Below are 72,089 nucleotides of genomic sequence, written 5' to 3'. Positions count from 1 at the left end.
GGGAATGATTGATTATCTCTGAACCGAAATGAAATATAAGCTGTCTCTCATTTTCTCAAATATTGTTGTTTTATTATAATTTTTTACAGGATGTTTATTCTGCCATAACACAGCTAAAGAATGGCAAAGCAGCAGGTCCCGGTAATATACAAGCAGAACTACTCAAACTGATGGACAACGAATCAATAGCAATAATCACAAATATATTCAACAATATATACAACTCTGGACAAATACCAACAGAACGGCTGAAGTCTGAGTTTATTGCACTTCCAAAAAAAAAAACAGGAGCCAAAAAGTGCGAAGAATACAATACGATAAGCCTGATGAGTCATCTCCTAAAATTGTTCCTAAAGGTAATCCATACGAGAATTTACAAGCTATGTGAAAGTCAAATTTCGCCCAACCAGTTCGGGTTCATAAATGCTGTTGGTACGAGAGAGGCTTTGTTTTCAATAAAAGTCTTATTCCAGAGATGCAGAGACGTAAATTGTGACGTATACGTATGTCTGGTTGATTACGAGAAGGCGTTTGATCGAGTACAACACGCCAAGATGATGCAAATACTAAAAGAAGCAGGTATTAACAAGTAAGATCTGAAAATAATTAGAAACCTTTACTGGAATTAGACTGCAAACCTCAGAGTTGACGGTGAACTCACCGAATATGTCAAAATTATTCGTGTAGTGAGGCAAGGCTGCATTTTGTCCCACCTAATTTTCAATCTTTACTCTGAAAGAATATTTATCAAAGCTTTACACGAAACTGAAAAAGGTATTCTACTAAACAGCTACTGGCTAAATAATATCAGGTATGCAGATGACACCATAGTATTTGCGGACAACCTAGAAGACCTACAAGTCCTCATGGACAAAATCACGTATTACAGTCAACAATATGTCAATATAAACGTAAAGAAAACAAAGCTTATGATCGTCAGCAAGAAAAAGATAACAGAAGGTCAACTCTATATCAACCAAACACCTGTAGAAAGAGTGAGGTGCTACAACTACCTCGGTACCATAATAAATGAAGAATGGACCAACAACCAAGAAATTAGAGTGCGCATCGGAAAAGCTAGATCAATCTTCAACCGTGTGGGGGCGTTTTTCAAGAGCCACAACCTTTCTCTTGGTATAAAAGTATGAATGCTGAGATGTTACGTCTTCTCTGTCCTTTTCTATGGTGTTGAATCGTGGACCTTGAACGAGGATGTGAGCCAAAAATTGGAAGCATTTGAGATGTGTCTATATCGGAGAATTCTTAAAATCCCAGGGACTGATCGGGTCACAAATGAGGAGGTTCTTAGAAGAATGGGGAAGAACCGAGAAGTACTAACCACCATCAAATCTCGAAAGTTGGAATACTTTGGACACATTATGCGAAATAAATCCAGATATGCCCTCATACAAGCCATCCTGCAAGGGAAAATATTTGGAAAGCGAGGTCCAGGAAGAAGAAGAACATCCTGGTTAAAGAACCTCAGAACCTGGTTCAACACAACATCTGTGCAGCTTTTCCGCGTTGCTGCAGATAAAGTGAAAATTGCCATAATGATCGCCAACATTCGTCACGGATAGGCACATCAAGAAGATTATAATTTTGTTCTTGATTTTATTTTTCCTTAGAAAATACTGAAAATGTTTTTCTCTTAATGGCCTCTCTTTTATTTCAGTTATTACTTCATAGAGCATGTTTTTAAATCGACCTTATTTCTCTAAAGAGGGAATCATCCTATAAAAATATCATACCATTAGCATGTTAACTCCATCTTTACGCGCACGAGGCGCTTTATTTACACAATGATTTGGCGAAAATCCTGTAAACGCAGCTTGACATAATATATTGGTTATGATACCTCCCAGTGGGTTAATAGACCTGTCACATTTATGTATATTACGTATACAAATCCTGACCAACAATATTATACCCAAACTGATAGGGTTTTAAGTTTTCTGGCTGCATATGGCATATAGTAGACGCTCCGTGCTGACATAACAGATTAAAGTAGATATAAGTTATAGTTATGTTGTTTTTACTAGTATATATTTAAAATATACTGCTGCATAAAATAAATGAACATGAGGATTTTGCAATAGGTAAAAAGATAATGGATGAGGACGATGAAATAAATAATGGACGACCCTTGGTGGAAATTATTTCTAAAAAGAATACAGGGTGTTTCATTAATAATTGTCCATATAGTAACTGGAGGAACCTTAGCACAAAATACGAAGATTTAACCTAAAACACTTAAATAAAATGTGGTTCCTTACTGAGTTACAGGGTGTTTTTCTAAAAATTTAAAAATTATTTTTGCTCAGCATTTTAAAACTATTCTTCGTATCGTTTTCATACTTGGCAGGAAGTATAGATACTGTACAAACTACTAAATTATGTTAAACAAATGTTTCTGGCTATTACCAGAGGCGTACGACGGGGGAAAGTGAATGGTTGACCCTTTCCAAATTCTACGCCACTGGCGAAATTGCTATTTTAGTAAAATTTTTGGATTCTCCAATACTCTCCATGAAAATAATATACTCTTCATTCGTAACCATAAAGTCATTAGTTCTCGAGATATTTGAAGTTAAAAATGAAACGACACGGTTATTTTGATCAGTGTATTGTGTCGCTTCATTTTTAATTTCAAATATCTCGAAAACTAATCATTTTATCGTTACGAATGAAGAGTATATTATTTACATAAAAACTATTGCAAAATCAAAAAATTACACTAAAATAACAATTTCGTCAATGGTGTAGAATTTGGGAAGGGTCAAACAGCCATTATCCCCTGTCGTATGTCTCTGCTACTAGCTAGAAACGGTTATTTATCTTAATTTAGTAGGGTGTACAGTACCTACACTTTCTACCAAGTATGAAAAGGATACGTCAAATAGTTTTAAAGTACTGGGTACAAATAATTTTTAAATTTTAATCATATGAATCATATCATAAATTAATCAAAATAACTGTGCCGTTTCATATTTAACTTCAAATATCTCAAAAACTAATGACTTTATCGTTATTAATGAAAAGTATATTATTTACGTAGAAAGTGTTGTAAAATCTAAAAATGGTACTAAAATAGTAATTCCTCCAGTGGCGTAGAATTTGAGAAGGGTCAACCATTTACCATCCCCTGTCGTACGCCTCTGGTAGGAGCTAGAAACGTTTGTTTATCATAATTTAGTAGAATGTCCAGTAGTTGCACTTTCTGCCAAGTATGAAAAGGATACGTCGAATAGTTTTAAAATGCTAAGCAAAAACAGTTTTTAAATTTTTAGATAAACCACCCTGTAACTCAGTAAGGAACCACATTTTATTTAAGTGTTTTAGGTTAAATCTTCGTATTTTGTGCTAAGGTTTCTCCAGTTACTATATGGACAATTATTAATGAAACACTCTGTATACTAATGTTTTAAGGATTATTTTAATGTATATTTAGGATAATAATAATGTTTATCGCCAACCGTCACCAAAGTACCACAACTATTTCTCAGTCAAAATTATTATTTTTTAATTAGTTGGTTAGATTTAGAGCATGAGACATGACAGTTCAAATAAAACACTAGATAACTATAGAGAATGTAATATCAAAATAAATTTAAATCCTTTTTTTTACATACAAATATTAATTTTGATTTAACAGTTTATAAGAAAAAAAAATAAACCAGAACCAGCTGTTTCCTTCACATAAATATAAAAGCTTGTTATTTTAGTCCCCTTTTTAAACCCATTTAACCCAACCTAAATTGTATCTTGTTTCTTCTTTTTTTCTCCATAAAATAAAATAAAATCTGTTACCGTCCTTTTTTTCCTTCAATAACAAACCATTTGCCTGGATAAACACACTGAAATCTTCCTTAAATTTTGTCAAAATGTCAAATGGTTAAACGTCAAATATAAAACTGCTAAATAAATGTAAATGTAAATGTACTTCTATTACAACTTCTTCAACCTTTAACATGCAAAAGGGTCCATTAAACAACTCTCAGCCTGGCCATGTTTATATTAGGTTGAAAATGTGCCTTTCAGTGGCTAGATGACGCTAGTCACCTACTCCATTAACGTCAGTTGCAATGCGGGGACAACCTTTCGTGGTTTTGTCACTTCGAGCAGAGAGCAGCAAGCCTACGCCTCTCCGAAGATGACTCCAAAAGAGTCGAAAATCGTCGATTCAGAGTGCTGGTTTGCACTCCCTGTTCTAAGTGAAAAATGAGACGGTTTTGCCTTCGTATTGCAACTGAATAAAAAAATGGGATCTTTATTTTATATTTTTTTCTTTGTACTTATACTGGGTGCAAGAAAAGAAATATTTTTCTTATGTTATGTTTGAAACAACCTAAAGGGAGAATAAGGTACAAGTGTGAGTATGCATCGAGATCGTATTATAGCCTTATGTTTTGTGGATATTTTGTATTTTGAATGTCTCTGATAAATTTAGAAGGAATGAAAATTGGCCATTTTATTCTTTAACATGTGTTTTAACTGACCTGGGTGGTGACACAGAAATCTACCAATGCATTAGATGTGTTTGAAAGAAAAGTATTACGTAGGATACTGGGCCCAATAAGTGAAAATAACAACTGGCGAATTAGGTATAATAGAGAAATATACGAGCAATATAGCGAACCAACTCTAGCACAACACACTAAACTGCAGAGATTACGGTGGGCAGGGCACGTGGTCCGCATGCATGAGAATAGAATCCCCAGAAAATTGCTGAATGCAAGAATGCAGGGAAGAAGACCTGTTGGAAGACCTAAAAAGAGATGGGAAGACGAAGTCGATGAGGATGCCAGGAACTTTCTGGGAACGCGTTCATAGAAGAGAACAGCGGTAAATCGAAATGATTGGAGAAGCTTATTGAAGGAGGCCAAGGCTCGATTTGGGCTGTAGTGCCATTGGATGGATGGATGTGTTTTAACTGAAGTAAAAGTTTCAGACACCCTGTAGGGAGAAAAAGGCACAAAGGTGGGTATACGTCGAAATTATTTTGTAGCCTCATACTTTGTAAACATTTTCATTTTTAGGTTCTCTGATATCTGTAATAACAAAGAAATTGGAGGATTTAATTCTTTAATATGTGTTTTAACTGACGACATGCGATACGTAAGGAGGCTATGTCTCATAATACTTACAATATACTAAGATTTATAATACACTAAGATTTATGATACAACTAATATTGATAGTACACTAAGATGAAATTATTTCCTATATATACTGCGAAAAGAACAACGTGTTGAATGAAAGAAAATATGTGCAATATACCTCCCGCTATTTAAAGAACCTCCATGTAGACAGCAAATCCGTGCTTAGTTTCATCGAAATTCCACCCCATACATTACAGAGTCTCCATTAAACAATCTCGTCTCTCTTAAATTGCGCTGTGCATACCATTCACTTAGTCAACATATAATTTTTAAAGTATCGATCAGATTTGTTAACGGTATGTGCCTTTCTGTAAAGTTTTGTTGACTGTTATTTTTTATTGTTAATTTAGTTTTGTTTCAGTTAAAACACGTCACGTTAAAGAATAAAATCGTATATTTTCTTTGTTTCAAAAGATATCGGAGACACTCAAAAAACAAAATGTTCACAAAACGTAAGACTACAAACTACAAACATAAGATTTCGATGTATACCCACACTTATACCTTGTCCCCTACAGAGCGTCTCAAACTTAACATCAGAAAAACATATCTTTTCTTTTACGCGGTATAAGTTCAGAAAAGAAGTTTGACTAAACCTTTACCCAACTGTGTAAATACCAAAGAAAAATCTAAAATACTAAAAAAATTAGAGAAATCTCTATCTATTCATGAAAAAATTAACTATGAAAATCAGCATAATTTGAGGTGATGCATAACTTTTGAAAATATATGTGTAATAAAAATACAATAAACTTGACCCGTAAGAATGTTGCGAGTATACTAAAAGTTATCATTGTCTCCTAATATTTTCAACACGTGCGGTAGCATTATATATATATATATATATATATATATATATATATATATATATATACATATATATATATACATATATATACATATATATATATATATATATATATATATATATATATATATATATATATATATATATATATATATTTTTTTAAACCAGCAAGTGTATGATTAAACTCGTTAAATCAACGAAATAAAGAAAAAAAAAATAAACCACAACCAGCTGTTTCCTTCACATAAATATAAAAACTTGTTATTTTAGTCCCCTTTTTAGACCCATTTAACCCAACCTAAATTGTACCTTGCTTCCTCTTTTTTCTTCCATAAAATAAAATAAAATCTGTTACCTTCCTTTTTTCCTTCAATAACAAACCATTTGCCTGGATAAACACACTGAAACCTTCCTTAAATTTTGTCAAAATGTCAAGTGGTTAAATGTCAAATATAAAACTGCTAAATACATGTAAATATAAATGTACTTCTATTACAACTGCTTCAAAGCCCCAGGATCGATAAACACATACAATTATTGTACTACCGGAACACCCTAGCAAAAGAAAAAACAATAAAAATAACTGAACTAACCTCTTAAAACTCAAAAGCAATAAACTGACTAAAAATGACTTCAGCTTACCATTAACATGCAAAAGGGTCCATTAAACAACTCTCAGCCTGGCCATGTTTATATTAGGTTGAAAATGTGCCTTTCAGTGGCTAGATGACGCTAGTCACCTACTCCATTAACGTCAGTTGCAATGCGGAGATAACCTTTCGTGGTTTTGTCACTTCGAGCAGAGAGCAGCAAGCCTACGCCTCTCCGATGATGACTCCAAAAAGAGTCGAAAATCGTCGATTCAGAGTGCTGGTTTGCGCTCCCTGTTCTAAGTGAAAAATAAGACGGTTTTACCTTCGTATTGCAACTGAATAAAAAAAATGGACTATTTATTTTATTTTTTCTTCTTTGTACTTATACTGGGTGCAAGAAAAGAAATGTTTTTCTTATGTTATGTTTGAAACAGCCTGTAGGGAGAATAAGGTACAAGTTTGAGTATGCATCGAAATCGTATTATAGCCTTATGTTTTGTGGATATTTTGTATTTTGAATGTCTCTGATAAATTTAGAAGGAAAGAAAATTGGCCATTTTATTCTTTAACATGTGTTTTAACTGAAGTAAAAGTTTCAGACACCCTGTATGGAGGAAAAGGTACAAAGGTGGGTATACGTCGAAATGATTTTGTAGCCTCATACTTTTTAAACATTTTCATTTTTAGTTTATCTGATATCTGTAATAACAAAGAAACTGGAGGGTTTTATTCTTTAATATGTGTTTTAACTGACGACATGCGATACGTAAGGAGGCTATGCCTTTTGCCTTATAATACTTACAATACACTAAGATTTATAATACACTAAGATTTATGATACAACTAATATTGATAATACACTAAGATGAAATTATTTCCTATATATATTGCGAAAAGAACAACGTCTTCAATGAAAGAAAATATGTGCAATATACCTCCCGCTATTTAAAGAACCTCCAGGTAGACACCAAATCCGTGCTTAGTTTCAACGAAATTCCACCCCAAAACATTACACAGTCTCCATTAAACAATCTCGTCTCTCTAAGCCAAGCCGCACACCAAAGAAACATGAAACGAAAAACATGAAGCATGAAACGAAAAACATGTTTCATGAAACTAAAACACTGCTAAATAAATCTCAAAGTCCGCCTACCAATGAAACGAGTGTGATTCATGCTCATGACACATTTTTATTTTCGGAGAGTTTCATAAATGGTCGGACGTATATTTGTTTAGCAGTGGTTTATTTCCATGAAACGTAATTTACGTTTCATATTTCTTTGATGTGCGGTCGGGCTTAAATTGCGCTGTGCATACCATTCACTTAGTCGACATATAATTTTTAAAGTATCGATCAGATTTGTTAACGGTATGTGCCTTTCTGTAAAGTTTTGTTGACTGTTATTTTTTATTGTTAATTTAGTTTTGTTTCAGTTAAAACACGTCACGTTAAAGAATAAAATCGTATATTTTCTTTGTTTCAAAAGATATCGGAGACACTCAAAAAACAAAATGCTCACAAAACATAAGACTACAAACTACAAACATAAGATTTCGATGTATACCCACCACACGTATACCTTGTCCCCTACAGAGCGTCTCAAACTTAACATCAGAAAAACATATCTTTTCTTTCACGCGGTATAAGTTCAAAAAAGAAGTTTGAGTAAACCTTTACCCAACTGTGTAAATACCAAAGAAAAATCTAAAATACTAAAAAAAATTAAAGGAATCTCTTATCTATTCATGAAAAAATGAACTATGAAAATAAGCATAATTTTAGGTGATAAGCAAAGCAAAAGCAATAAACTGACTAAAAATGACTTCAGCTTACCATTAACATGCAAAAGGGCCCTTTAAACAACTCTCAGCCTGGCCATGTTTATATTAGGTTGAAAATGTGCCTTTCAGTGGCTAGATGACGATAGTCACCTACTCCATTAACGTCAGTTGCAATGCGGGGATAACCTTTCGTGGTTTTGTCACTTCGAGCAGAGAGCAGCAAGCCTACGCCTCTCCGAAGATGACTCCAAAAGAGTCGAAAATCGTCGATTCAAAGTGCTGGCTTGCGCTCCCTGTTCTAAGTGGAAAATAAGACGGTTTTGCCTTCGTATTGCAACTGAATAAAAAAATGGGATCTTTATTTTATATTTTCTTCTTTGTACTTATACTGGGTGCAAGAAAAGAAATATTTTTCTTATGTTATATTTGAAACAACCTGTAGGGAGAATAAGGTACAAATGTGAGTATGCATCGAAATCGTATTATGGCCTTATGTTTTGTGGATATTTTGTATTTTGAATGTCTCTGATAAATTTAGAAGGAAAGGAAATTGGCCATTTTATTCTTCAACATGTGTTTTAACTGAAGTAAAAGTTTCAGACACCCTGTAGAGAGGAAAAGGTACAAAGGTGGGTATACGTAGAAATTATTTTGTAGCCTCATATTTTGTAAACATTTTCATTTTTAGTTTCTCTGATATCTGTAATAACAAAGAAACTGGAGGGTTTTATTTTTTAATATGTGTTTTAACTGACGACATGCGATACATGCTATGCCTTATAATACTTACAATACACTAAGATTTATAATACACTAAGATTTATGATACAACAAATATTGATAATACACTAAGATGAAATTATTTCCTATATATACTGCGAAAATAACAACGTGTTCACAGGGCTCCCGCTACCATATGTGCAAAGTGTGCAATGCACACGGGCGCCATCATTTAGGGGCGCCAAAACCCAGGGTCAAAAATTGATAAAAAAATTAATTTTAAAACAAAAGTTAAGAGGTTAAATAGGATTAGGTATAAGTAGATACACACGAAACATATTTATATTAAGTGACAGTGATCTTTTAAAACGTTGTTTTGTTCTTGAAGAATTACTGACAGATCAGGATAACAAGGATGTAGACTCCAATCATTTGTTTTGAAATTAAAGCGTTAAAGTCAAGGTATCATTTGATGATACTGACCCCTTAAATATTTTACAATATATATTTGAAAACAATTTACACCCTTCCAAACGTAAGCATTTCACTAAGAATTCTTTTGACATTGCCTAATCTGTAGCTTTTAGCGAGCGATCTTTTCCAAAGTTAAAAATCATTTAAGGGCAATTATTTAAGAAATATTCCTAACGAAAATAAATAAACTAACTTTTGCGACCAAAAACGAAAATATGCGTCATATGGGGTTATAGAACTTAAAACGGGGAAAGATTATTGGTCTTGTGGAGCAAGTAATGTTCTCAGAGGGACAAAGCTCTAGAGCTAGGCGTAACACAGGGCGTTCTGTCCAAAACCTATGCTAGTTAACAGGACTAGGAAAACTCAAAAATAAAGCAAGGGAAAGTTACCAAAAAGTAACAACGGCTCGCCGCGATCGTTTAATTGTCCATTCAGCTGGAAGACACCCAACCATTTCTCACCTGCAGCTCCAAAGGCAGCTTTTGGAAGCTACAGTTGTAACTCTTTCAGTTGAAACGATAAGAAGAATAGTTCGTGCCAAGAAGTATACAGCAGGAGACAGTTATGAGTTCTCGAGTTATACAGGCAGCAGAAGATTGATCGCCTAAATTGGTGTTTTCACCACCAAGACATTGGAAATTGACGAAATATGCTATTTTCAGAAAAAGTCAGGATTTGTGTAAAATCAGATGACCCACGAAATCGTGTACATAGAGGTGGACGAAGATAAGCAAGAATGAAAGCTGTCAGATCTGTTCACGAATATACAAGAGGAAGTGTAATATTCTGGAGAGGAACTGTGATCCGTACAAAAACTCATTTAATTTTCATGCAAACAACTTTAACTTCTCATAGGTATGTTGATAACCATAGGTTAGGCTCTGCAGAGGTGCAACAGGAGAAAATTAAATTTTCTTACATAATAATGGACCTCCACATACCATTAGAGTGACTAGAGACATCATTGAAGTAGAAGGTGTCCCTTGTTTGGAGTAGCCTGCTTAATCACCCGAGCTTAACCCTATAGAGAATTTGTGGGATATGCTCAAAAGAAAAATTAGAAAAATTAGAGCTCGCCAGAATAATCCAACAAAACACCTCACGGCTAGTAAAAGCTGCTCTTGAAGGATGGAGCAACCTACCGCAGCAAAATGTTGATAATTTGATTAGGAGCGTGCCCACGCAAACTGAAGCTTGCATAAGGACTAGAGGTGATAACACTGACTACAAAAAAAAACAAAAATAATAAATAAAAACAATTTAAACATTATTCGTTTTACATTGAAATTTTTTATGCTATTGACTTTAAAACAACTAATTTCAATTTGTTTGTTAAATACTTTATTGTTTTATTTAATTGTTATGTATTTGTTATTAAATTGCTTTAAAATAAATATTGTTTGACTTCGTTTGTTCGTTTTTTTAAATTTGCACGAAATAATAAGAACTATCAGGTGGTTCCATGTAAGTTTGGTTGTGTGTATTAGCAATTGAACAAGAAATTTTTGATGGTATAAATTTTAGCGATGTAATTAATGAATTTGCAACAGCAAAGTCTCGAAAAATATCGCTACTGCAAATTAAGCTATTTTTTATTTTTGTATTGTACCTATAGCCCAGTAAATGAACGTGAAATACGGCGATACCGTGTAATTTTCAGGGTCACCACACCGAATTGCATGAAAATGTGGATGTAGGTTATACTTCCCTTCACTTCAAAGTTGAACTTAAAGCCGTTGGTTGCTTATGCTTGGGGGTGAATTTGACCCCTTCTTCGGGGTGAAAAAATATAGGTTTAAAATAAGTCCGGAAATGGATAAACTCGACTAATTCTAAGCAACCTTTGTTTTGTGACTAAATCAATACTTTTTGAATTATTTTCGAGTGAAAATGTTTATTTGTCAACATAAAAAACACGTTTTTAGGCGGTTTTTCACAAATAACTCACAAACTAAGTATTTTATCAAAAAAATATTGTTAAAAAATGTAGCTTATAAAAAAACGAAAAAAACTGGTATATTCATGAAGTCTATAGACCTAGTAAAACCAAAATTGAAGCTCATGAAAAATACGTTCTTATTCGTCAAATTCCAAAGTTGTTTTTTGCCTTATTTCAAGCACCTACCAAAATACCTACCTACCTTCAAAGAAATAAATAAATAAACATGAACCAAAATGCCCAAAGGTGCGCCAAAATCCTTTTTGGCACACAGCCGCCAGTAGCCCTTACGGGGGCCCTGCATGTTCAATGAAAGGAAATATGTGCAATATAACTCCCGCTATTTAAAGAACCTCCATATAGACACCAAATCCGTGCTTAGTTTCAACGAAACTCCACCCCAAAACATTACAGAGTCTCCATTAAACAATCTCGTCTCTCTTAAATTGCGCTGTGCATACCATTCACTTAGTCGACATATAATTTTTAAAGTATCGATCAGATTTGTAAACGGTATGTGCTTTCTGTAAAGTTTTGTTGACTGTTATTTTTTATTGTTAATTTAGTTTTGTTTCAGTTAAAACACGTCACGTTAAAGAATAAAATCGTATATTTTCTTTGTTTCAAAAGATATCGGAGACACTCAAAAAACAAAATGTTCACAAAACAAGACTACAAACTACAAACATAAGATTTCGATGTATACCCACACTTATACCTTGTCCCCTACAGAGCGTCTCAATCTTAACATCAGAAAAACATCTTTTCTTTCACGCGGTATAAGTTCAAAAAAGAAGTTTGAGTAAACCTTTACCCAACTGTGTAAATACCTAAGAAAAATCTAAAATACTAAAAAAAATTAGAGGAGTCTGTTATCTATTCATGAAAAAATGAACTATGAAAATAAGTATAATTTTAGGTGATGCATAACTTTTGAAAATATATGTGTAATAAAAATACAATAAACTTGACCCGTAACAATGTTGCGAGTATACTAAAAGTTATCATTGTCTCCCAATATTTTCAACACGTGCGGTAGATATATATTTTTTTAAACCAGCAAGTGTATGATTAAACTCGTTAAATCAACACATGCACAGTTTTAACTATATCGTTAAAAGATTTAGTGTTATTAGAATTGACAAATGAACTTCCAGTCGAAAATATATGCAGCATCCACACGCAACGCAACTTTTGAATAAATGTTAATTTCATTAAAGTCGCTTAAAACAGATTCCAAAATAGTCCAGGGTAATAAGGTTTTTCCATAACTCATAACACTTCAACAGCCAGGGTGCTGAAACGTTTTTTCGACCGATAGTACCTATAATAACAAATTGTAACTAATTCCTGCGTAGGATCTGGTGGTCATTTTTATTTATAAACAAAATATTATAGTGTCAAAAAACGGCCTTTTTTCCTTTTTTTTTTCAAATCAATGGAAAACAGTGAAACTTATGGTTTTTTTTTTAATACAAAAATCTTCGAGAGCATGGAAAAAGCTTTAAAATGGCATATTATCAAGGTTAATATACTCATTTATTGTTAATATAATTGTGAAAAAGGGTCGAAATTGCAAAAAAATAATTTTGCAATAACTACTACAAAAATTAGTGTAAAGCCGTGTAAAGTTTTGAAAGTTTTGTCAAATGAGGGTTCTTTAGTTCTTAATATGTGACAAAAATTTCACATTCATTCAATTGTTTAAGTTTAAATTTTATTCAAATTGTTTATCACAGAGAGATTTTTTGAAGATATTCTTCTTTAGGCGCGATTCGATTGAGGGTAAAATTGTACATAAATCTGCGCGCCTGCGCAGACAGTATGTACACAGACAGTATGTAGTTCATTGCTAATCTTTCAAGATAGGTATGTATGTATCTGTAACCGTGCAAATAAGTCATTAAGATAATATATTAATGTTTTTAGGAAATGCATTATTTATTATAATTCTTGTGTTTTTGGATTTGTGTTTCTCTGTAGTAAAATAATAAAATATTATATAAGCATAACATTTTTACACTATATGTCGCCGTGTTGTTTAATTATATCCGAAACTTACATGTCAATTACAAGGACCTCGCTGGAGTAGTTGGTAATGCGTTAGCTCTGAAATTGGAATGACGCGGGTTCAAATCCTGGGCTATTCATATTTTTTTTTTATTTTTGGTTGTTTTAATAAAATTTTTTGAAAGTGGTAGATAAGAAAGTTAGTTGGATTTTTAAATAAAATACAAATAACCTGTTAAGTATATTTACTTCGTTTAAATTACCTATTATATAATAGAAGAATACCTTCTTACGTGCGTACAAAGTACACACACATTCTTTTTTTCCAATAACGTAAGTCAGAAACAAATTATGTTAGAACCTTTTTACTGGTGTCAAATAAAACAGCATGAGCTAAGCTTTCAAAGTGATTTAAAAAAAGTGAATAAAAAGTGCATTTATTAGTAATACATATTTTTTATCAATTATTATATACATAACATTACTTGGTAGTTGTGCACCTAAAACACGGTATAAAAATAGATCTTTTTGAAAATACTTATTCAAAAGTTTATAAGGAAAAATTGACGATACTTTTGCATAACTATTTATTACTAATAAATCCATTTTTCATTCACTTTTTTTAAAACAATTTGAAAGTTTAGCTCAAGCTCTTTCATTTGACTCCTGTAGAATGGTTATAAAATTTTTTCTGACTTATGTTGCAAAAAAAGCTCTCTGAGATAAACAATTTGAATAAAATTTAAACAATTGAATGAATCGCTTTGAAATTTTTGTCACTTATTAAGCACCAAAGAGCCCTCATTTGACAAAAGCTTCAAAGCTGTTGGCTAATTTTTACAACAGTTATTGCAAAATTAATTTTTTTACAAATTCGACTTTTTTTGCAATTATATTAACAATAAATTAGTATATCAACCTTTATAATATTTCATTTTAAAGCTTTTTTCATGCTCTCGAAGATGTTTTTACTAAAAAATCCATGTTTCACTGTTTTCCATTGATTTAAAAAAAAGGAAAAAGGGCCGTTTTGACACTAAATTGTTTATAAATAAAAATGGCTGCCAGATCCTACGTAGGGTAGGAAATACTTACAATATTGGTTCTTATAGGTATTATCTGTCGAAAAAACGCTTCAGTACCCTGGCTGTAGAAGTGTCACGAATAGGGTATTTTTTTTGCCTTATTACCCTGGACTAAAAGTGGGACGGCTCAGCTTAGGAAAAATGAATCGAATTGCTAAACGAATGGCAGATTTTTTTTGGCTTTTCTCGCTGCTGAAATTTTAATATCGAATCTTGTCGCTTTTATTTCATTGAACAAAGCTCAAAGAATATTAATCAAATCGAATTAAATTTTCTTTGGGGTTTGTACAGCGTCAGATGATGCCACGCGTAACGATCCCCAGAAACTGATTTTTAACCAAAAATTTTAACTAATGGGTTTAACAATAACATTAAATTTCCGAAACACTGACATACTTCAGGGAAATATTACTTAAGTAAGAAAATAACATGTTTAGAGTTTTTGATTAGTCCAGGTATGTAATTTCTAAATACAATAATAAAATGGATGTTTTTAACTGGCGACCACTATGACAGCTGTCAAGTGATTTATGTTTAATTTGGTTTAGCATTTGAGCATGAATAGACTAGCGCCTGAACAACGCTTCCAAATTGTGCAAATTTATTTTGAAAATCATGGTTCTGTTCGAAATACCTACGTATTGTGAAGTACGTCCATTTTATGGTCAACATAATCGTCCATCAGAGCAATTAATTCGATTAACCATGGAACGTTTACTCACCAAGTTTACTCTAGTTGATAATACGCATTCACAAAGACATTGGGCAGTGTGTACAAAAGAAGTTGCTTCTTTTTTAAAGCATAGCATAGAGAAAGACCCGAATCAGTATATCAGTTATCGTACACAGCTCTTGGATATGTGTCCATCTATTTCATGGGATATTTCTTGTAAACATCTTGATTTGTATGCTTACTAAAATCCAACTAATGCAAGAATTGAAGCTACACGATCACTTAGCAAGGCGTAGATTCGGTGAATGGGTCCAAAACGAGATTGCCGTTGATCCCGATTCTCCTAAGCGAATTTTGTTTAGCGATGAATCTCACTTTTGGTTCAATGGCTACATCAATAAACAAAACTGCCATATTTGGAATAAAGATAATCCTAAGTGTATGTTGAGACATCATTATATCTAGAAAAACTGACTACTTGGTGTGCTTTATGGGATAGTGGAATCATTGGTCGGTACTACATACTTCATAAACGATGCTAGCCAGAAAGTTACAGTTGTGACCACTATAGAGCCATGATTATTGACTTTTTCATTCCTCAATTGAACAACCATGATGTACAGGAGCTGTGGTTTCAACAAGACGACGCAACATGTTGCACAGCTCGTGCAACAATTGATTTATTAAAGGAAACATTTGGTAAAGGCATAGTTTCATGTTTATGGTGCAATGGAGGCCAATTTACAGCCTTTAAGATAGTGCGATTTAACACCGCTAGACTATTTTCTGTGGAGGCCATTTCCAACAGAGTACATATATGCTAAAATCCACAGAAATGGACATTTGGCGAAGATATGCAAAAAAATCTAGAAGAGAACTTATATGGTACGGTAATGTACAGAGGATCACAGAAAATAGACAAACAAAGCAACTATTAAATTAGGTACCGCCAGGACCAAGAAAACGTGTAAGACCAAGAGAAGCTGGAGAAAAACAAGGCAGGCAGATAAATTATATATAACCCACAGATTTTAGCCCATGCTTCTTTATAGGCTAAACGCCGGGATAAATAGGTAAAATTTGCTGATCATTTGAATCATAAAGAAAACATAGCGTATGTCATCGATATGTATATCGAGTACTATGCAGTCCATTTTCAGTGGCACATGCGTCGACAGTGGAAAATCAAACTTTCCATTTATGGACGGGATAAATAAATTAAAGGGTACCCCCGTTAAGACAGACAAAATGCCCTCACTCCAGAATCTAGCTTCTTTACACTCTATGTAATTAAAAAATAAGACTCAGAGCAATTTTAATCCACCACTCCGTCCCCTCCACCAAAAACGTAATTTTTCGTTTTTATTTTTTTAGATGGGCTGCAATCAATTTTAAAATTTCAAAAAATTCACACGCATAGTTGAGACCTTTACAAAACATGTCTATTTTTTATACAGCTGCAGGTTGAATGTACATAAACTGATAAAACTTGATTTATTTTTTTTTGAAAAAAAGCGTATAATATTTTTGAGACGGCAGCCTGTCTAATTTTGTCTTATTTTGTATACTTTATCAAACGCTATATTTCTAATCTTTTTCAAATTTTTTCGTAATGCTTATCACTATTATCACTTTCAAAAATGCAAAAAACGTTTTTTTTTGAAGGTTTGAATGTTTTTCTCCCCTTTTTGAATGTTCTAAAGCTAAAGTAAAGGACTCTATTATTTCAATTTATTTATAATCTATAAAAAACTTGATTTGATCTATTTTGAAGTCTATGAAATAGGGAAAATTGCGCTGAGTCTTATTTTTCAATCACATAGAGTGTAAAAAATTGAATTCTGGTAGTGAGGACATTTTAGGTGTCTTAAGGGGGGTTAAAAAATAATTTGATTTATTTTTTTCCGTCCGTTGGTGGAAAGTTTGATTCTCCACTGTCGATGCATGTGCTACTGAATATCGACAGCATACTGCTCATATTATGCTATAGACTCATATTATGTTATCTACGGTGCCTAAAATAATTAGCAAATTTTACCTATCCCAGCTTTTAGTCTATATTATGTTTGTCAAAATTGCGTCACTATTAATATCTGTTACGAGTTTGTACACAGTAGGTATCTAATTTATTATTGAATGCGCTTTTCTGTCAATTGTTTATTTTAAAATGTCATTTATTTGCTAGAATTGTGTTTCTGTTGACTTTTTGGTGCTACTATAAAAAAATCCTTGCTTTCGTTGTTTTAAAAATCTATAAATGGTTGCTTTCCCAACTAAGATAATGGATGAGTACTTAGAAACTACTTATACACTAACTAAACAGTACCAGTACCAAACCTATCAAAGCGTCCTCTAAAGTACCCCCCTCCCTAGAAGTTCCAAAATTTATGAAATTTACACCATTATTATTTATGTCTTGCCCTTTTTAATGTCTTTTGCTTGGTGTTTTTCATCCCCCCCTTAGGCAAATTTCTAGTTCCGCCACTGTCATCAACTGCACTGTTAAATGAGACTTTAACTTCACAGGGGTAAAATTAGCTGTGCAATGTTATTGCACGAATTCGCGTAATACGACTTTTTATCGCTATTGGTACAAAACTAACAATTATGCACTTTTGTTTAAAGGTCTGCAAGACCTGACCCTTAACTGAAATAATTAATACTGATAAATGTCACATTCCTTTTTGCCATTGGTCAGTATCATATTTCTATTATTAAACCACATATTCACATGGCTTGCTTTCGATTCGCTATGTAACATGGTGGACCTTGCAAAACATTATTAGCATGCCTATAAATGAGTGTAAATAATAATTTCCTAACGAATGTCGTATATTTCGACTTCCGCTTTGTCTGACTTGAACTTTAATGCTTATTACAGTTGTAATAAAGCATTAAGCACGAAGCTAGGACGAAGCATGGCAATTACCATGTTTCACAGTTTATTAGTAAAATATTTTTATTATTTTAAAGTTGTAAATTCATCCGTACGGTAATTGCGATATAAATTTTAAGATATTCCTCTTAAATTAATTTTAGTATCAAAATGAAGCAAATAGTATCACTATTAACTTTTAAGTGGTTTAATGTGCTCTGTTGGAGAAAAATACTGGGCAGTTAAATTGTATAATACAATTTGCAAGAAACTTTTTAAAAAATAAACAGAATATCCAAAAAAAGTAATCTTAAAACTGGTTTGAAATCAACATTTTGTTAATTTTTTTGAAACTGTGGCTTATAGCATTATTTTATTTTTAAATTAAGAAGAATATTTAATACAAATGACGAGGCAAAATATTTAAAAATAAGCCAATAGTTCCAAATTTTACAGATACCTCCAAAAACTGCATTTTACGGTGGACATCAGAACTCGTCACTGGATCATGTGAAAAAAAAAATATATAAAAGATTTTATTAGCTTACGACTTTCTTGAGGTAGTGCTGTCGCGATTTTTTAGTTTTAACAATTTTTGAGATTTTAGTATCACTCATAAGTCAAAATAACGAATTATTTTGTAAAAGGGTGCGAAAATTAGGATATATTATATTATTGTTAAACAAAAAATAAGCATAAAACAAAAAATAACTCGACAGCGTTACCTCACTAAGTAAATGTCTGAACAAAATCTATGCAAAATTTCAGGTACATCGGTCAAATAATTTTTGTGTTACAATGTTCACCGCCTCTGAAAAAAGCGGTGAACAATGAAAACTCGTTTAAATATTAACAACTTTTATTTTCAATTTCTTTTTTGTTTGTTAAATCTTAAAGTGATACACCATGGAATATGTTTTTGAATCGCGGAGTAATTTGCAAAAAAAGGGGAGCAGGTGTTGAGCGTTTTTCACTACGCTCACGCACGCTGGCCCGAAGTTGCCGCAAAGCAAATCGAAGGTAGGGATATTCAGCATTCTGTAACTCCGGAAATTTTGCTCAGATGAATTTGAAATTTTCAAAGGGTATTCTTGAAGTTGTGTACTTTCATTTAAAATAATACGCCCCCTTAATACTATTAAAACTTGAATTTATTTCGAGTGGCCATACTCGTATCGACTCATATTAATTAAAGGAAACCATTCAAACATATTTTAAGAAATTTTTATTAACCGTTATTTAAAAAGTACATGCTTATCATCATCAAAGCATTGCAATCCATGGAATTACGATTAAGGCTAGGGCATTTTGAAAATCTTGTTCTTAGCTAAGTATATTCTTCCTCTTTATCCTTTACACCTTGCTATCATTTATATTTTTGTTCATGAAGTTTATCTTGCTAACTATGGCTTCTAGAATAAGACTGAATAGTGTTGGGGCAATACAGTCTCCGTGTTTGACGTCCTTGTTTATTTTGATCTCCTTAAAATTTCTTAGAATTCTTCAGTTGTTCTGTTGAATCCTATATTCGTTGTGGTATGGTGTTCTGTAGACGAGTTACTGTGAGCATATTAATTTTATTGGGATCTAGAGATATTTTGATTCTCCTATTATTCTCACCCGATTATTTGCTCTTATTTTTTGGATCATTTATTTTACTATATATACGGTACTAATTATAGATCTCCTTGATCTGAACCCGTTAATAATAATTCTTCTGTTCTGTTCATCTGCTAATATATTTTGTGCCGATGTTTCTTTTATAGCATGTTTATTAATGTGTATGTTCCTCCATATTTCATTAATTCAGCTGCTCCTCAGTTTTCTTTCTTCTCTAAATTTTTTCTTTCATAATTTTCTATGTTTTACGGTGTACATTATTTCTGTTCCTTTTTAATTTTTTGGGCACTCCTATGTTTGATAACTTGTCCACACATGAAATTTTAAGAATCCTTCTATAAGTCCACATCTCAAATATACTCAGTGACATTAGAAGTGTTGCACACAGAAGGAATCATTTCTGGAACTAAATTTTTTGGCAACATGGTACATTTTTATCAGGAATGAAACGATAACATTTGCAAGAGTTTTTGTTGACATGTAATCAAAAAAAAATTAATAATGTGTTTGGCGACCCCTTAGCTGCTAGCTGAAAACACTCCTGTACACGTCTAGACATTGACAAAATGAGATGATAGATGTCTGCTTGTGGCACCTCGTTCCAAGCAACTTGAATTTCATGGATTAACTGTGCCAGAGTGTGTGGAGGATGGTGCAAAGTGGACAGTCTCCTCCCCATCATATCCCACATATGTTTAACAGGATTTAAACGCAGTGAACGGAGTAGCCATGGCAAAAAATTAACATTAGCTTCTTGGAGGAAGTCCATAGTTCGATGAGCAATATGGGGACGCGCATTGTCCTCCTGAAAAAGGGCGTTTCAACGGTCATCTAGATAAGGCACTAAAGTGGTTTGGAAGATGTCATCAACATAACGCGCATCTGTCATACTGCCTTGAATAAACAAAAGTGGTAATCGGCTACCATAAGCAATAACCCCCCAAACCATTATTTCAACTGTCCTGTGTAGATGCCTCTTAACAGCAAACCCGATACCTCGTCGCTCTCGACGGCGCGGCGGCGTCTTATCATCTTATCATGCATACCTAAACAAAATCACGATTCATCGCTGAATGCTGCATTGTGACATTCTGCCACCCAATGCTGCCGTTCTCTGCACCAATGCAAACGTTGATGACAGTGGTCCGCAGTCAAAGGAAGCACTCGTCGTGGGCGGAATGAAACCAGTCCAAAGGCTCGAATGACACTGTATAGGGTACGTATAGTAACAAGTCTACCTTCTACTCCAAACCATTGGTCAGCGATTTGAAGCGTAGTAGCAAAACGGTCTCGCCGAGCCAGGAGTCTAAAGGGTTTATCTTAACGCCCTGTGGTACGCCTCGGTTGACCAGTTGGTCTTCTACGTGTTCTTCTACCTTTGTTTGTCCACACACGATACACTCGCATAACTGTTATTGCCGTACAATTAACACTACGGCCAATTTCGCGATACGACAAACCCATATCTCTATAGGCAATAATTCTATCCCTGTCAAAATCGCTAAAATTATGGTAATTTTGGTGTCTTCGAACTCGAGGGGTGTAGCTGACGCTTGAAGTGTTCTGTATTTACTGAATAACTATTGAAAAACACTATAAATGCTAATGTATTTATTGCTATAGTGACAAAATTGTATGTAGTGTACTACCCTGAAGACGAATGAGTACTGGTCTTTCCCTCAGTCGGGGTGATGATCGCACGCATCCACGATGCGCTCTGACTCAAATTAAAATTGGGGGTGAGTGGCGCGTACATGCTCCCCGCCTTGAAATACATTTCAAATATGTCAACACAAATTATGCAAGTACATATACAACATATATAAAGTATACAAATGAATGAAGGAAATACATATAAATAAGATAAAATACATAAATGAGATAAAAAAAATGGTTATGAGAATAACGCAAAGTGTTCAATATAAGTGAAAACTTAAATGTTCGGTAGTGAAAATAACGAAAAGTCTTCAATATAAGTAAAGCTTAAATGTTCGGTAGTGAAAATAACGAAAAGTCTTCAATATAAGTAAAGCTTAAATGTTCGGTAGTGGTGAAATGTTCTTAACCCCGCGTTTGTATTCGCCGCGAGCTGTTTTCACTGACACTACGCGAGTCACACCATCTTGTCCTGGATGAATGGCAGTCACACGGCCTATTGGCCAACACAGAGGTGGAAACCGCATGTCCTTGATTAAAACTAATTGTCCCATTTGTATGTTAGGTGAAGGGTCAGAAAACCATTTCTGACGTTGCTGCAACTCTCCCATGTATTCTTTGGACCAGCGATGCCATAGGTGCTGGTGCATCATCTGAAGATGTTGATAACGAGACAATCGGTTTGTAGATACGTCCGTCAGGTCTGGTTCAGGCAATGCAGTGAATGGTCTGCCGATGATAAAATGAGCTGGTGTAATGGGATTTAAATCATTGGGATTGGAGCTAAGAGGTGAGAGTGGTCGGGAATTTAATACTGACTCTACTTGAATTAAAAGTGTTTGAAATTCCTCAAAGTGAGTATGTTGTTTTTCATTGTTCCGCGTAAATGCACTTTCATTGATTTTACGCCCGCCTCCCAAATTCCCCCGAAATGTGGAGAATTTGCCGGAATGAATTTCCAAACTATTTGATCGTTAGCGCAGAATGAAGCTAGCTCAGCCTCATTATTGAGTAAAAAATTTGAAATTGCATCCAACTCACTCTTGGCTCCTATGAAATTAGTGCCATTATCCGAAAATAATTGCAAGGGCCGGCCTCTTCTAGCTATAAAGCGCTTGAGGCAGGCAATGAATGCTTCGGAAGTAAGACTTGTGGCTATCTCCAGATAAATAGCCTTGGTTGTAAGGCATATAAAGAGGCAAACCCAAGCCTTAAACGTCTTGCACCCCCGACCCTTCCTATCCTTTAGGAGAAAGGGCCCAGCGTAATCCACGCCAGTTGAATGGAAGGGAAACGTTTTGGTAACCCGCTCCTTGGGAAGATCACCCATTATAGGGGTTTGAAAAGAGGGTTTTGCCCTGAAACATGTTATGCAACTATGCACTGTTTTGCGAGCAATGTTGCGGCCGGAAATGGGCCAAAACCTGTCCCTAACAGAAGAAAGTAACTGGTTGGGACCTGAATGAAGAAGCCTTTTATGTTCATCAATGAAAAGTAATTTTGTAAAATGTGAATCTTTGGGAAGTAGAATAGGATGGCGTTTTTCGAATGACCATGAGGCATGCTTGAGTCTACCTCCAACTCGCAAAATACCCATGTCGTCCAAAAACGGCGAAAGAAACTTAAGAGTACCCTTTTTTATTGGGCATGATTCTCTCAACAATTTTATTTCTGAACTGAAATATTCAGCTTGAACTATCTTTGAAAGAATGTTCAACGCATTTGACAGTTCTTCACTGCTCAATGGCCCATGGCACTTATCGTTACCTGGTTTGAGGTTATGAATAAAACGTAAACAAAATGCCATAGAGCGATGAAGCCTTGAGAAATTTGAAAATCGTTCAATATCTATTATTGCAGTACCTCTTATTGTAGTTTGTAGCACTTGAGGGGTTTTTATTTCAGGAAGTTCCGTTTCCTTGAAAACGGAAGCAATGGGCCAATTCACTGAGGGAAGAGAAAGCCAGTCTGGACCATGCCACCATAAAGAAGATGCAAATAATGAAGTTAGAGTGACACCTCGTGACAATAGATCTGCAGCGTTCGAAGATGAATTGACGTGGTACCAATTTTCACATGAAGTTTTGCTCTGAATTTCAGATATCCTGTTTGAAACAAATGTTTTTAGTGAAGAAGAGGATATGTTTATCCAGCCCAAGACTATTGTAGAATCCGTCCAATGAAATATGCCACTGAAAGATATGGTGAGCGCCCTCTGAATATGATGGAACAATTTGGCGGCTACAAGAGCACCGCACAATTCCAATCGAGGAATTTTAAGAGCCTTGATTGGACTCACCTTGTATTTGGCACAAAGTAGATGAACATGAACATTGCCTTGAATGTCAATTGTGCGAATGTATGCGCAGGCACCATAAGCCTTCTCACTTGCATCGCAAAAAGTGTGGAGTTCAGTTACAACAGTGTTGTTACATCTTATATGTCTAGGAATCGAATAGGTATTAATATGATTGAGCTCATCACGAAGATTTACCCACACTGTGTGGATATATGCTGGGACGGACTCATCCCAAGATAACCGTTCCGTCCATAGTTTTTGAAGAAGAATTTTTGCTATTATGACACAAGGACTTAGTAAACCTAATGGATCAAAGATCTGTGAGACACTGGATAAAATTAGGCGTTTTGTAACGGTTTTGGAAGAGTTGCCTAATAAAACCTCTGAATTGTAGGTTAGGACGTCTGACGAAGATGACCAAAATATGCCCAATGTTTTTGTATTTTCCTTGGAACCTAAGTTCAATGTGTGTAATTGCACATTGGAATCTGAAATATGTTTAAGGGCTTGAGGTTCGTTAGATATCCACTTCCGTAATTCAAAACAACCTTGTTTGAGGATTGAAGATACATCTTTGCAAATATTGTACAGGTCTCTTAATGAATCAGAGCCTGTGAGTAGATCGTCTACATAGAAGCCGTTTTGGATGACCTTGGAAGGGACTGGATATGAATTCATATTTTCTAAAACCAATTGAAAAATGGATCTTATGGCTAGATATGACGCTGAAGATGTGCCATACGTAACCGTATTTAATTGAAATTCCAAAAGAGGATCTGAATGTTTTTCTCTCCACAGAATTTGTTGAAGATTTCTTTGTGGAGGATGAATTTAAACTTGCCGATACATTTTGCATATATCAGCTGAAACGACATATGTATGTTGCCTGAAACGAAGTAAGATGTGAAAGAGATCATTTTGAATGGTTGGTCCTACCATTTGTATATCATTTAAGGACCAGCCTGAAGATGAAGAACAAGAACCATCGAATACAACCCGTAATTTGGTTGTAAGTGAATCTGCCTTTAATACGCCATGATGTGGCAAAAAGAACTGTGTTGTATTATTCGACGGGTCTACCTTGGACATGTGCCCTAACTCTTTATACTCTCTCATGAATGAAGTGTATAACTCTCGAAGCTGTGCATTCCGCTGAAGTTTACGTTCTAGACCATGAAACCTTTTAAGTGCAATAGATCTTGAGTCACCTAGTCTAGAAATAGGTTCTTTCAAGGGTATTGAGACCACGAATCGACCTTCGTTGTCTCTGTAGTGTGTAGAAGTAAACATATCTTCACAAGATTTTTCTTCTGGAGACTGAATTAAGTCAGAACACTCCTCTATTTCCCAAAAGCGAGCAAGCTGACTTTGTATGTTTAAGTTTTGTGAATAACTTGGAGAAGAACTGGATCGGTCTGAAAGAAGGGGCTTTGAAAGTGGACCACTAACTATCCAACCAAACTTAGTTTTATGAAGAAACGGACCTGAAGGTTTAAGACGAGTCTGTCCTATGCATAATGTTTCCCAAAACAACTCAGCACCTATGAGAAGATCAATTTGTTTGGGAATGTGAAAATCAGGATCTGGTAATTTATGACATGTAGGTATCGAAAGAGATACTGGATCAATAGGAGCTTCGGGTACAACATCGCATATTTCTGGAGCTACCAAACAGACTAAAGGAGCAGTAAATGGAGTGTTTTTAGACACAATTTGAATTTGACAAACAGCCTGAATTTTGGATTCCACCTTGAATGCCCCTGAAATCGTAATATTTGTAGGCTTTCTTGGTAGTGCAAGTTTATGGCATAAATGTGAACTAATGAAATTAGACTGGCTCCCTGGATCTAAAAGTGCTCTGCAATCATGACGATTTCCCTTTGAATCAACTACCTCTAACAAGACAGTGGATAGAAATACCTGTTTTGAACTTAAATTAAATGTAAATAGAGACTGTTGCGTATTGGTGTTAGATGTAGAAGGTTCGAAAACGTGAAACAGAGAATGATGCTTAACAGTACAATTTTTGCAATGACCAAAGTTACAATTGTTTACTTGATGCCCCTGATTTAGACAGTTAATGCACAAATTGGATTTTTTGACTAAATCGGTTCGTTCAGACACAGACAACCTTAGAAACTTTGTACATGTATAAATTTTATGATTTGGAGCATCGCATGATGCACAAGTACGATTTGAGATGTGATAACTTCTCTGAACATGAGAATTAGATCTATTACTAGACTCTGCTGGTGGTTTAGAAGTTTGTCCCTTTACGTTTTGGCTTGAATTTGCCTCTGTAGGTTTTTCCTTCATTATTTTGAGCATTTTTGACTTTTGTTTCAAAAATGTGAGAAAAGCTTCCAACTTAGGAGTATCATTCATGAAATCCTTTGATTCCCATTCTCTAATTGTCACTGGATCAAGTTTATTGAATACCAAATATATAATTAAAGTATTCCATGATTCTGTAGGCTGTCCTAATGACTTTAAAGACCTTAAGTGCATCCTCACATGATCTACCAAGTGGCTTAAACTCTTTGAAGATTCCTTTTTTACAGGATGGATATCGAATAAGGCCTTAGTATGTACATGCAACAATGTCCTCTTGTCAGTATATTGGTCACACAATAAATCCCAAGCTATCGGAAAATTGTCATGTGCGACCTGGATATTGGCGATAACTTCAAATGCTTCACCCTTCAAAGCTCTCTTTAGATAGTGAAATTTCTGTACATTGCTAATGGAAAGGTTGCTATTTATCAAGCTATCAAAGCTATCGCGAAACTGGAGCCATTCACCTGCCTCTCCTGAATATATTGGCAGATTTAGGGCCGGTAATCGTACTTCTGATGAGCTAGGGAATCTGCTATTTTCTGGATTGGAAACCGAAGCTGAACCTACATTATCTGTACTATTTTCCTTGACAAGACCTTGCGCTTTTGAAATAATTGAATAAAAGTCGTTTTCAAATGCCTTGCGCTTGTCATACTCGCCTTGTAAGTCTTCTTCTTTCACCGAGCATTCAATGCCTACCTAAAGCTCCGAAAATTCCGCGAATAGACTTTCAATATCCGAAAGTCTGTTTTTTAAGACTCTATCGTCTATTGAATCGATTTGTGTCATGCATTTTTCAACGTATATCTGAAAATTTGCTAGTCGCGCTTCTAAGCTACCTCGCTTGACACGTAATGTTTTTAAATGTTCCATTTTATTTATTAACAAAACAAAAACAACAAGATTTATTTAAAAGTGCAAATAGAATTTAACTAAAATAAAACCGAATACTAAATATGACTGTATTATATAAATATGCGATATAATGATATTGTGTAATTATTTTTATAATATAATAAATATTATATTTAATAATATATGTAATATTATTATTTAATAGATAAGTATAGCGTAAGATAAAAAAAATGAAATATGTCATTGAATTAAAATTAAAACATGTTAAAATGTCTTTAAATAGCTTTCATTGAATAATTGAAAAATGGTATAGGAAAACGGTAAATAAGGATTATATTAGCTCTGAATATTTGTATAATAGGTACCTGACTTAAGAATCTTTATCTGTTCTCGCCTCGATGTGGTCGTTGCGATCGGCCAGTTGAAGAATCGAAGAATCCTACAATGCAGCGCTCCTCTCATGAATGATGAATCGTTGGATGACTGGGTCTAGAGCGCGCGCTTTTTCGGCTTGGCTTGACGTCACTTCCACGAAACACAATTCTTTTAAAAGAACTAATCTTATTATTATTAATTGAACTGTAGATCTGGTTTATTACGAAGGACCAAAATTGTAGCTGACGCTTGAAGTGTTCTGTATTTACTGAATAACTATTGAAAAACACTATAAATGCTAATGTATTTATTGCTATAGTGACAAAATTGTATGTAGTGTACTACCCTGAAGACGAATGAGTACTGGTCTTTCCCCTCAGTCGGGGTGATAATCGCACGCATCCACGATGCGCTCTGACTCAAATTAAAATTGGGGGTGAGTGGCGCGTACAAGGGACATATTCTTGCACTGGATACAATTAGACTGAGGAAAAATAACTAAAAATTTCTGTACAGACCGGTCTTGATAAATTGGTCTTTTCACAAAAATTTTACAAAAACTATAAAAGATAAAACATTGATATGGTTAACATAGTATACTTTAAATACATAGTCATTGTGCTGCCAAAAAATTAAGTTCAAGAAATGATTCCTTCTGGGTGTAACACTTCTAATGTCACTGAGTATACTTCCAGCTTCTTTATTGTTGCCTTAGTCAATGTTCAAGACTCTACTGAGTATCAAACTATAGAGGATATGTAGCATCGTAGCATTCTGAGTTTTAATTTCAAATTTAAGTTATTGTTTTATAATTTGGACGTTTGGATGGAAGCTGTTCTGGATTTTTCAACTTTTGATTTTAGTTCCTGGAAATTGTCCCACTGTTTATTTAATACTATACCCAGATATGTGCATGTTGACACACTAGTTCTACCAGTGACGGTTTAAGACATCATGAGGCCCTAGGCGGCCATAAGAAGTAAGCCCCTTTATAGCGACCATTTATTTAATACAAATTTACAGATATTTATGTTGTTTTGGGAACTAGTTACTCCAAAAATAAATTACGACAATTTAAAAAATAATTTTTCTTTTTTCACTTGTTACTTTGCTAAAGATTTAAGTAAAATAACTACCTTCCTGATAAATTTATAGTTGGATCTTTTAATGTTTACTAGCAGCACTAAAACGTTCTAAAATTTTGTACCACATAACTAATGATTAAGGGTGCAAAAACATACATTCAATATAAAAGTTTTTTCACTAGATCAATATTTTTGAGTTATTTGCGAGTGAATATGTTTATTTTTCAACAAAAAAAAACACAGCTTTAGACGGTTTTTCGCAAATTACTCAAAAATTTAGTATTTTATACAAAAAATATAGCGAATACAAAAGTAAAAATAATGGTGTATGTATGAAGTAAGTAGACCCAGTATAAGCAGAGCTAGAGCTAATGAAAAGTAGATTCTTATTCGACAAATTCCAAATCAAATATTTCAACGTGAATATCCAAAAAATTAAGCATTTTTCGGTGATAACTAATCACAACTTTTTTAAAGTGTTAAAAAAGCTTTATTTTTGTTTTGTGTTAACAAGTTTTTAGTATCCAAATTCAGCAAGTAAAGTTCAAAATCATGTTGATTCCTTTTTTTTGGCAAAAAAATCTTGAAAATCGCGCCCTAGTTTGTACTTATACATTATTTATATATGATCTGTAAGTTTCACCGGTTCAGAGTGCTTCTTATATTTCAAAACATTGGAATTTAAAGTAAAACAAATTTTTTTAAATTTTGAAAAAAATGTCTTTCTTTTCAAAATATGTAACTTAAAAATTATTAGTGATACCAAAAATCTTAGAGTAAAAAAATGTAGGTTTGGGAGCGTTCAAGTATAACGTAACGCGATTTTTGAAGATTTTTGACCCCCCCTCCCCCCTACGTAACGCACTGTAATGGGCGTTTAACTATTACGTAACGCAATTTCTGAAGATTTTTGACCCCCCCCCTGCGTTACGTAATACTTGAACAGTGCCTTTTGCTTTTCAGAATATTTCAGATATTTGCTTTTTTGAAAGATAAAAATTGGTTAACATATAAAAATTAATAAATGAAAATAGTTTCTATCCTTGCGGGATCGGTACTCACCGGAGGGACTGCAGACGTTCGGGTACAATTAGCGTCTCTTTGCGAAAACAATGACGTCGACTTTGCTAAGTAACACGACATTTACTCAACACACACACACTACACATTACACTAGGTACCTGATTGGAAAAATACACTGTACCATGGCAATGGCCAGTAGTTGTCAATGTAAATAAAAATAAAAAGGCTAAATAAAAAAATTGCATACACTCATGATTAGTGACTTGTTCAAGCCCTTTCTACTACAGCCCTTTTATAAATAAGCACTTTATACCGATAAAACTTACAGAGCATATAAACAATACATAAGTAAAATAACTTATTTAACCAGTTTTTTTACCCAAAAAAGGGATCAACTTTATTCCGAGCGTATCTTGCTTAATTTTTATGCTAGAAATTAAAAAAAAACACGGATAGTGCTTTTTTTAAACATTTAAAAATTTATGATGAATTTTCCATGAAAAGTGCTTCATTTTTTTATTATTTCACGTTGAAATATTCGATTTGGAATTTGATGAATAAGAACCTACTTTTCATTAGCTACAACTCTGCTTCTACTGGGTCTACCGATTGCACACGTACACCATTTTTTCAATTTTTTAAAAGCTATATTTTTCCTACGAATATTTTTTCGATAAAATACTTACTTTTTGAGTTATTTACGAAAAACCGTCTAAAAACGTGTTTGATGAAATATATTGACTTGATGAAAAACCTCTATTGAACAAAACTTGCTTAGAATTAGTCAGTTTATCTACTTCCGGACGTATTTTGACGGTATATTTTTTCACCCCCGAGAAAGCAATAACAGATGCCAAATTTCATGTCAATCCAAGCTCTTCTTTCAAATCCAAACGTTCTTCAAAATCCGGAGGTTTTGCAATATTTTACCGTGAGTGAATGGACTATAAGGCCCATCGGTGGGTAGAAATTGAAAAAAAAAACGTATCATACCAAAATAATTACCAGCTTCTAAGCAAAATTTGCTTGGAAAATTGATTACCAAATTGAGGGAATGATTAGAACCTGGAATATAAAATGCCGTTGAAGATAACTGCTTAATTTTGTCTTGAAGTCGGTTGTATTTTCCTGACATTGACAGAAGACAAAGCAAAAAACTGAGTTTGATTGGAAATCATAAATCAACTATTCTCTTTTTTTGTCTCTATTAGCCCTATTTGATTTATTTAACATTTTACATTTTTTTTTAAATTACTGCTTAAATAATTCAATATTAATTAATGCATTGAGCGGGATGCGGGCCCCATGAAGTGCACGGGCTCTAGGCGGCCGCGTAGTCCGCCTAATGGTTAATCCGGCGCTGAGTTCTACCATAATCTTATTGATGGTAAATTGTACTTCTTCCGTTTTTCCTTTGCTAATTATCACGAATTTTGATTTTTTGGTGTTACCTTCTAGATTCTAGGTCATATCTCTTACCTCATGTCAGCCACTTTGTTTATTAAAAGCTGTAATCATTCACCAGTGTCAGCAAAAATGGCAGTGTAATCTGCTTATATGAAATTTTTACAATAAAACTCTGAAAACTTTTGTTTTCAATACTTCATCAATAATGATTTACAAAGTTTATACATTTTAAATCATGATTCGGGAGTGCTCCTTGTAGCATTCAACGTGTCATGGTTTGTTTATTTCTAATGCATCTTTATTATGATTTTAGTATAAATGCTAATGAATATTTCCATTTATCAGAAAGTACTGTTTTCATGGTCTATTCTATACCATACTCAGTCATAGTCAGTATGTTACATTATACACTCAGAGACAAAAATATTGCATATTTAATTTTTGAAGTATATCTTTTTCCTTACAAAAAATTTTGTACTTTTTATTGCCAAATAAGTTGAGCTGGACTATCCTACGTATATTTATTTTCAATAAACTTGCATATTGCAGAGTCAAAACTAATTTGTAGAGAAATTAATGAAATAACTAACTATTTAGATGGGAAATAAGCCACAATTAAAATAAAAAAATAATTTTATTAACGTTTCGACGCCCAAATCGGGTGTCGTTGTCAAAATACAAAATACAGTAGTATTACTATACTAACAACTATACAGTATTAATAATACAAAATACTACTGTATTTTGTATTTTGACAACGGCACCAGATTTGGGCGTCGAAACGTTAATAAAATTATTTTTTCAATCTAATTGTGGCTTATTTCCCATCTAAATAGTTAATTATAAAAATTCCACAAGGAAATAGCTTCAGAACAACATTCATGCAATAGTCTGATTTTGCTTATAACGTTTAATTAGAAAAACAAACATTAATGACAATAGCAGTGGCGACGCGTGACTTTTTCTAAAGTGTTACCAAAACCAGATATTAAATATATACCAGATATATTATATATATATATATATATATATATATATATCCTACTATCAATTTGGCATCGATACATTATGCATTTACCATCGATTTGGCATCGTCTTGCAAAGTGGCATCTGTATATCGATGCCACTTTACACTACCTTAATAACTTTATTCCTGTACTTGCTACCAGAAGTCTAATCAGCTCGGTAGTTAGAGATTTGATTCCTTGATGTTACTTTAATATATCAGCTTTCCTTGTTTACCTCTTACTAAGTTATATAAGTTTATTCCATAAAATGTTTGAGTCCAAAATGATCGTACAGTGAAAATATTATATACATTTAGTTCAGTGTTTTACCGTTTTGTCGCTGCCGTTATATACATGAAAACGTATATCCCACTTTCATTATCAATCATTTTGGCATCAGAAATTTGGCATCACTGTTGAATACAATATTATTCACAACGAAAAATAGACAATTTGAGAATGTATATATTATTTTCATAAAGAAATCAGTCTGGCATCATGTTTTATTGTTTTCACCCAATTTTGAAAAAATGTGAAAACTTTGTATTTTCCACGTCCGTCTGTCCGTCTGTCTGTAACCACAACTCCTCCGTCAATATACCAGCTAGAATGACAAATGAGGTATCAAATGAAAGCTGATAATCCAAGGATGGTACTAAAGGTGAGATATTTGACCTTGGCGGTCTGTCCGTCGGTCTTTACGACCGCGAATATAACTCCTCCATCATTATACCAGGTAGAATGACAAATGAGGTGTCAAATGAAAGCATATAATACAAGGATGGTACTAAAGGTGAGATATTTGACTTAGGCGGTCTGTGACTCGGTCCCTCCGACCGCGAATATAACTTATCCGTCATTATACCAGGTAGAATGACAAATGAGGTGTCAAATGAAAGCTGATAATCCTAGGATGGTACTAAAGGTGAGATATTGGACCTAGGCTGTCTTTCCGTCGGTCCCTCCGACCGCGAATATAACTCCTCCGTCATTATACCAGGTAGAATGACAAATGAGGTGTCAAAAGAAAGCTTATAATACAAGGATGGTACTAAAGGTGAGATATTTAACTTAGGCGATCTGCGCCGGTCCCTCCGACCGCCAATATAACTCCTCCATCATTATACCAGGTAGAATGACAAATGAGGTGTCAAATGAAAGCTTATATTCCAAGGATGGTAATAAAGGTGAGATATTTGACCTAGGCTGTCTTTCCGACGGTCCGTACGACCGGGAATATAACTCCTCCGTCATTATACCATGTAGAATGAGAAATGAGGTGTCAAATGAAGGCTGATATTCCAAGGATGGTACTAAAGGTGAGATATTTGACCTACATGGTCTGTCCGTCGGTCCGTCCGACCGCGAGTATAACTCCTCAATCATTATACCAGGTAGAATGATAAATGAGGTGTCAAATGAAAGCTTATAATCCAAGGATGGTACTAAAGGTGAGATATTTGGCCTAGGCAATCTTTCTGTCGGTCCGTACGACCGCGAATATAACTTCTCCGTCATTATACCAGGTAGAATGACAAATGAGGTGTCAAATGAAAGCTTATATTCCAAGGATGGTACTAAAGGTGAGCTATTTGACCCAGGCTGTCTTTCCGTCGGTCCGTACGACCGCGCATATAACCCCTCCGTCGTTATACCAGGTAGAATGACAAATGAGGTGTCAAATGAAAGCTGATAATCCAATGATAGTACTACAGGTGAGCGATTTGACCTAGGCTGTCTTTCCGCCGGTCCGTACGACCGCGACTATAACTTCTGCGTCTTTATACCAAGTAGAATGACAAATGAGGTGTCAAATGAAAGCTGATAATCCAATGATGGTACTACAGGTGAGCGATTTGACCTAAGCTGTCTTTCCGCCGGTCCGTACGACCGCGACTATAACTTCTGCGTCTTTATACCAAGTAGAATGATAAATAAGGTGTCAAATGAAAGCTTATAATCCAAGGATGGTACTAAAAGTGAGATATTTGGCCTAGACAATCTTTCTGTCGGTCCGTACGACCGCGAATATAACTTCTCCGTCATTATACCAGGTAGAATGACAAATAAGGTGTCAAATGTAAGCTGGTAATACAAGGATGGTACTAAAAGTGAGATATTTGACCTAGGCGGTCTGTCGGTGGGTCCGTCCGACCGCGAATGTAACTCCTCTATCATTATACCAGCTATAATAATAAATGAGGTGTCAAATGAAAGCTTATAATCCAAGGATGGTACTAAAGGTGAGATATTTGAGCTGGGTACTCTTTCTGTCGGTCCGTACGACCGCCAATATAACTCCTCCGCCATTATACCGGGTAGAATGACAAATGAGGTGTCAAATAAAAGCTTGTGTGTGAAAACCTAGGACTTACGAAGTCCAATTTAAAAATAGGGCATATCAGAGATATGCCTTAGACATCATAGAAGACAATGACACAGAAAAATCAAACAAGCAATATGTCAAAAGGGCCTTAGTTATGTATCTTCGGTCCTGTTGGTCCAATCGTGATGTATAGCACCTCAAATGATAGGATTTGACAAACAGAATACAATGAGAGAAAAATCAAATACAACCTCATGTCAAAAGGGCCTTAGTCGCGTATCTTCGGTCCTATAAGACCAATCGTGACGTACGGCATCTCAAATAATAGGACTTGACAAATAAAATACAATGACACAGAAAAATCAAATACAGCAACAAGTCAAAAGGGCCCTAGTTATGTATATCTAGTCCTATTGGTCCAATTGTGACGTACAGCAGCTCAAATGGTAGGGTTTAATGAACAGAATACAATGACACAGAAAAATCAAATACAGCAATATGTCAAAAGGGCCTTATTTACGTATCTTCGCTCCTATTGGTCCAATCGTGGCGTACAGCACCTAAAATAACTGGATTTGACTAATATAATACAATGACGTATGAAAATCAATTACAGCATCATGTCAAAAGGGCCTTAGTCTTGTATCTACGGTTCTATTGGTTCAATCGTGACGTACAGCGTCTGAAATGATGGGATTTAACTGGCAGAATAAGATGGTGTAGACAAATGAAAATGACGGCATGTAATAACACTTTAAAATTGTAGAAATAAAATGGATTAACACACATGGTATGACATATTAGGTGAGAGTATTTAACAAATAGAATACGATTACATACGTCCAGGTTTTGACAAGCGACTTCTCTACATATGATAAACGCGAAAGGGCCCCAACGTTCACTGCTCGACATAGGCCTCCCGTTCACTGCATATACCCACTGCTTTCTGACGCTGTGACTTGAGAGGATAGGATTTAACGAATAGAACGACAAAGAAGACTAAACAAGGCAGCTCACGGGAAAAACACAACTGTCCGTTTTATACTCTACAGGGAAGCATCAAATATTCAACGTAAGAATATATTAGAGTATAACGGTATGATAAATCTTTTTCTTCTTTTTTTCATTTAGTGCATTCCGTACGTTTTTTAAACATAATCAGGAGAAGTTGTTGAATTTCTGAAGTCTATAAAAGAATTTCTTAACAAACCTTTTTTTAATTGTGTTATGGATTATTTTTAAGAATGTGTTTAAAAGGCAGTTCGCAAGCTTATTGTTCAATGGTCTTATCACTTTCAAGCGCCTGTCTTTTTTGTACGACTATTAATTGTTACTTGTGATTTCAACCATTCTAGCAGGGCAATGCCTTTTCTATAACTGAAATGAATATTGTTATCCCTTTAATTTTTTTCCTCAATTAATTGAATGCCTCCTACTGGTGTTTGGTCTAAGCTTACCGCTTTTCCCCATTTAAGCTAAACTGCTCGTCAAAAGTTAGGGATATAGAAAATTATGCTCATTTTCATAGCTAATTTTTTCGAGAACAGATTAACGGATTCCACTATTTTTTTTTAATATTTTAGATTTTTCTTTAGTATTTACACAGTTGTGCAAAGGTTTACACAAACTTCTTTTTTGTACTTATACCGAGTGGTAGGTATAAGTACAGAAAAGAAGTTTGAGTAAACCTCTTGATAGGTATTAGTTACGTATCTTCACTCCCATTGGTCCCAACGTGTCGTACGGCGGCTCAAATCATTGGAATCAGCCAACAGAATACAATGACTAGGGAGCGGATTTATATGCGATCAATTTTGATGAAATATTCGCATATATATGCGGTAAAAAATTACGAAATATGCGCAAGATATGCACAAAAATTCAAGAAATGCGCATTTCGGGAAACCACAAATTTTCTGTCTTATTTAGTAATCTTATTTATTATTTTTCAAATAAAATCATTTTTTATATATGCAATTTATTCACAGTTTTTACAAAAACTGCTACCAATAGTTACCTATTTAAAATAAAACAACAATATCACTATAAATATATCTTCGATTATAATTCACTACAATGTGTTTTTCCAAATTCTTTACGAGGAAACATATTCTTTGATCAGACAAAATATTTTTATAACTTGAAAAACTCCTTTCAACATCGATAATTGGTGCGTATTTAAAATAACTTGTTAATTTCCGTTAGAAAATCGTAAAACTTTGGCTAAAGGTGTAAATTCTCTTAACAATAGAGGATTTAAAAAATCACCAGAATTATAGGGAGGTACCTACCCTAATAGCACAAGGACGTCCAATGGACGTCCTTCACGGACTTTAGGGACGTCCATTGGACGTCCGTTTTCGTCCGAGGAACGTCCTTTATACGTCCTATTTTGGTCCAAATGTCGCGCTACCGAACGTCCATTGGACGTCCATCTAATGTCCGAGGTGACATATATTGGATCTTAATCGGACGTAAATTGGACCTTAATCGGACGTCCTAGGGGACGTAAATTGGACCCTAATCGGACGTAAATTGGACCTTAATCGGACGTAAATTGAACCTTAATCGGACGTAAATTGGACCTTAATCGGACGTAAATTGAACCTTAATCGGGCGTAAATTGGACTTTAATCGGACGTAAATTGGACCTTATTCGGACGTAAATGGGACCTTAATTGGACGTAAATTGGACCTTAATCGGAGTAAATTGGATCTTAATCGGACGTCTTAGGGGACGTGAATTGGACCTTAACAGGACGTCCAATTTTGGTCCAAATTCCACGTTGCCAAACGCCCAATGGAGGTCCACCTAACGTCCGAAGGGACGTTCGGTGGACGTCAATTGGGCCTTCATAGGACGTCCCAGTTTGGTCCAATGTATTGCTGCCGATCATCCATCTAACGTCCTGGGAGGACGTTCGGTGGACGTCTAGAGACGATATTTATACCTGTGGAGAATGTATTGTGGGAAATAAAAAATATATTTTTTAAGGAACTTATATTACATCTTATATTAATTTACAATTATTGGATATTAGATTATTTACATTAAATTATAATTACATTTCTCCAAGAAATTAACGCACCACCTTAAAAATGGGCCATTTTTGATGTCTCGAATTTCCTAAAGCCATTGTCCCATCTAAGTGATTTTTTTAATAATATTATAGCCTAGGCTATATGGGCTACCTCCATAAGCTTGTCATGCACGGGGAGCTATACTGTAATAATATTATATCACATCGCTGAGGGAACTCTACATTACATATACTTTTCGAATCAAAACTTTTATTCTCTTAATATTATTACTTAAAAAATATATACTACATTCGTCTCGCTAAACTCGAAAAATAACTTATAAACCATAAAAATCTCCAAAAATATAAATGACATAAATGAGAATTGGCACAATTATTATTATGGTTTTAAGTTGATTTTTCGGATTTAACTACAATATTATGCAAAAAATTATGTTATATCGCAGATTTAAAATGGGTTTATCTCGAAAACAGTTATATTAAGTTTAGCGAGATGATTGTAGTACACTTTTTTTAAGTAAAAATATTAAGAGAATAAAAGTAGACTGGTACGCAGTCTGATTTTTGCATAAGAGTTTAATGAAATGGTAACAAATCAATTGGAAGTTCTGTCCGACAAAATACATGGAACGTTTTCGGTAGTCTGATGTTCCAAGTTTTTAACCTGTTCCACAATTAAAACTTCCCCGGTTCCAGTATTCCCGTACATCAAAGTTTGTCCGACTAGACACCGTGAAGCTATTAACAAATTTTCAGCTTGCTGTTAATCAACTTTTTTTATTACGCGGGATCCAGGTCTATAAATGAATACAATAAATAAGTAGGTAGGTACATATTATACACTTATTTATACGAGTACAATTAATAGTAGAGCTGGTTTTTGGGATGTTACAAGCAGCATTTGCATTTCCACAGAGATACTTATGACAGGAATAATAAAATACCGAGACGGACTATTATTATAATAATTTACAATAGGACCCGACGGCCGACGCTATAGGGACAGGTAAAATTTATGACTGAACAATGCACCGAGCATCGATACAAGCAATATGTACCGGTCGAAGGTTATTTTTTATTGTGCCAAATGGACGTATATAGTACCTACCTTTAAAAATCGAATACACAAATTAAAAGATATTTAACAACCATAAAGATTTGTCAAACTCTATCACCGACTTCATGAAAACAAGTATTACTACATTCTTTGATGGTTTTTGCTGTAAATTTTAAAGGATTGACATGAAATTTGGCATACGCATAGCTAATATGCCAAAGAAAAAAAGTGATATTGTGCCAATGTGTGCTATTGCCCTGGGGTGAGTTTCACTCTTTCTCTGGGGTGAAAAACGTTCAAAATAAGTCCGGACTTCGATAAACTGATTAATATTAAGCAACCTTTATTCCATACTTACAAAGTATGTGTACTTACAAATTAGTATGTGAATTTGGGGGGTGAGTTTCACCCCGAGGAGGGGTGATATACAAAATATAGATAGATACACAAAAGATATACAAAAATGTTTCAAAACATCGAAAAAATGTGGTAAAATGCAAATATACATATCATATTATGATAAAATTGCGATTTTGGCGATTTGCCTTTTTGGATAGAATGATGATGATGTTGATTAGGATAAAACTGCGAAGAATTTTTTTATCGAAATATAGTAAAAAATATGAAAAATATACCAAAAAGCTTGAAAAAATATGTAAGTATGTAAGGAAAAACATAAATAATTAAATAAACTTTTGACAACACAACACAAAAGTTTGAAACACTCACTATTTGGATTGGTTGTCCTGGCTTGTGATTTTCTTCTTTGCAGATGACGCTCACGGATCGATGTCAATGTCCAACGGACGTCCGAGCACGGACGTCCAATGGACGTCCAAAGGACGTTCATATTTATTCAACACGTAAGTACGTCCAACGTCGGACGTCCGAAGGACGTTCATTTATAGTCCATCCGCATTAGGACTAAAACTGGACCTATTTTGGGCACACGTACGCTCAACTTCAAAAAGATGCTCTCAATATTCATCTGTAGTAAGGATACATTGATAAAAATTATATTTTTGCTTATTAGAATTAACCACCAAACTTCTATCATCTTGGTAACGGGAATAATAAAACATTATAAAGTCCACTTTACATCAACAATAATTGAACAAGAAATTGACGACAAGTTATTCAAGGTCAAATTTGGCTTATACAAAACACAATTCTACTTCCAATTTTGCCGTGAATAAACAGAAAATAAAGAAATTTGACAAAATAAAACATATCCAATTGTTCTATTTCATCAAATTCCTTCATTTTCTTTTACAAATCATACATTTTGTACTCGTCAAATTTGGCCTTGAATAACTTAGTCAATTTCTTGTTCAATTTATTGTTGATGTAGAGTGGACATAACGAATAATTTACCGATCAGATTTTCACACTTTACATAAAAACAAAAACATGTATTAGATATTACACTACATATACAGTTTTGAATTAAATATGATTTATAATCTTTTCCATTTAAACTATTTTATTAACATAATTAAGTTAATATTTTATTAAATAATTTTTCTGTTTAATCCCCTTATTGGTAGAATATGTCCAATATGGACGATTGGAAAAGGTCCGTATTTCGTCCGAGTACGGACGTCCAAAGGACGTTCATATTTATTCCACCCGAAGGACGTCCAACACCGGACGTCCGAAGGACGTACATATTTAGTCCACCCGAAGGACGTCCAACGCCGGACGTCCAAAGGACGTACATATTTAGTCCACCTGAAGGACGTCCAACGCCGGACGTCCAACGCCGGACGTCCAAAGGACGTACATATTTAGTACACCCGAAGTACGTCCAGCGTCGGACGTCCAAAGGACGTCCGTTTATGGTCCATGGACGTTAGGACCAAAAATTGACCTATTTTGGACGTCCAAAGGACGTCGTGTGCTATTAGGGTATTAAATATAACAAAAGTATATAAAATTCGGATTTCCGGGTAAAACATCCTTCGTCATTTTAACATCCTACAATCATTTCATAACGGCGGCGTATTATCCTATAAGTACTTTGTGTAGAGATCGTTTATTTTCTAAGAAAAAATGAAAGGCGGTTAATGAGCTGTCTCTCTTGGTTCTCGAATTAATACAGACCACAGCCTGTGCGTGGAAATATTTTGTCGAATTAAAAAATTTAAATTTTGTTTTGGACTAATGAAATAAAACATTTTAGTAGTTCCAAAATGACACAAAATCTAGGCATCGGATAAAAAAGTTTATTTGAAGAAAGTGTATTTTTTTGTTCTTCTTAATGGCGGTACAGGCTCGTTTTTTTAATATTGTATTTAATTACAGAATAATTTTCAAATATTACCTAATATATTTTTCAAATTGGGCTCTGTACCGCCATTCTTTATTATATTACGGATACGTGTGCCAAATATCTTGAAAAAATATTCAAAATTACAGCCGCAATCTTGGAACGCGTTTTGGCTACCTGTTGATCGCTACTGTATCACCTTAAACAATTTTTTAAACAAATTCACAAAAATAATTTTTTCATTACGAACGATTTTTTAGATAAGTTGGGTTATTCTGAGCAAAAAAGGTATCTTGAGATTTTTCTCTAAAATTTATTTTTGTCGAGTTATATGGCCATTTTCGCATTTTTCAGGTTTTAAATCGCGTATAACTCGACAACAATCAATTTTAGAGAAAATTGACAAGAGGCCTTTTTTGTTCAGAATGTCCAAAATTATCTAAAAAAAAATTGTTCAAAGTGAAAAAATTATTTTTGTGGATTTGTTTAAAAAATTGTTTAAACAATTTTTCGACCACGGCACCTTGTGAATATGTTATAAGGACCTCTTTTTGAGTAAGTTTGTGCAAAAAAATCGAATCGGAATAATTTCACTAACAGGGGCGACGATAAATCCGGGACTATAGCGCTAATTATTAATAATTAAAAATAACAGCTTTGTAATAAAATAATGACAAAAATCTCTTAAGGACCTTGAAGCAAGGGTTTGAAACTTGATCTGCTCACTTTTTAATTTCATAATAATAACTTTTAATCGAGTTATTAAGACTTAAAAATGGCCATTTTCGCATTTTTCAAATTTTTAATCGCATATAACTCGACAACAATCAATTTTAAACAAAAATGGCAAGACACCTTTTTTGCCCAGAATGACACAAGTTATCTAAAAAAAATTGTTCGAAATGAAAAAATTGTTTTTGTGAATTTGTTTCAAAAAAATTTTTTAAACAATTTTTCGACCAATGCACCGCCCGGCACCCTTTGGATATGTTATAAGGACCTCTTTTTGAGTAAGTTTGTGCAAAAAAATCGAATCGGAATAATTTCGCTAGCGGGGGCGACGATACTGCCCGGTCTACTTTTGATGCTGATGGTGATAGAATAGATACTTTTTATATAACAAAGATAAAACTTTTTTTAAACTCTTTAAAAAATTTGTGGCGGGTTTTCCCCGAAAAGTGCGTTATTTTTTGGACATTTTACGTTGAACTAGTCGATTTGGAATTTGACGAATAAGAACCAACTTTTGATTAGCTCCAACTCTGTTTTTATTGTGTGTCCAGATTTCATACATACATCATTTTTTTTACTGTTTAATAAGCTTTATATTTGCTAGGAATAGTTTTTCGATCAAATACTTACTTTTTGATTTATTTGCGAAAAACCATCTAAAAACAAAAGTTACAAGGAATTTAATTAGTTTATCCACTTACGGACTTATTTGGACCTATATTTTTTCACACTCGAGAAGGGGGTGGTACTCATCCCCAGAAAAAAAGCACACACTGGCACTCTGATGTTCATTTCGCGAAATATCGCAGGGTTCGTATTTAAAATTTTTAATTTACTCCTCACCCCTTTCCGTGGGGGTTCGTTTTTGGTATCATTCGATAGACTTTTGAAAAATATTGAACACGCATTTTTTAGTTTTTCGATCTGACGTTCATTTCGCGAAATATTCGCTTTTTTGTGAAACTTTGTGACTCGCCCATCATTTCTTCAGATTTGGGAACACTTAATAATCGGAGGGGGCCAAGTCAGGAGAGTAAGCCGCATGAGAAAGTAATTAGAACCCCAACTCGAATTTTTGCTACTGTCACAACGCTCTTGTGAGTCGATGTATTGTCTTAGGTCTTGAGAACACTTTTTTCTTCTGCTTATGGAGTCGTTTTTCATTCATCACATACCGGAACTCACCACATAGATTTTGAAGACCCTGACATCAAAACTGTATTAAATTATATGTGATCTAAGTAAGTTAATGAAAAGTCAGAATAGATAGAGTAGAACACTTATAAAAAAAATTGTAACAAGCAATTGGACATCGTAAGTTCTAATTTTTCACAAAAAGTGACCGGAAGTTGAACCGGCAGTCGATATTTGAACCCTTCGTGTAACTTTTTGTCAGCTGATATGACGGATGAATTTTGTTCACCTACAGTTATGGACGAACAGACAGGCATGAAACCGGAAGTATGTATTTGTTCTGGTCTTTCTTAGTCGTGTTGACCAATAGTTTGTACTATTTCGAAGAATTTAAAACAGTACTTTCGGTTGCAACTCTGGAACAGGCAGTCCGAGGTCAAACTTCTCACATGTAATATCATATTTTGGTTATAGGCTTTCATTTGACACCTTATTTGTCATTCTTTCTGTCCTACTAATAGACGAGTTGTGTTTATTGACGGACAGACATGGATAATTCTAGGTTTTCACATTTAATGATAAAAACAATAATTATACAATTCAGTTAACCTGACTATATCATTGTGATAATGACTTCTTATCTAAAAGTGACAACGGCAATAATTGCCGTTGTAATAATTATTATTCCATTCACTCACGATAAAATATCGCAAAACCTCCAGATTTTAAAGAACCGCTTGGATTGACATAAAATTTGGCACACACGTAGCTAAAATGCCAAAGAAAAAAGTGAGATTATGCCGATATGTTCTCTTGTCCTGGATGTGACTTTCACCCCTTCTTGGAGGTGAAAAAACATACGTGCAAAATAAGTCCGGAAGTGGATAAACTGACTAATTCTAATTCTAAGCAAATTTTGTTCTATAAAAGTTTTAGGTCAATACTTTTCGAGGTATGTGCGAGTGAATATGTTTATTTTTCATAGAAAAACACGTTTTGGACGGATTTTCGCAAATAACTCAAAAAGTAAGTATGTACATATTTTATCGAAGAAAATATTCCTAGCAATAATATAGCTTATGAAAAAGAGGTGTCAGTATAAGGTCTGTAGACCCAGTAGAAGCAGGGTTGCAGCTAATGAAAAATAGGTTCTTATTCGTCAAATACCAAATCGAATATTTCAACGTAAAATAACCAAAAAAATAAAGCACTTTTCGGGAAACACTCATCATAATTATTTTAAAGTGTTAAAAAAAAATTTTTTTTGGTGTTTTTAAAACAGTTTCTAGCGTGAAAAGTAAGCAAGTTACGCTGAAAATAAAATCGTTCCCTTTTTTTTGGCAAAAGAAAGTCATGAAAATTAATTGTTACCGCTTCACACGTTACTTTAGATAAATGTATTGTTTATACAGGGTGTCTCCGAAAATAGTGCGTTCCTTTAAGGTGTGGATATAATACACAATTTAGAACAAAAAGGTGTTGTAACATTTTTTCCTAAAGTTAACCGTTTCAACAAAAATTACGTTGTTCTCCATAAGAGTAAATTTTTATTTTCATAAATTTATATGACCTGGCAACATGGCGTAGAAGAACCTGTGACTGTGAAATTTAATCTAATGGGACCCCTTGTTTATTTACTAATTGAGTATCAATTTGCATATCAAAATGTATTTTCGTTTTTTGGTCAAACGGCTGAATTTAGAATAAAATGTTATAAGACTTTTTTGCTCTACATTGTGCTTTCTATCTATACCTTTAAGGAACGCACTATTTTCGGGGAAACCCTGTATATGATCTGTAAGTTGCATTGGTTCAAAATGCTTATTTTTGAAAGGGGTTTTGTTGAAAGGCCTCGAACGAATCACTAGTCACGAGTATGTATATGCAAATTTTGAACAGCCATATCTTAACCTTTTTGTCTTCCAGAAAATCAAAAAATTCCAAATATTTAAAAAAGCAACACCTACATTTTTTACTCTTTAAGATATTTGGTATCACTAATAATTTTTAAGTTATTTTGACAAAAGTCTTTTTTTCAAAATTAAAGATTTAAAAAAATTTACTTTAAAACCAAATTTTTCCACAAATAAGCACTTTGAACTGATGAAACTTACAAACTCAAACAATACATAAAGTTACTTGTGAAGTGGTAACGATTAATTCCATTTGGGCTGTTAATTAGAGGGAGTTTTTAGAATATTTTTAACCAAAAAAAAAGGAACAACTGTATTTTGAGCGTAACCTGCTTACTCTTGCTGCTGGAAACTTAAAAAAAATAAAAATAAACGTTTTCTTAAACACTTTAAGAAAGTTGTAATAAGTTTTCCCAGAAAAGTGTTTCATTTTTTTTATTTCACGTTAAAATATTCGATTTGGAATTTGAGATATAAGAGCTTATTTTTCACTATAGTCTGTTTTTAAACAAGAGGAGTCATTCAAATTTCCCGCGCCGTACACCTTGTTTGTAATTGGTACAACCTCAGGCAATTTTACTCATATCAAATTTTGACACTATTGGCATTTCATAGGTTAGTTTATTTATTTTATCAGCAATTTTTGTATTTTCTGCGTTCTTCCTTTTATTTTTAGATTTTTAGTCAAGATTACCGTCAAAGGCCGATATGATCAACCAAAAAAGAAGATTTATCTGATGATATTTCTAGTGACTTTCTTAGGTGTGAATCTGCCATTTAGTTTACCCACTCCTCTTGGTTTTAAAACAAAGCTTAGCAATAACTCTGCTTCTACTGGGTCTACAGACCTGACACATATACCATTTTTTCACTTTTTTATAAGCTATATTTACTATTTGCTAATTTTTTTTCAATAAAGTACCTACTTTTTGAGTTATTTGCGAAAAACCGTATAAAAACCTTTTTTTTTTTTGTTGAAAAATGAACATATTCACTCGCAAATATCTCTAAAAGTATTGACTTAGTGAAAAACGCTATAAAATAGAAGTTGCTTAGAATTAGTCAGTTTATCCAATTCCGGACTTATTTGAACGTATTTGTTTTCATACCCTATAACCGACGAAACTCACCTCCAGATCAAAAGCACATATCGGCACAATATCACTTTTTTTCTTTAACATATTAGCTATAGGTACGTGTCCCAAATTTTATGTCAAACCAAGCGTTTCTTCAAAATTCTGACCAAAAACCCTAAGTAAATTAAACGAAAATATAAAATGAATTTTTCAAACAAATATTTTAAGTCGGTATGAGAAATTTTAATTTAACAGATGAAATCAAATAAACACAATTCAACTCGTAAAATATTTAGACCCTTGCTTGGTAATCCAGCTGAACAGGTAAAGAACCTACCTTTTATGTAGTTTATAATCTGAGAGGATGGAATATTTTACCAAAATATTCCATCCTCTAAGTTTACAATAGACCTTTTCTACCTGTCCTCAAAAGATCGGTATTTTTAACTCGTGGCAACGTCGAAAAGCGGCAAAATGATGGGAAATACACATTTTTATGTGGTGGAAGTCAAAATGGTTATGAAGTGTAAAAATTTTTGTATATAATTTAAATTTTTAAAATTAAAATTTTAGAAAACTGAGAACGATACAGGGCGTTAAAAAATGCGCTCAACAAACATACACGAATTAAAATTCGAAAATGATAGTATTTCTTGGTGATGCCAAATGACTGCAACATGAAAAGATGACATAATGATAGCGGGATGTATATATATATATATATATATATATATATATATATTTTATATATAATGTATTTTACAAATATTTTTATATATACAGTGTTCCATACATCAAAGTTTGTCCGACTAGACACCGTGAATTTTCAGCTTGCTATTAATCAACTTTTTTTTTGGTACGCGCGATCCAGGTCTATTATAAAAATAGATGAAATACAGAAATAAAATTAAAAAATTAAAAATTTAAGAAATTATATAAAGTATCTACAAACTAAAAACATATTTGTTGTTTTTAGGTAAAATATGTATTATATCACCTTTATACTTTAATAAAAAATCCAAATTGTATAATTATTATACTAATCAGTACATTTATTTGTCATTTTTAGCCTAAAATATTAAATAATTTTTATTTTATTGATTATACACTACAATGTACTGTATAATAAATATTATTATATGTCATATAATAATATTGTTGTTAATTAATATATTTCGACAAGTAATTAAAATCGATTAATATGATTTATATAGGATAAAAAGGTATAGATATGTTATCTGTATAATAAGCAAGTACGGTTGCAAGTTATAAACTAATAATTAATAATGCATATTATGCAATAATCGAATCCAAAGGGCCGGTACGGTTAACTAACCGGAGTTTAATCGAGAAAATACCGGCCCTAAGAATAACAGACTTCATAAATGGAATTATAATTATTATCTACCTATAATTATAATAATAATTAAAATTTCATTTATTAAGTCTGATATTCTTACGGTCGGTATTTTCTGTCCCGATAGACACCGGCCCTACCTAGCGTCACCAAATTAAAATTTGGTAACACGAATACTAATCCACAGCGGCTTCAGAGCCATCGTGCCCGCAAAATTTTCAGAGACGATCCAGTCCTGACCGATACAAAGATCCTACCATCGTTGCCACTCACAGTAGAGGTAACGGCGCGGCGCACGGTAAGGACACAGTATATGGAACCTCTTTATACTGTGGTAAGGGCGTATTATAATAACGTGCAACCGATTTTACATAAACTCGCTGATATTTTCGTGTGTCTAGTTGGCTATTTTACTGAATTAGGTAGATACTATTAACAAATATTTCTATTTTTAAAAAATATAAATGGAATTATTTCATAGTAGTCATAAAATATTTATTTACAAATTTTAACTGTTACCAATGGTAACAATGGTTACATGGACGCTTCGCCAGTGGACAATAGAACACTTTTTTATGGTAACATTGTAATAATTTAGTACCTAGTATTTCCTCCTCTAGCTCTAATGATTGCCTGGATCCTTCTAGGCATGCTCCGCAGAATATCTTGGATGGTTTCTTGCGGAAGTCGATTCCATTCTTCCTGTGCAGCATTTATTAATTCTGCAATTGAGTTTGGAGCTGGATTTCTTACTCGTATGGATTTGCATCAGGGCTCATTGGTGGCCAGTCTAGAGCCTCAACCCCAACATCTTCAAGATATTGTAGTACTGTTCCTGCGGTATGTGCACGGGCATTATCATGCATTAGCACAAAGTTATCATACCCAATGAAGCCGGCATAAGGAAAAACATGCTCTTCAAGGATGTGCCGTATGTACCAGTCAGCATTCATCCGAAATTTCACCTTAATAAGCTCCGTACGACTCTCCCAACTAATGCCACCCCGTAGCATTATGGAACCGCCACCAAAACTGACATTTTGTACAAGATTACATTCTGCGAACCGTTCCCCAGACCTTCTGTATACTCGATCACGTCCATCTGGCTTCCATAATTGTATCCTCTTTGCATCTGTGAAAAGAACTCTTCTCCATTGATGTTCGTTCCAGTTAACGTGGGCTCTTGCAAAGTGCAACCTTTTAGTTTTATATGTCGTGGTAGAAGAAGTGGAACTCTGGGAGGCCGTTTTGGATTCAAACCAACCTCTTTAAGTCTTCGAGTCACAGTTTTGACACTTATATTAACTTGTCTTGTGATCAGTAATTCATTTTTGAGATAGGGAGCTGTAAGTGTACGATTTTGCATTAAGTCTTAAATATTGGTCATCTCTTGGCGTTGTACATCTTTTTCGTCCTTGGACAGGTCGCCGTTTGTATTTCCCAGTCTCATTATATCGCTTTACTATACGAGAAACAGTCGAATGATGGATATTTGCTATCCACGCAATATCTCCTTGTCTGTAACCCTCATTTCTTAAAGTAACAATTCTAGCACACACTAAGTCACTTAAATGTGGCATATCAGCAAGAAAACTGCAGAATCGAAAAATAAAACTGTCCAACTGACATATTCTAACTGACATTTCTACAAAACAAGAATTGTCAAGTCGCCAAAGCACCCTCTCCATACTATGCAATGTTTGTTTATTTGTTACATTATTGCATATTCGGTTACAAAGGCTATTTTTAACCATTTACTTATCTCTAATAAATTAAAATAAATAAATAAATAAAATAAATACCTAGATAAATAAATAAATAAATAAAAAATACTTAATATTTCAAATTTAAAAAATAAACAAATAATAACGATTGAAGATAAAATATGCAATATTTTTGTCCGTGAGTATATTTGTTTTTATGCTGTGTAAATTATTATGTAACATTTTGAAGCAAAAATTGTTTATTTCTAAAGACATCCTTATTAACAACTATTCGTCGAAAATGGCTGTAATATTTCTAAGTTGTTGCAACTAATGGGTTAAAAAAGCTACGGTATAACACGAATAATTAAACTTATAGTCACATCTGGTTAACGCAAGGAACACTAATATTCATTAAGAGAAAAATGTAAAATTTGTGTCCTTTATTATGTTTAATTACTGCTATTTTTAGACGTGTAAATTTAAGGCAATTTATCTTGATCAGATTGTTACTTTAGGTATTTTTCAAAGAAAATAATCGCGTGTTCACTCACGGTTATCTGCAGAGAGGGTTCGAGTTAATTTAAAGTCAAGAACTTAGTGAAAAGTAGAGAAGGGAGGGTTTAAGGTGAATTTACACGGGTTTTCGGTAGACATAATGAAGACCTTTATTTTGAATTGGGCATACAATCGGATTAATTAAGCCCGCGTTTATTGTGTTGTACATAAAAAATTTAAATGTTAGGATTATTAGTTACGGCGACGGTTTCACTTGTAGCAAAGTTTTTTTGTTGAAATTTCGTTTTAGAATAAACCAGACGTATTATATATATAAATATATACAGAGTGGGCCAAATAAAAGGAGCCACCCCGATATTTGGCAGTATTTATTAAATTTTAAGAAAATAAAAAAACAGGTCAATTTTTGATCTAAGGGGGACACATTTTTACGGTACAAACATCTGTCATTTGTCAACTCCCTCCCTTCCACTTCTCCCACCCCTTACTTTTAAATAGGGAGTAGGGGTCGTGTGCTAGCTCATTTGAAAGGGTATTCAATTCTCTATTTAGTAATATCAACATTGACATAAAAATTTATACAGGGTGTCCAAGAAAAATTATTTTAAATTAAATTAATTGACTCAAAAAGAAGAATGTATGTAATTTATTTAACTCAGAATACATTCTACTGCTGATCAAAAACAGAAAAAAATGTTTATTTGATAAATAAACACTGTTTGTTGCTTAAATTCAATATTCAACCTACCAAGAGGCAGATGAGTGGAAGCTTGAACATTAAAATTAAGCAAAAAGCAGTGTCTATTTATCAAAAAACATTTTTTTCTGTTTTCTGTCAGCAGTAGAATGTGTTCTGAGTTAAATAAATTACATACATTCTTCTTTTTGTGTCAATTAATTTAATCCAAAATAATTTTTCTTTGACACCCTGTATACATTTTTAAGTCGATGTTGATATTACTGAATAGAGAATTAAATAACCTTTCAAATGAGCTAGCACAAGAACCCTATTCCCTATTTAAAAATAAGGGGTGGGGAAGTGAAAGGGAGGGAGTTGACAAATGACAGATGTTTGTATCGTAAAAATGTGTCCCCCTTAGATCAAAAATTGACCTATTTTTTATTTTCTTAAAATCTAATAAATACTGCCAAATATCGGGGTGGCTCCTTTTATTTGGCCCACTCTGTATATATATATATATATATATATATATATATATATTGATGTGATCTTGATTATTGATATGAGATAATATTCTTATATGTCACTTAATTTAATCAATGTATTAATACTAATCTAATTAATTAACCAGATCACATATCAATATGTTTTCAATCTCAGGGCGAATTATAAATTAATTACTTACTTTCGTGGCTTCTGAATATTTCTTAATGGTTCCTAATCGGGATAGAAAAGAAAAGAGTAAAAAAAAAATACACATATGGGTTACAATTATAATCAAAATATTTTTTATTTTATAAAAGGCAATCAATGCTTAATATTTGCTATTTCTTATTATTCTTAAACATAACATTTACAAATGGGAATCTTATTTCCTTTTGGTTTTCAATTGAAAGTTTTTATTAACATTTAACTATTAGGAGTTATTAGGAACAACTCTATTTAAGTTTGATGAAGCTTTTCTGATATTATTGATTATGTTATTCAATTTTTTATGTGTAATTTAATACGAAAAACCCATACATTCATGTCCAAACAAATGAGACTGACCTTTTCCTGGTGAACTGAAAATGTCCTCACACAAGACCCGTTTCCTGCTATCCTTGGCTGCGATCAAACCTCGTCCTGGCTTCCAGTAATGTTCTCCTTTGAAAAACTAGCTCGAATAGCTCTCGTTCCTGCGTCTGTCGTGATGCTGTGTTCTACCTTTCTCGAAACTGCTATCAGCTACCGGGACACTCTTGGCTCAAGGAGGTTCTTTTACTCTCGACCTGGCCTACTTCTCGTTCCACGATAGATACTCCACACTCACGGAACTACACCGGCTTTCTCACTCTCCGTACACTACCGTCTACTACTCGACTTCACTTCTCGACAGCTCAAAACATTCTTCTCTCTATTTTTCATTCATTCCCCTACTTTCTAAATATCCCTTCCAGATTCACAAATCAACCTTCCACCACCAACTCTCATTCGCAGTATTCCTCAAAACCAATTTTTAAACTTTCTAAATATGCTTAATGGATTTCCAAAGAAAATATTTAATTCCCATTCTAAAATACTTTCTAACTATTTACAAATTTTAATGACCTATTCTCTCTTTCAAATGAGTCTTATTTAGCATAAGCTAATGATCGAAACCTTCCGCGAAAAACGATAATGAACTATCATCTATTTCACTGAGTTTTATTTAGCATAGGCTAATGATCGACCTTCCGAGAAGAACGATAATGGTACGCGTCATTCACTTTGTTTATCTAAGCACATTGTTCCGAGTTTCGTACGCTTATTCTAATCACTTCTTAAAATTAAATATAACAATTTGTTGTATACAGGTTGTTCTAAATTTATATGCCCGAGGTTGAGAAAATTAAAAATATTTTATATTAAAGTGAATTTTGTTTATAATTATCAAATTTTAATTTTTATATCAAATAGAAATATAACAAATCCCCGCCTTGTATTCGATAAAATTTATCTGCATTTTTAAATAAATTTTCTCGAGGCAAAACCAACTCCCTGTATATTTCCTTACTTTAATCTACGTCTTATACCCCTTCTTCTTGTATTACTCTAATTAGTCCCACCTGTAGAGTAATTGTTTCCTTATTTTCAGTGTCCTCATCCTGTGTTAGAGTGTCGGCTATTATGTTGTCTTTCCCTTTTTCCCATATTAATCTTCTGTCTTTTTCCTCAGATTTTTCACATACTTTTATCGTGTATTCTGCATCCTCGTTTTCATATGCCTCCTCTTCAAATGCCACTGTTTCGATCATATCTTTTTCGCTTTCATTTTTTTGCTTTATTTCTTCTTCTCCTGAGCTCGTCTCTTCTTTTGAGGAATCCCAGGTTTCCTTTGTTTCTGATACTCTCAAATTTTCTTCTTCTGGGCTCAACTCTTCTTTTGAGGAGCCACAGGTTTCATTTTCTTTTGTCTTTTTCTGACTTTTTCTCCCTTTTCTTCTTTGTCCTTGCTTCGTTGCCAAATTCATTTCCACTGTTTGTTCTTTACCTGATTCGTCCGTATTTTGTTTCTCCTGTTCCTTGTCCTGCTCTTCTTCTTTTTCTTCTGTTAGATTCATCGTATTATTTTTAAAATCTATCACTACATGTTTTTCTGCCAATTCGTCAACTCCTACTATCATGTCATGTGACATGTTTGGCATTATTACACATTGTAGTGCATACATCTTCTTACCCAGTCGTACCATTACTCGTATGCCTTCATTTATAGTTGCCAATGTCCGTTTGTTTGCGCCCACTAAATTTACCCTAGGTATTTTGTAAATTAAATTTGTTAAGTTAACTTCTTCTATTAGTTTTCTGTTGACCAATGTTATTTCAGATCCAGTGTCTATCATAATTTTAATTGGTTTCTCGTTGATAAATCCATCCACAAATTTTAAATTAACTCCATTTTTCTTTTCGTTGTTTCTTGCCAATTTAATAAACTCCTTGGGGTTACAAAAGATTCCTGTTTGATTTTTGGTTTTTAGTGAGCGCCGTCGTGAAAAAACGCCGGTTGCTCATCGTTGTTTATATTTTCGTCATAATGTCTCTCTCCGTCATATCCATCTGTCTGGGTATTATTTACTTCTCTTCTATTTTCTCTTGGTCTGTCGGATCTGTTTCGGTTTTCTTGATATCCCTGTTCATTTTGTCTACCATTATTTCTGTTTTCTTGATTTGAGCGTGTGGTGTTTCTATTCTGGTATTCTCGATTTCTGTCCTCATTCCATTGCCTATTTCTTTGTTCATAATTTCCTCTTCCGTTGTCTCTATTTTCGTTTTCCCTTCTGGGATTAAAAACTCGTCTTGTATAGTCCCTCCTATTTTGATTTCTATCTCTGTAATCCTGTGTTTCTCGGGGCCTGTAATCTTCTCGCGACCTTCTTGATTTTGTTTCTCTTACACGTAATTCTCTTATTTGTAGGAATTGGCATAAACTATCTATGTCTTTGTAGTTTTGCAATGTGATATGGTCTTCCAGCGTTTCTTCGAAATGTCTTGCAATCAGTTCGACTAATTGTTCCGATGAGTAATTATATTGTAAATGTTTTGCGTTATAGTAAATTTGTAATGCATATGTCCTTTCTGATATACCCATCCTATCATTGTATTTCCCATTTTGCAATTCCTTGTTAATTTCCAATTGTTGCACTTTTCCCCAGAAATAATTCAAAAATTTTTGTTCAAATTGTTGCCAATTGCCGAATTCTTCTTCTTTACTATCGAACCATAGGCTTGCTTCATATTTGAGATGGTTTCTGATAGTTTCTTTTGCTGTATCGAAATTTCCGATGTGTTGTATTTTCTTTTTCAGGCTATTAATGAACGGCACTGGGTGTAATCTTCTTACATCCCCGCCAAACCTTATCTTCACGTCATCTGTGCTATGTATAACCATTTCTCTTCTTTCTCCGACATTTTGTTGCGTATTGATTTCCGCAATCTTTCTTTCCACTTCTTCTATGTCTGCTTGAATAGCGTTTTGCAACTTGTTTTCCAAACTTTCCATTTCTTTTTTCTGGCAATTCGTTAACTCCTTCATTTTATTTTGAATTTTCATTTCTTGTTCTTTCATGTGGTCCTTCATTCTCATTTCTTGTTTTTGCATGTGATCTTTAATTTTCATTTCATACTTTTCTATGCGTTCCTCTATTTTCTTATTGTTCTCTTCTATCGCTTGTTTTGTTTCCTGTTGATTGTCATCCATTTTTTTCTCCACTTTATCCATTTTCTGATCCAATTTTTGTTGTGTTTCATCCATTTTTCGATCCACTTTTCGTTGATTGTCATCCAGTTTTTGTGACTGGAGTTGCATCAGTTGTAATAGTTTATCTATTCCTGATAATTCTTGCTGTTCTGATGCCATGATTGTCGTGTCTAAAATATCTTCTTGGTCTGAATGTTCTTTTTGTTTTTTGTTGTCCTTGCTTTGGCTTCTTGTCACAGACATTTGTTTTCAAGAAGTATTATCCCCGCCAAATATGAAATTTTACTAGTATGTTACCAAGACGACTTTTTTTTTTACCCAAATATTATAAATTGTCAATAAATATATCAAATGTAAATATCGTAAAAATAAAATATTAAATCAGTTATGTAAAATTTGTACCTAAAGAGATCTAAAATTTTATGTTATCAAATGTAAGTATCTCACTTTTTACCACAGGCATATAAATTTTCAAATACCGGCTTTACTCTTTCTATCCTTCAAATTTGCCACTAGAAATACTTTACAATGCCCCACGTTGGGCGCCAGTTGATGTGATCTTGATTATTGATATGAGATAATATTCTTATATGTCACTTAATTTAATCAATGTATTAATACTAATCTAATTAATTAACCAGATCACATATCAATATGTTTTCAATCTCAGGGCGAATTATAAATTAATTACTTACTTTCGTGGCTTCTGAATATTTCTTAATGGTTCCTAATCGGGATAGAAAAGAAAAGAGTAAAAAAAAAAATACACATATGGGTTACAATTATAATCAAAATATTTTTTATTTTATAAAAGGCAATCAATGCTTAATATTTGCTATTTCTTATTATTCTTAAACATAACATTTACAAATGGGAATCTTATTTCCTTTTGGTTTTCAATTGAAAGTTTTTATTAACATTTAACTATTAGGAGTTATTAGGAACAACTCTATTTAAGTTTGATGAAGCTTTTCTGATATTATTGATTATGTTATTCAATTTTTTATGTGTAATTTAATACGAAAAACCCATACATTCATGTCCAAACAAATGAGACTGACCTTTTCCTGGTGAACTGAAAATGTCCTCACACAAGACCCGTTTCCTGCTATCCTTGGCTGCGATCAAACCTCGTCCTGGCTTCCAGTAATGTTCTCCTTTGAAAAACTAGCTCGAATAGCTCTCGTTCCTGCGTCTGTCGTGATGCTGTGTTCTACCTTTCTCGAAACTGCTATCAGCTACCGGGACACTCTTGGCTCAAGGAGGTTCTTTTACTCTCGACCTGGCCTACTTCTCGTTCCACGATAGATACTCCACACTCACGGAACTACACCGGCTTTCTCACTCTCCGTACACTACCGTCTACTACTCGACTTCACTTCTCGACAGCTCAAAACATTCTTCTCTCTATTTTTCATTCATTCCCCTACTTTCTAAATATCCCTTCCAGATTCACAAATCAACCTTCCACCACCAACTCTCATTCGCAGTATTCCTCAAAACCAATTTTTAAACTTTCTAAATATGCTTAATGGATTTCCAAAGAAAATATTTAATTCCCATTCTAAAATACTTTCTAACTATTTACAAATTTTAATGACCTATTCTCTCTTTCAAATGAGTCTTATTTAGCATAGGCTAATGATCGAAACCTTCCGCGAAAAACGATAATGAACTATCATCTATTTCACTGAGTTTTATTTAGCATAGGCTAATGATCGACCTTCCGAGAAGAACGATAATGGTACGCGTCATTCACTTTGTTTATCTAAGCACATTGTTCCGAGTTTCGTACGCTTATTCTAATCACTTCTTAAAATTAAATATAACAATTTGTTGTATACAGGTTGTTCTAAATTTATATGCCCGAGGTTGAGAAAATTAAAAATATTTTATATTAAAGTGAATTTTGTTTATAATTATCAAATTTTAATTTTTATATCAAATAGAAATATAACAATATATATATTGATAAGGGGTACCTTGTCGCCTCAGAAACGGTGAATAGGTAGACGTTGTCGCCTCATATATGACGCTGTCGCCTCTCTTTGGTGAGGCGACAACGTTTTGGGCTGAAAATTTCAGGACAGCTTTCCAACCACCTTATGAGTCGATGTGTAAAAAATAGTTTTGAGGTGACAACGTACCCCTTTTCACTATTTTTTGGTTCGTTAGTTCGGCAGTATATCACTGGCGCTAGTATCGGCATTGCAGCAGTGACTGGCTGTATGTTATCGCCTCAGCATATAAATTCTACTTTTTGGTTAACAACCGGTACCTAGTCGCCTCAGATTTTGGCAACGTCGCTTTCAGTTTGCATTGGGTATTAGGTCGTGAAATATAAAAAATGCGCCGTCGGTACCGTAACAAGGCAGCTAAAAAGTTTATGATATAAGTTGCAGCTTACGATTTAAAATTGTTGCCTTATACAGGGTGTCCAGAAACCCTACCGACAAACGAAAAAAGGAGATTCCTCAGATAATTTTAAGATAATTTAACCCAATTCACATAGGGAGCTAGAGCTCTTTGAAGATGGCGTCTTGTAATTAGTTTTTCTTAAATACCGCCAGAACGCTTCTATTTAGAAAAACGAAAATTATTACGCATATTTATCATCCAGATATAAATCGATTCCATTCATTGTGAATTCCCAGTACCGGTCATAGCCGCCCGTTTTGGGTACGGCAACGGTTATTTTATCCCATACCTTTTTTTTATTTACTTTTTAAGCATTTTTGACTATGGATTATTAAATTGTGAATTATTCTAGTACTAAAAGGTACTCTTGCTTTAAGTTCATAAAATATACCATTTTCTAGAAAAATCGATTTGAAAATTATTCGTTTCTTGAATTAAAAAAGAATTAAAAAAAAACTATTTAGAAAACAAAAACTGGTACGATTGTTTATATTCCAGAGATGAATCGGTTTCATTAATTGCAAATTTTTAGTATCGGTCATATGCGTCCGTTTTGGGTAGGTCAACTTTTGACAAGATGAATAGGCATACCAAATTTCGTTTTTCTAAATAGAAGCGTTCTGAAGGTATTTAAGAAAAACTAATTACTAGATGCCATCTTCCAAGAGCTCTAGCTCCCTTAGGAAGCATTTTCGGACTAGGTGAATTGGGTTAAATTGTCTTAGGAAAATATCTGAGAAATCGCCTGTCTTCGTTTGTAGGTAGAGTTTCTGGACACCCTGTATAAACAAATTCTATAAGAGAGAGAGCATGCCGGAATAAAAATATGTTAGCTGGTCGCATAAGAATTAATAAAAATTACAAACAGAATATTAGTAATCATGGAGCGTATTTAATGCTTAAGTAGTTATTATAATATGGAACTGAACAAGTCTATGCCCCAAAGGATCATGAAGACGAAAGGATAGGTAAATTCTAACCAGTCATTAATTTAATCCTAAAAATAAAAAATTCATTATATTATGTGACTTTTTTACAAAAGTAAGAACATAAATGATTTTTTCTGTAACCGCAGTAGGAAAAAAAATAACAGTTATGACAGAGGATAAACACTGATATACTATCGAAATTACAGAAAGTTGAAAAACACAAAAATGAACCTGAATGGCTTAACTCAAATAAAAAAACTAAAACCAAAATAAATATCTTTATGTGAGTGACATGCAAACGGGAGTCAATCTAAGTAAATTTGGTATAGGAATTTATCATTGAACAGTATAGCAACAGTTTCAAAAATCTCAAAAATGAAACAACAAAACACTATCCAACATCAGAAGTTTACTACTTCTGCTCTGAAAGAAAAACCCGTATTCTGACATTAAAATGTTTGAATAGAAATGACAACAGTAATATTTCAAGCAAAAAAAATATAGGACGATAAAATGAGAAACTAACAAAAATAAATTGACAAGACATCCAAAAAACGTTGTCCCCAAATTAAATGTTAAGGAACAAGAATCTTCGACAAAACGAAAGATGTATAGCATTTACGTTTACGTTAATTTTGGTAATTCTTACTTAAAAAACCATAAGAGAGAGGGAAGGGCATAAACTATGCATATAGTGGAAGAATGCGAACCCTCTCTATATTTCTTATTAAGTATAGAACGATGGTAAATAATAATACGATTGCTTTAAAGCATATTTTAAGACCCAAAAATTTTGACGATCTCAAGTGTTCCAAGAGTTTTATATGTCAAAAATGAATAACCATTTTCAATTTCGTTGCAACGCGAAACTACAGGCGCATCATATTCTAGTCCAATCAGAGAGCGCTGCAAGCGCCTCTACAGGTTTCGAAACTTATTAGTCTCTCATCAGGAGGCGCATATGCTGCTCTCTCTGACCCAACTAGGACAAACCCTGGCGTGCAGTCACGAATTGCAACGAACGAAATGGCAGGGATGCCCTAGCGGCAACTGCTAGCAAAAGACTAAATTTTCAACCTAATAGCACATAAAACAATACCAAAAATGTTGCTTCACATCCTACCACATTGAAAACAATGGGAACCTTCTCTGGTTACACCTTTGAGGCTTCTAAAATTTCCAAGCCATAACGGATGCTGAGACTAAGGAAGATGAGGGAATTTTACAATTTATAATTCAGTCTCATCTGCCCAGCGCGGTAAAGTTCTAACGAGAATGGTTTCCTTCGTACTCCAATCAGAGTAAACATGTAAATCAAAAATGAATAACCATTTTCAATTTCGTTGCAACACGAAACTACTTAGTCTTTAGTTTTATATGTATATAATACTTTTAAAAAACCTTCAGTTCTCCTACTCGTATTATCGCGTTGCACTTGGGTACGTATCTAAAACTATGTTGCTATGAACACCTCCATTTATACTAAAAGAATCAGCTGATTTTACGTGTTCAACAGAAAGACAAATACAGGAATTGGCCAAGGGCTATAAATACATAATTTGAAAACGTTGCTGACAAATCGTTGGAGTTTGGAAATTGCTTCTCTCGCTAACAAAGATATTCAAGAACAAAAATTGCCAAAGCTAGTACCACTTGTAAGTGATATTAAAATATTCTGAGAAGAAAGTATTAAAATGGGTGTGAAGTGTCAGAAGAGGTTTGAGAGTAATATTGATAATTTTGAAACATAAAAATTTAGTTAGCTATGCTCTAGCATTAGCCATTATTTTTAACACAAGACGAATAGGTAATGTTCAGTATTTAAAAATTCAGCACTAGTAACGAAAGATAAGCAGAAGAAGAAAAGGCACTTACGACAGGAGAAAAAATTCCAGTGTGTTCTGGTAAAGGTTCTTGAGCTGTTGTGATTTTACTTCCAAAAATGTTGCAAGGTTTCATAGAAACTTTAATAAAACATAGACATAAATACATGACTGACGTCGTCCGACGTTAATAACTATATGTTTGCAGTTCCAGGCAGTAAGCTAAAATGGTACAAAGGGGATGTTTCGATCCGTAAATTGACAAGCAAAATGAATTTAACAAACTCTGAAGCTATATCAAGCAACAAATTACGCAAAAATATTGCAACAGTAGCACACATTTTAAGTATGTCCAAAAATTAAACTAAAGAATTTGTCAAGTTTATGGGGCATGACGAAAAAATGCATGATGAATGATATGAATTACATGCTGACATTTATCAAACCTTAAAATTGTCAAAATTTTTAATAGTAATGGAAAGGGATTCTCTTCATTTAGAATATAAAGGAAAATCGCTTGAAGAACTAGATTTTCACCACGATTTAGAAATGCGGAAGAAAATAAAAAAGCAATCTTCAAAATACGAATATTAATTTTCCAAGTATTGCAGGTATGCAAGAAGTTAAAAAAAGTAAAGCGTTGGTTGCAAAAGATAACGTTCTGGCTCAAACAAGTAAATAATTTAAAACGGACAGTGACGATAAGTACTATGCAAATAAAAAACTACTCAAAGCATCAAAAAACCAAGCAAGGGAAGATTCCGAAGGAGATTCATATGAGATTCATAATATGTGCCTTATTCATGTGTGCCAACACTTTTCAAATTATATTCAATATGGCGTATATCCATGTAGATAAAAAGGTGAATTCCAATATTATAAAATCAAAAATTCAACATCTTATAAAAATAAAATATTTATGGGATATGAAGTTTTTTATATGATGCTTAAGTGAAAATATAGAAATCTTTTAGTTTACTTTTTGTTGCTATTTTTATAATTTTTTTTATTCTTAGATATAATAAACATCTAACCAACGCCTCAATTAATGGGTTTGACATTTAAACAAAACATTATGAAATCATTTTTGTAGAAGAAAAAAATTAAATAGGTACCTAAAACCTACCTTTGAGTTTTTCTCAAAATTTTTTGAGATTAGGATAAAAAGACCACTACACAAATTGTAGATTTTTTTATCGCCCACAGCTTTTGCGTTGAATTTTTTAAACGATGCAATGTTTAGCCAGAAATTTCAGAAAACCATTTTCGCCCTTAAAACCACCCCACCTTCACCACCTTATAGATTATTTTCGTACACTTTGCTGTAAGAATACGTTTTGTTGGAACATTTTTACAGCTATGTATACTGGTTCACTGGTTTTTAATTAAAATTTTTAAATAAACCGTTGACACTTTTTTCTGTGAGATAGGTAATAATATGTTTACTGCAAATAATAAATTGTATCGTTAAGAGCCTTTTAATTTTACTGTATAAGAGCAATAATTCACACAAAATAATTTGTCTTAGCTTAATTTATTGCAAAATACTAGTTTTGGAATCTGCTAATAAAAAATTTTTAAACATAATCCAAACAAACCATGTTCATATCTTAAGCTTATTTAACCTTCCGATGACCAACCTTTTTCTGTTACATGGAAGACCAAGGGGGGGGGGGGGGGGGAAATGACCCCAGGTCAAAAATGTCAAAAATGACAATTAACAAAAAAATAAAGTTTTTTTTTCTTGAGTTTTTTTTTGGCATGGACTTTATGTCATTCAGCCAGTCACGACATAAGTATTTGTGTAGTGTGTATGTTGAGTAAGTGTCTTGTTACTTTGCAAAGTCGACGTCATTAGCGTAAAACTACTTGTAATTACACATAATAGACGCCATTTTACTAAACATCAACTTCAGAATATATTTTTTATTCGTAAAATATAGGGAATTATTTTTATTTCAAAATATGAGGATATCTAGAATGATATTAAAGTCAAATAAAAAAATAATGAGTTAAAAATTGAAAATACTTTTGAATTTATTAAAGAAAAACATACGCTGGGGTCACAATTTCCCCCGCTTGGTCATCCGAAGGTTAAAATATCAAAAATAACCATCCTTTATTTTTAATGTAAACAACAATGGAACATGTGAACAAATTCCCACTATTTCTTTACCTATATCCGTAACAAATACCTACACTACTTCTCGCTGTGCACCAAAGTTCGACCCACTCAATCCTTTACTCATTTTCGAATATTTGGCAACGCCGTCTGAGGCAACAACTTACCGGCTTTCATTCTTAGTCATATATAGTTGTGAGGCGACAGCGCATTGGATTTAATCGTAAATTTATATATAAAAAAACATTTAAAATCGTTTCCCCTCTTTAGAGATTCTTAATTAGAAAGTTCCCCTCATTGTATATATGCATATATTTTTTGAAAAAAAGAACTACACAAGGGTGAGGCGAGGTCGTCATAGTTTTCACCGCGAGGCGACAACGTACCTTTTATCGATATATATATATATATATACAGGGTTTCTGCGTAACTTGGAACCATATGGGAAACTTTTTTAATATCAATTTTACGAAAAAAAGTCATTCTTTATAAATTATTTATGCTCTGCATAGTCTAAAACCTAAGATGCAATCATCATATACCAAATTTTGTCAACAGTATACGAGGTATGTCAAAAAATATGAATTTCGCTCAAGAGCAAACTACCTTTATATTTCAAAATATCAAAAAATTCTATTATGAAAAGTTATTTGTAATTAAAAACCATGTTCAAATACGCAATAACAGCCTTCTACTTGAAAAATTCTGAAATTTTCCTAAATTACCGATTCCGAACATCATTTTTATTTATTAGACATGTAATAACTCTTTTATTAATAATTTTAGGAAAAACAGTTATTTTTCATAAAAATCTGTGCATGGTCTAAACCTCAAGATGCAACTATCAGTTATCCAAGTTTGTTAATTTTATACGAGGTGTGTCAAATAATATGAATTTAGAAAAGAATTCTTTCTAAATTCATATTATTTGACACACCTCGTATAAAATTAACAAACCTGGATAACTGATAGTTGCATCTTGAGGTTTAGACCATGCACAGATTTTTATGAAAAATAACTTTTTTTCCTAAAATTATTAATAAAAGAGTTATTACATGTCTAATAAATAAAAATGATGTTCGGAATCGGTAATTTAGGAAAATTTCAGAAATTTTTTTTTCAAGTAGAAAGCTGTTATTGCATATTTGAATATGGTTTTTAATTGCAAATAACTTTTCATAATAAAACTTTTGAAATAAAAAAGTAGTTTGCTCTTGAGCGAAATTCATATTTTTTGACAAAGCTCGTATACTGTTGACAAAATTTGATATATGATGATTGCATCTTAGGTTTTAGACTATGCAGAGCACTTTATAAAGAATGACTTTTTTTCGTAAAATTGATATTAAAAAAATTTCCCATATGGTTCCAAGTTACGCAGACACCCTGTATAACATCGGTTTACAACGTTCTTCGACGTATTCCGTTTTACCATCTCCATCTCGTTCTGTCATTCCATAGATCGTCCTCGAGTTCTCTGTCCCTGATTTCTCTATCAACTCCTTTTCTCCAACTTCTTCTAGGGCTTCCTGGTCTGCGCCTTCCTCTTGGTTGCCATTCGAGGATTTGTCTTGGTATTCTATACTCCGGCATTCTCCTTACGTGTCCGTACCAGCTAAGTTGTTTCGTCCTGCTGTCGTCAACAATAGTATGTGTAACCCCATGATTTCTCGGACTCTCTCGTTTGTTATTCTGTCGCGTCTAGATATTCCCGCCGAACGGCGCCAGAAGTCCATTTCTGTTGCTCTAAGCATTTTCTCTGTTCTGTCTTTTAGGGGGCCAAACTTCTCATCCATATGTTGTGATGCTTTTTATTATAGTGTTATATATTCTTTTTTTATTTTCTTGAATTTGAAAGTGTAATTATTAAAAACCAAACTATTTTAATGTTAACACTGTGTTCTGGATGTGTATCTATTTATGTGTGTATGTGTGAGGAGAAGTTACATTGATATACATTGTTTGTTCTTCTTCTTTTTACGTTGCCTTATGCAGGGCCGCCGGGAGGGAGGAGCGGGCCCCGGCAAGAAGTGGCGAACGGGCCCCCGACAAAAAGTGAAGAGCGGAAATGTTCAACTTTTATAGAAATAAAATTATCAATAGTAAAAATATGTAATAAAGAACATTTCAAATATAAATTTTATTAAATTTTAGTTATATTTATAACAGTGAAAATATTTATAATACAGGTACTTTTCGAGTTTTCTGCTTGGAAAAGATGTCTATAACTTTCGAAAAATCGCATGACTTTACTAAATCATTCTCAATGCACAAAGTTTATAGGCGAGTTTATTAACCAATCCTGTTTCATTGTAGATATCACAGCATTTTTTATGCGAGGAAGGCAACTAAAGGATCTTTTCCCTTCTGCGACTGTCACCGACAATGTGCAAAATATTCTTAACGCAACAACTACGTTAGGAAATAATGAATCTAATTTGAGATGTTTAATTTTATTTAGTAAATCTATTGCAGAAATTGCAGGGAAATATTCAAGGAAGGCGCAGCATAGGTATAAGAAAATGTCCTGGCAGAGAAATCTCAGAGAATGGTTTGGAACCAGCTCAACTGAACTCTGTCGCGCTGTAGTGTCAAAAGTTAGAATAGCAATGATGATTGTCACCCTTCGTCGTGGAGTTGGCACGTAAAGAAAAAGATTGGAGAAAGTTGAGATTTACCAATATTATCCTTGTATATCGCTCTCAAATGAAAAAATTCATCTATCAATTCTTCACTGATGTCTTCTTTATAAAACTGGCGCAATATATCAATTTTTTTCTTAATATTCTCGCCATTGTCATCTCGGAATGTTCAAAAAATGTTAAATGGCGAATGAATTCCATTTGCCGCATTAAATATTCTGGTTAAATTGCTTATTATTTGACAATATTAAATAGTTCCCAGCGAAATATTACGTCGGGCTCAAAATTATCAGTGGTATCACTACTGGGCCCAGGCAATCATCAAAAAATCTCACTGGCTTCTTGCGCCGTCTTTCTTTATTTTATGTAAATTCTGGATTTATTCCATAATTGCTGGTAACTAATTTAGATTCTTCAACAATGGAAGACCTGATCGCTTTAGATTCTGACCCTTTATATTCTTCAATCAATTTTTGATTTTTTGTAAATTTTCTAGAAGCCCTGATATATTTTTAATCTTCATATCGATAGTTATCTGACTGCACTGCAGCATTTGACTTCTGTGATTTATTGCTGTTAAAATTTTACAGCAAATCAACTAAAGATCCTGTTAAATATAGCCGAGGATTAATTAAACGTATTATGGACATTAAGTGAAGACAAAAAAAAACGGGAAAAATTACGTCTTTGTTCTGGTCGACGCCGGGCCCCTTACATCGCCGGACCCCGGTAAAATGTACCGGCTGTACCGCCCTCTCGGCGGCCCTGGCCTTATGCTTAAGGACGTTGGCCATTACATTTGCCCATTTAGTCTTATTTGCAGCCTCCCTGAGTAGGTCTATGGAGGTCATGTAGGTTTTTAAGCCAAGAGTTGCGTCTTCTTCCTGGTCCCCTTTTGCTATTGATTTTGCCTTCGATTATAAGTTGGAACAGTTCAGACTTTTGATTTCTTATGATAGGACCAAAATATTGTGTTTTCCGTACTTTTATTATAAGCATATAAGCTCTCTTTATTGTGTTGCTTCTGTAATTATCCAGGCTTATGTCATTGTTTGTTACAAAAATAATATTGACGGTTTCTTTATGTTCAAGATTAGAAATAAAACTGCGGTAGCCAAAATATGCATTTCCAGTTTATAGAGCCTTTATTGATATTGTTCCTCTTTTTCTTTTGACATAACCCTGGAGGGGTCTTTGCCTGTCTGGCTTGTATTTCCATTCAGACCTTTCTTGTGCCCTTCTTTTCCAGTGTATTAAACTCATAGTTTTCAGGTCGTCATCTACATCGTCCAACCATCTCTTTCTGGGCCTTCTTTTTTTCGTTTTCCTATCGGCTTCCACTGTATTATTTTCTTTGTTGTTTTTGTATCTTCTTTCTGGATATATCTCAGCTATGATAGTCTTTGACTTTTCAGACTTTTCACAAATCTTGTTACAATCTCCATTAATTTAATTCATTATTTTTTCCATGGAATTTTCTCAGTATTTTTATCTCAAATGTCTTGAGCTGGGCTTGATATCTTTTGTCATTACGCATATTTCACAACCATAGGTTATTACGAGTCTGATTAATATCCTGTAGATTGATTTCTGTACGCAGATATGAGAAGGCATCCACAAGTTGAATGGTATAGCCAGTGGCGGTTTCTCCATAACTGCACATGTGCACGGGAACCCCCAAAATTATTGTCACAGAAACATTCATATTAAAGTTTATCATTCTATAAATCACATTTTAATCTAACTATACAGTAATTGAAATCACAAATCGCAGATCCAGGGAGTTTATATATTTAATTATTTTTATTCTATTTCGACGAGGAAACTTCACGAATGCGAGGCCTTAGACAGAACCATCTCGTTCACCGCTCTTACGGTAGCTCCTATCCCGATGACTTATCATAGGGCAAAATACAACTCACCACACACCCCGCTTCCCGCTATAGCCCACAAGTTTAGATGGGCACAAGAGCACAAATTGTCTGTGATCTTATGGTGTTTTTAACGTGCACGGCGCATATGTACCTACATTTAAATATTGCTTTTGTGAAAAGTTCGAATTTCGGAACAATATTAAGAATGGAGTGATTTGTGGATGTGAAAGTTAGCGTGGAATATTTCACATCCATTAAATTTTCTTCATTATATTTAGAAGAAAAATTAAAAATATCTAAACCAAATTTCTTAATTACGAATGTACCACAGAGCATAGGTCGGGATTATGAAAAGATCATTTAACATGGAGATTTGTGAAAAAACTTACTGACTGTGTAGGCTACATATTTGGAGAAGAGGAATCATAAAGAACAAAATAGAAGATCCGATTTTAACTATCCGGGGCAGTTCACTTACGTAAATTTTTGATTGAAAATTATTTACAAGATGAGTTTTCTGAAATAATTTGAATTCTTCAATTACTTGTTACGATGCCAGTGACAACTACAGAAACAGAACGATGTTTCTCTGCATTGAAACGTATCAAAACCAAAACTTTCCTTAGAATGGCTATTGGCTAGGATCGACTAATAGCACTCGCAATGTTTTCAATAAAAAAAAATTGATTCAAGAAATTTCAAATTTTACTGAATTGGTTATTGAAGAATTTACCTAAAAAATAACAGACGACTTGACTTTCGTTACAAAATTTGTTTGTAATATTTAAACACTAAATTATAATTTTAAGTCAATAACAGTTATTTATGATATAAGTGTTAAAAGTACACGTTTAAGGCACGCATGTGAAAGTTTCACATGAAATTCACATGAGTGCCTTAAAAATGTACTTTTAACACGTATATAATACAAATTTTTTTTTTACAAACGTCTTATATATCAACAATTATAATTTATTCATTCTCAATTACAGGACAATATCTACAAAAACTTTTACTTGAACTTGACTGGCATTCCATTTTTATATTTTTCTTGACATTACATCAAAACTGCCTATACTGTCAATACGTAAATCATAACAACTATAGAATAACATCTTACTTTTATTGTTATATATTCTAACAAATTTGAATAGTTTTTTTCTAAAAACGTGTTAAAAATGCGACAATACAGTTTTATATTAAATTTTAAAAAACCTTTTAAACCACCTTTTTCAAATTGCGCAAGTTGTACTATTAATATTAATGTTAATAAATGAAATATAAATATTTTGACGTTTCACAATTTGACAATTCACTTTTAACTGCAGTGCCTTAAAAATTTTAAAGAACTCGTGCTTTAAAGTAGCATTTTTAATGCTCCTATGGAGTGCTAAAAATGGCATTTTTAACACGGTTGTAGAAAAAATACATTATTTATTGTAATTTTTTAAAAAGATCCTTTGATTTTTACTATTTGACGACACAAAAAATTTTACCTAGGTAAATAGGGCCTCAAGGGCTTTTTATATCTTAATATTATGTGTGCACCCCAATACTTTACACCAGGCACCGCCACTGGGTATAGCACTGTATATTGCGATATTATTTTCATTGTTAGGTGTTCTTTTGATGGTCAGGCACTTTGTTTATTTCAAGCCCTCTTTGTCGTTTTTCATTCCAGGATCAATTTTCTTGAACGCTTCCATTAGTCGTTGCTTGCTCCTATACAGGGTGTTTCATTAATAATTGTCCATGTAGTAACTGGAGAAACCTTAGCACAAAATACGAAGATTTAACCTAAAACACTTAATTAAAATGTGGCTCCTTACTGAGTTACAGGGTGTTTTATCTAAAAATTAAAAAATTATTTTTGCTCAGCGTTTTAAAAGTATTCGACGCATGCTTTTTATACTCGGCAGAAAGTGTGACTACTATACACCCTACTAAAATATGATAAACAAACGTTTCTAGCTACTACCAGAGGCGTACGACAGGGGATATTAAATGGTTGACCCTTCTCAATTTCTACGCCACTGGAGGAATTACTATTTTAGTGCCATCTTTAGATTCTCCAATACTTTCTACGTAAATAATATACTCCTCATTGGTAACGATAAAGTCATTAGTTTTCGAGATATTTGAAGTTAAATATGAAACGGCACAGTTATTTTGATTAATTTATGAAATGATTCATTTGATTAAAATTTAAAAATTATTTGTACCCAGTACTTTAAAACTATTTGGCGTATCCTTATCATACTTGGCAGAAAGTGTAGGTACTGTATACCCTACTAAATTAAGATAAATAAACGTTTCTAGCTACTACCAGAGGCGTACGACAGGGGATAGTGGCTGGTTGACCCTTCCCAAATTCTACGCCACTGACGAAATTGCTATTTTAGTGTAATTTTTTGATTTTTCAATACCTTTTATGTAAGTAATATACTTTTCATTCGTAACAAAAAATTATTAGTTTTCGAGATATTTGAAATTAAAAATGAAGCGACACAATACCAAAATAACCGTGTCGTTTCATTTTAACTTCAAAGATCTCGAAAACTAATGACTTTATCGTTACGAATAAAGAGTACATTATTTTCATAGAATGTATTGAAGAATCCAAAAATTGAACTAAAATAGCAATACCGCCAGTGGCGTAGAATTTGGAAAGGGTCAACCATCCACTTTCCCCCGTCGTACGCCTCTGGTAATAGACAGAAAAGTTTGTTTAACATAATTTAGTAGTTTGTACAGTACCTATACTTCCTGCCAAGTATGAAAAGGATACGTAGAATAGTTTTAAAATGCTGACCAAAAATATTTTTTAAATTTTTAGATAAAACACCCTGTAACTCAGTAAGGAACCACATTTTATTTAAGTGTTTTAGGTTAAATCTTCGTATTTTGTGCTAAGGTTTCTCCAGTTACTATATGGACAATTATTAATAAAACAACCTGTATACTAATGATCGCTACATCGTCTGCATATGCAGTAATTTGTACCATTTTGGTATTTATATGACCGACTATAATTGGTTTTTTTTGATGACTTTCTCAAGAACTAGGTTGAAGAGCATGGGTGATAGTGGGTTTCCTTGTGCCACTACCACATTGATGTCCAATAGGGGGGGACAGTTCTCCACCTACTCTAACTGTGGCTTTTGAACTATGCAAGGTCATTTTTATGAGGTTGATGTATCTGTTAGATATACATAGATTATGAATGTCTTCCAGCATTTTGTTTCTTTTTACATTATAAAAAGCTTGTTTAAAGTTTATATACATATTATATGTATAGTTTTGAGTCATTTTCATAACCTTTCACTCGTATCGTATAAATATATTTTCTGTAGTGCTTTTGTTTGGTCTGAATCTCCTTCTTTTTCTTCCTTTTTATATGTAGGCTTTAAAGCCTGTTTCTTCTTCAATATTAGCCTCCTTAATTGTTTAAATTATTGCACACCATCTTTTTCTTGGTCTGCCAATACTTCTTCGTCCATTTGGTGACTTATCTCGTGCTATTCGTACTAACCTATCCTCTGCTATTCTGCTAATGTGTTTGTTTCACTCCTGTTTCGGTTTTGTCACCCATTCATTTCGGTATCCAGTATCCTCTACACTGCATGATCTTCTTATGTTTTCGCTTCTCTCCCTATCCAACAGACTTTTCCCTGATATTCGTCGAAGTTGTTTCATCTCTGTTTTTTCTAGTAGTCGTCTCGTTTTAGATGTGTCAGGTCTTGTCTCCGCCGTGTATGTCAATATAGGTCTAATTGCTGCTTTATAAATTCTTGCTTTTGTGTCTTGTCTTAGGTGTTTGTTCTTCCAGATGGTTTCATTAGGAGATCCCGCCGCTTCGCTTGCTTTTAAACTTTGTTGTTGTACTTTCTCTTCAACATCTCCTGCTTTGCTTCCTGCTTTATTAGTTTCCCATCAATTTCGATTTTAAATCGTAGTGGGTATTTAGATGTTGTCATACATTTGGTTTTTTCTGCTGATATTATATTGTATTTCTTGGCTGTTGTATTGAAGATGTATGTTAATCTTTGGAGATTGTCTTCTCTCTAGGCGATTAATGCGACGTCGTCTGCATAACATAATATTTCATCTGAATCGATTTTGATAATCACCAATTATTATATTCTCGGAGTATTGTAATAATCTATTATATATAATACCAGAAAGAATTTTGCGATGTAATTGGCCTCTCGTAGCATAGTATTCCCCTATACTATATTATCTCGTGTTGTTCATTTTCATTTTCTGCATTTAGGTTGTCTTCAAAGTATTCTTTACATCTCCTTATAATTTTTTTGCTTCTCTGTTAGTAGTTCTCTGTCCTTCGCATATCGTCAATTGTGGTCTAAATTACTGTATGCTTTCTTTTATTCGTGTATAAAATGTTCTGCTTTCGTGTCTGTTGTTATGCTCTAGGACAGTGGTTTTCAATGTTTTTGAGCCATGTACCACCAAAATGCTTATAATTATTTTTGGTACCACCTAACTGAAGTATCTATGGAGGTAGGTAATTTAATTAACTACAAATATGCTGGATTTTGGCTGTGGTTTCGCGTTTTGTGTACCACCGCACCTAATGGAATGTACCACCAGTGGTACATGTACCACAGATTGAGAACCCCTGCTCTAGGATTTCTTGTACCTGTTTTTTTTCAAAAAATCTCTTTTTTTCTTCTGCATACTCTAGTCTCTTGTATTCTCGTTTCGTTATAAATTTCCCTGCTATTTCTTCTGCTTCTTTGAAGTTGGTTAAGTCTAACAGGCTTTTTTCCTGTACGGTAATTCTATATTTATTTGTCTTTTGGTTTAATAATAATTAAATTATTAAGTATTAAGTCTCATTCACGTACGTAAATATACTTAAATATAAATAAGAAGAAAAAAAGTAAAAATCATTTCTAAATGAGCTCCAAAAAAGCTTGTGCTAGTCATCTCCAATTGATTTTTATAGAGTCTTAAGACAACGCAATTTAGGCTAATCCATCATCTGATGAAGATGCACGGTTATGTCTGCTAATTTGAGCTTCGGCTTTATGATTCAACATTGTATCTAATTGTAGGTACATATATTAATATAATAAAATAACACGCTTATTATTTAGATACATTCAAAATTAGCTGGTACTTAGTACCAACAATAACAATATATTAATCTCCTCTAACGCGATGTAACCTCAAATCTTTTTGTCTAATATATCTGTACACACATTAGTGTTTTTTCAAAAGCACTTAACTACTTATCTTAGTGAAACTTTTATTCATACAAACAATAGTCCATTGTGTACATTGTTTGATGTCGTTTATATTTCACAAGTATTACTTTAGAAGTAATTATCTTACAGGCACGCCACATGACACTCGATAATCAACTATATGTTCCAAGAATAGTGTATGGGTTGTACCTGATTAGTAACACTAGTAATAGGTATGCATGTTATGGATACATTGAGAAAGTATAAATATATTTTATTTGAATGTATGTTAACAATATTATACATTGTTATTTCAATTTAGACTATACTATCTATATAATATATGCTTTCTGTGATTTCCGGGTTTTTTCCCGAGTCTCGGAGGCCCCTGTCTGATAAACAAAATTACACAGATTGTGAATTGCTGCTGCAATCAAATACAGATACCAGTTGAGTGGAAAAAGGCTCATTTAGTTTGTATTTTTAAAAACGGTAATAGAAAAGACCCAAACTATTATCGAGGCTTAAGTGTACACAGTACTATGTGCCGCCTGTTTAGCAAAATATTAAACAATAAAATTAGACAGAACATAGGTCATAAAATAGGAGAAGATCAGAGTGGATTCACACCAGACAGATCTTGTACAAATAACCTTTTTGTTTTGCAACAACTGGCAGAAAAGTTTGTATCCGTAGGAAAATAATTACACTTTTGTTGACTTAGGAAAGGCATGTGACACGGTTTCTTGATCAAAGATGTGGGAAGCCTTGAAAGTCCTGAATATTAACAACCACCTTTTGCTGATTTTTATAGAAATGTACAGGAATAATAGTACAGTACAAATTAGAAAGCGAGAGATATTGTCGCACTCCATTAATGTCACAAAAGGCCTTAGACAGGGTTGTAGTATGTCTCCTCTTTTGTTTAATTTGAATGTTGATTCAGCCCTTTGAACTGGAAGAACATATGTGGCGGAATGGTTATTTCAGTTAATGACAACACCCTTTTTTCTTCTAGTTTTGCAGATGATCAGGTCATGGTAGGTCAGGATGCTTTCGATCTAGAATTTATGATGAAGGTTGAATCATGAGTATCAAAAGTGGGGACTGCGAGTGAGTCTAACAAAAACAGAGTATTTGGTAGTAAACGGTGAGGCTCCGTTTCAAGTCCTTGTCAATGATAAAGTTAACATTAATCAGGTGGAAACATTTAAATACCTGCAAGCATTGTTTGACAAGACCGGATTGGGGGCAGCAG

General features: G+C 33.6%; 1 protein-coding gene across 1 annotated transcript; it reads right to left on the bottom strand.

The window, feature by feature from the left end:
• Window positions 1-17,564: 17,564 nt before the first annotated feature.
• LOC126893021 (uncharacterized) lies at window positions 17,565-64,598 on the bottom strand. The gene is made up of 3 exons (XM_050662961.1): window positions 64,497-64,598; window positions 25,320-26,735; window positions 17,565-17,618 (listed from the first exon to the last, which is right to left on the bottom strand). The coding sequence occupies exons 1-3, from the start codon at window positions 64,596-64,598 to the stop codon at window positions 17,565-17,567; spliced, it is 1,572 nt and encodes a 523-aa protein (XP_050518918.1).
• Window positions 64,599-72,089: the final 7,491 nt, after the last annotated feature.

The sequence above is a fragment of the Diabrotica virgifera genome, chromosome 10, assembly GCF_917563875.1.
Source record: "Diabrotica virgifera virgifera chromosome 10, PGI_DIABVI_V3a".
NCBI lineage: Eukaryota > Metazoa > Arthropoda > Insecta > Coleoptera > Chrysomelidae > Diabrotica > Diabrotica virgifera.
Note: the sequence above shows the minus strand (reverse complement) of the source record. Positions and strands in the feature narration are given on the sequence as shown.

Coding starts and splice junctions, on each gene's coding strand:
- LOC126893021 (XM_050662961.1), bottom strand. CDS start 64,598: ATGACCTCCATAGACCTACTCAGGGAGGCTGCAAATAAGACTAAATGG. Junction 26,736..64,496: donor CCAGGGCCGCCGAGAGGGCG/GTACAGCCGGTA, acceptor TCGGAGCTTTAG/GTAGGCATTGAATGCTCGGT. Junction 17,619..25,319: donor CCGAAGCTCCTATTGATCCA/GTATCTCTTTCG, acceptor TGGAACTTCTAG/GGAGGGGGGTACTTTAGAGG.